The following is a 72,089-nucleotide window of genomic DNA, read 5'->3' on the forward strand; positions in this document are numbered from 1 at the left end:
GAGAAAAACCTGGAGACAAGTCATTTAGAAGAGTGTATAAATTCATGGAACTTGATCGCCACCTATTGATGAACTTTAGACATTGCTAGTGGCAAATCAGGAATGTCAAATTACTGTATTTCATATTATTCGAAAACCTAGTTTGTAGTTTATAGCATACAAATCTGACCTGCATTTGTAAAAATAGTATGTTTTCTTTGTTCAGGTAGTCTGCCTAGTTTGAACAGTAGGGATGCCTCCTACACATTTACAGTGAGAAAAAGAAAGAAAGGTGGGCTTGTCATGGACAAAGATTTTCTAGATTTTGCATCCACAGCAAGAAAAGGTCAAGGACTCACAGCCTTGAGTCTCTGTTAGCATCATATGCACAGTTCATATATCCTCCTGACCCAGCAAAAAATATATATATTGCAGGGTGGTGCGCTATAGTGATGGGATAGTGTCTGTTGGCAATTTATGACCTGGTCTCCACAATCACCAGACCTCAACCCAATTGAGATGGTTTGGTATGAGTTGGGTCGCAGAGTGAAGGAAAATCAGCCAACAAGTGCTCAGCACATGTGGGAATTCCTTCAAGACTGTTGGAAAAGCATTCCAGGTGAAGCTGGTTGAGAGAATGCCAAGAGTGTGAAAAGCTGTCATCAAGGCAAAGGGTGGCCACTTTGAAGAATCTCAAATATAAAATATATTTTGATTTGTTTAACACTTTTTTGGTTACTACATGATTCCATATGTGTTATTTCATAGTATGTCTTCACCATTATTCTACAATGTAGAAAATAGTAAAAATAAAGAAAACACATTGAATGAGTAGGTGTGTCCAAAGTTTTGACTGGTACTGTATATATGTTTTACATAAGTGTTTTTGTTTTTATTGGTGTATTTTTTTAACTGTATGTGTATGTAGAGGAATCGGTTATTAGTAAATGTGATATATATATTTTTTTAACTTTACCGTAAATGTGTACAGTAAGTAAGAAAACATAGTTTAGCATCCTGAAGTCCACTACAGACGACATTTATAATCAAGCTCTTACTTAGCTCTTATTAAATGTAAAAACAGAAAACTCACCAAACTATTCGAGGTTGAGATATTTACTAAAATCTCTGTGACCCAGCGCGCATGCGGGTAGAGCGCGCCTACTCGTGATGACAGCTGACTGAGCTAGTGCTCTGACGAAAAGGGGAGATCAGGAACGGTCTGGAATAGACATATCTAGCGATTTAACTGGTCAGACACTGACATTGTTTCACGGTTATAGGGATTCCATAAAGAACTGGTATACTATCAACAACTTGTTTGGTAAGTCATTGAATTCGTGTTATAGCTAACGCGTTAGCTAGTTCTGTTTTCATCGCTGGCCTTCTTCTGCTAACGTTAGCTAGCTACTTCTTGGATGTCCTTCGTGATTGAACGCTATTTTCTTCCACAACTGGCCAGCCTGGCCTACCCGGGCAACATTGACATATCCCTATAAAGGTATCCCACCGTAGCTCGATGTTTGGCTAGTAACAGTGCTGCAACATTTCAAGTTGGTTAGGTCACTAGCTAACGTTACTTAACCAACGAGCTAGTAAGCTAGTTAACGGTTACAGTTGTTGATAGCTAGCTAAGTACAGTAATGTTAGCTATGCTCTCTGTGATAACTAGTTAACTATTTTGATTGTAAACTAGTACCTAGGCACCTAGTTAACTACGCTATAGCGACCTGTTAGTGTTAACGTTAGCTAGTTAACGTTAGTTAGATAATTAGGTAGTTGGCTAGATAGCTAACCAATGCGCCTCTAATAGCAAGCTTTCTAACTAGCTAGATTACTAGCATTTCACTGTTAACGTATGCCAGTATGATGAAAGGAAGCCAGCTAACTGTTTATAACAGAGGCCGACCGTGACACATTAGCTAGTATTAGTAACTAACGTTAGTTAGCTAACTAGTTAGTTAAACAAAAAATTCCGCAAGATGTCGACTGTGTTGCAAAAGTGAACAAGACAAGGCTGGGGCCCTAAAAATTACTAGATGGGCAAGTTGTCTTGGTTGCTTGAATAATTAACTAGCTAGCGAACGGCGGTCGCCTCTCCTTACCCACCTGATCCCCTACATTAGGTGTAGAATTGAGCCCCACCCAGTGCAGGGGCCGTGACTATCCATGACTAGTGTAGTATGATGAACCATAAAGAACTTAAGACGTGTTTGTGTATCAAGCAGGGCTCAAAGGTTTTCAAAACAGAATGGTCACAATAATTTATGTTGATTTAAGGAATGCACTTGACCTTTTGATTAGGCTAATTGTTAGAGCCAAAACATGAATACATCTCAATCACACAAATGAAGAGTGTGCTCCTAGCTTTTTATTTATTTATTTATTCTTGAGTTATAGTGATCTACCAGACATTGGATATCATTCAGGTTCCTATGAATCTCAACTGACTTTGCGCCTGGAGTACTAGTAGTGTTGTTCCGAGGCAAGGTAGAAGTCTTTGTTTTGACAAGGTCAGGAGTAAGGATGTTGAACGCTCCAGAGCAGAGGATCAGGATGTCTCATTCAGTGTAGGAGTGCACTGTCAGGCTTTGTCTTCCTGACAGGCAGCATTTGGCCTACATTTAGCAAAATAAGATTTTGAGCATACATCTCAGTGAAGGTGTTGATTTTAGGCATACAGAATTTCTCCTTTCCTTATATTTGGAAGCTACCCATTTGCTCCCACCTCTGAACTTAAAGCCTTTGTAGATATTGCATGCTAGCACTGCTTTGACCTACAGAATGCCCTCGTTTTGGGTATGGTTGTGTAAGAGGAAGCGTTTACTCATTTGTAATCCCTGGGATCTGATAGCCTAACCCAAGGTTGTAGGCATTGATGATATCACTAGGGTTATTTTTCCGGTATTTTACAAATGTTTCAACCCTGAGAATAAATCCTTTTTCTCCCGAGGAACACAGTATTTCCCGCCAAAACCAGAAGTGTCATTCAAGAGCATTATAAAGCATATAAATATGCCTATGTCTGGATTTAAATAGAGCTTTGATTGAACATTCAAGCTTGATGCTACCTGAGCCTGATGAGCCATACATTAAACACATTTTATGAGCCCTTACATTAGACATTTAATGATCCCAAGCCCCCAAAAGTCAAAATGATTGTGCCGTTATCCAATACATATGTGATATAGGCTACTGTACATTACGCATGACAGAAAAACATACAAGTCCATAGATGTCGACAAACCATATCTGTATGGACCTCACTTTCTGCATGGGGGCATTGTCATACTGAAACAGGAAAGGGCCTTCCCCAAATTGTTGCCACAAAGTTGGAAGCACAGACTCGTCTAGAATGTTCTATTCTGTAGCGTTTAGATTTCCTTTCACTGGAAGTAAGGGGTCTAGCCCGAACCATGAAAAACAACCCCAGACCATTATTCCTCCTCCACCAAATTTTACAGTTGGCACTATGCATTGGGGCAGGTAGCGTTTTCCTGGCATCCGCCAAAACCAGATTCGTCCGTCGGACTGCCAGATGGTGAAACGTGATTCATCACTACAGAGAATTTGTTTCCATTGCTCCAGAGTCCAATAGCGACAAGCTTTACACCACTCCAGCCGATGCTTGGCATTGCACATTGTGATCTTAGGCTTGTGTGGCTGCTCGGCAAAGGAAACCCATTTCATGAAGCTCCCGACGAACAGTTATTTTGCTGACGTTGCTTCCAGATCCAGTTTGGAACTCTGTAGTGAGTGTTGCAACCAAGACAGACAATTTTTACGTGCTACGCGCTTCAGCACATGGCAGTCCCGTTCTGTGAGCTTGTGTGGCCTACCACTTTGCGGCTGAGCTGTTGTTGCTCCTAGACGTTTCCACTTCACAATAACAACACTTAGTTGACCGGGGCAGCTCTAACAGGGCAGAAATTCGATGAACTAACTTGTTGGAATGGTGGAATCCTATGACGGTGCCACGTTGAAAGTCACTGCGCTCTTCAGTAAGGCCATTCTTCTAGAGGTCGACCGATTTAGGATTTTTCAACACCGATACCGATTAATCTGCAAATTTGTATATATATATATATATTTGTAATAATGACAATTACAACAATACTGAATAAACACTTTTAACTTAATATAATACATAAAATCGTTTTAGTCTCAAATAAATAATGAAACATGTTCAATTTGGTTTAAATAATGCAAAAACAGTGTTGGAGAAGAAAGTAAAAGTGCAATTTATGCCATGTAAAAAAGCTAACGTTTAAATTCCTTGTTCAGAACATGAGAACATATGAAATCTGGTGGTTCCTTTTAACATGAGTCTTCAATATTCCCAGTTAAGAAGTTTTAGGTTGTAGTTATTATAGGAATTTATAAGACTATTTCTCTCTCTACCATTTGTATTTCATATACCTTTGACTTTTGGATGTTCTTATAGGCACAATAGTATTGCCAGCCTAATCTCAGGAGTTGATAGGCTTGAAGTAATAAACAGCGCTGTGCTTCAAGCATTGCCAAGTGCTGCTGGCAAATGCAGGAAAGTGCTGTTTGAATGAATGCTAACGAGCCTGCTGCTGCCTACCACCGCTCAGACAGACTGCTCTATCAAATCATAGACTTAATTATAATAAACACACAGAAATACGAGCCTTAGGTCATTAATATGGTCAAATCCGGAAACTATCATTTCGAAAACAAAACATTTATTCTTTCAGTGAACGGGTGGCAAACCTAAGTAAAAAAATAAAAAATAAATGCTGTTACATTGCACAACCTTCAATGTTATGTCATGATTATGTACAATTCTGGCAAATTAGTTTGCAACGAGCCAGGCGGCCCAAACTGCTACATATACCCTGACTCTGCGTGCAATGAACGCAAGAGAAGTGACACAATTTCCCCCTGGTTAATATTGCCTGCTAACATGAATTTATTTTAGCTAAATATGCAGGTTTAAAAATATATACTTCTGTGTATTGATTTTAAGAAAGGCATTGATGTTTATGGTCAGGTACATTCATGCAACGATTGTGCTTTTGCTAAATCATCACCCGTTTGGCGAAGTAGGCTGTGATTCGATGATAAATTAATAGGCACTGCATTGATTATATGCAATGCAGGACAAGCTAGTTAACCTAGTAATATCATCAACCATGTGTAGTTAACTAGTGATTATGTGAAGATTGATTGTTTTTTATAAGATAAGTTTAACGCTATCTAGCAACTTACCTTGGCTCCTTGCTGCACTCGCGTAACAGGTGGTCAGCCTGCCACGCAGTTTCCTCGGTGAATGCAATGTAATCGGCTATAATCGGCGTCCAAAAATGCAGATGATCGATTATGAAAACTTGGAATCGGCCCTAATTACACTCTACTGACAATGTTTGTCTCTGGAGATTGAATGGCTGTGTGCTCGATTGAATACACCTGTCAGCAACTTGTTTGGCTGAAATAGCCAAATCCACTTATTTGAATGAGTGTCCACATACTTTTGTATATGTGTTATACAGTGTAGTGTATGTGGGAGGTCTTTAAAAAAACACAAAATACCTTGTTCCTACACAGTAGTTGTAGGACAGGCTTAGGGTAGGCCTACTAGATGTGACAAATAATGTCTGTGGGGAACTCACGCATGAAAGAGACAAGGGTCTCTTATTCACATTTTTATTGTGCTGTCCAACACTCACTATTCCTGAGCTTCGGTGATGTAGCCTAGTGAATAATTTCTCAGATCCTCGTTCTGACTGAAGTACTTTAGGCTGTTTATTACCACCACCACTACCTCACTTTCAGCTACCCTGCTTACCCTGGTTTCAGTTTCATATTTGTATTTTCCTAATTATCTAAGACCAAATATCTGACAATCTTATGTTGTCAATTGGATGTGGTGGGGCTGGATTGCTGGAATAGGTTGGGTATAGTTTTGCCATGTCTCTTTGTGGTGTGTGAGCTCCTTCTGAGAGGTGATTGTTGGGAGGTGCAGCGTGCACCCCATACCATTGCACACAGGAGCTGGTAAAATGTCTGCAGTCCAACGGAAGAAGGCCTGATGAATTTCAAAGGGACACAGCCCTTGAAGCTGCTGTTGGGCTAGGCAACTGGAGTCGTTAACCTGCTCATGCAAACAGTCTTATTTGATCTCATGTTGAGGGGAAGTGAAAAGGGGACTTTGTGTTCGAGTTTCGAGTGCCTTTAGAAAGTGATTCCTTTCTGTGTGTCTATAAAAAGCACTTTGTTCTGTTGGCTTGTATTGCATGTTCAACTGAGGGAATGTTTGGGCTGTGTTCCAAACACCTCCATAAATGTGCTGTGTGGTGAGCTGCATCATTGGTTGAGGTGCTTTTCAGTTTTCTTTTCCAGATGGTTTGCTTCACAATGATTCCTTGTTCTGAGCCTAAGCATCATGTATGTAATGTTGGGAGGGATGGCTTTGGACTGAATTCTATTTCTAGCCTACCTACCGCTAACTACCGTCATTCTCTCGCACACCCCCGCCTGTGCCTTTTCACACCACCTACAGTGGTTTTTCTTCTGCTTTTGAGTTCCCTGTCCTTTTCCATTACTTACTCATTAGGTAGGTCTACTCAACAAATCTTCAACTCGGAAACTGCTTTACCCGTACCAGGCCACAGGTCCTACAGTACCACCTGTGTGTTGGCCCTAGGCCTACACCCTTTACTTCCACACAGGACTGTGACAAATGTAGTCTACTCTTTCAAGAGCCTACGGCACATGCGTATTCTCATGGACTGGTACACTGTTGGTCATTAATCTATTGATTAGCCTTAAGTAAGTGTTTGACAGATTTCTATTTATTTACCTGAGATCCCCCAGTGTTTTCATGGTTCCAGAAAACTTCACAGTGGCCAGTCCATCATTGGATTTAGCCTACTAAAGGAACACAGAGACTTTGTGTATAACCCATGATTAACCTTTCTTATCTGGCATGACATGGTTAAGAAAACGCTTCTAAGCCTCATCAAAATATTTATGCCTCAAACCACATACGTTTAATAGTATCAAGCCTTTGTAGTTGTGTGCACGCTCTGAGGCAGGGTTCTCTGGGCTGTTTTCACAGGCCTCCCAGCCTCACAATCTTGTCTGTTTTCCTTGGTAGCAGCCATCCACAAAGAACCTTGTGTCAAAGAATGCTCTAGGAAATCAATTAAATTTCATGCATTCTGTCTGGTTTGTGTGTGAAGGAAAGGGAGACTAATATGATTTGCATATACTCTCGTGCTGTGAATAATGCTACCAGATGCTTGTGTGAGCGAGAGTAGGGGCTTGCTATTGTTTAAAAGCCCCCCCCCCCCCCCCCCACACTGTCAATCTTAGCCAATAGAACTAGTGTTTCTGCCTTCTCTTGATTACTTGACAGTCTACTTCCTCTGTCAGTGTGTGAGCTAGGATTCTGCCAACATGGCCTTTCCTGCTCTTCCTCAGGATTGCACTCTGAGAAATAAAAATGGTCCATTGTCCTCACTTGTAAATCTACTCCAAACTGCCCTGCATGTACAGTTGAAGTCGGAAGTTTACATACATCTTAGCCCAATACATTTAAACTCAGTTTTTCACAGTTCCTGACATTTAATCCTAGTAAAAGTTCCCTGTTTTAGGTCAGTTAGGATTACCACTTTATTTTAAGAATGTGAAATGTCAGAATAATAGTAGAGTGATTTATTTCAGCTTTTATTTCTTTCATCACATTCCAAGTGGGTCAGAAGTTTACATGCACTCAATTAGTATTTGGTAGCATTGCCTTTAAATTGTTTAACTTGGGTCAAAAGTTTCAGTTAGCCTTCCACAAGCTTCCCACAATAAGTTGGGTGAATTTTGGCCCATTCCTCCTGACAGAGCTGGTATAACTGAGTCAGGTTTCTAGGCGTCCTTGCTCACACACACTTTTTCAGTTCTGCCCACAAATGTTCTAGGCTTTGTGATGGCCATTCCAATACCCTGACTTTGTTGTCCTTAAGCCTTTTTGCCATAACTTTGCTTGGGGTCATTGTCCATTTGCAAAACCCATTTGTGACCAATCTTTAACTTCCTGACTGATGTCTTAAGATGTTGTTTCAATATATCCACATAATTTTCCTACCCCATGAAGCCATCTATTTTGTGAAGTGCACCAGTCCCTCCTGCAGCAAAGCACCCCCACAACATGATGCTGCCACCCCCGCGAATCACGGTTGGATGGTGTGCTTCGGCTTGCAAGCCTCCCCATTTTCCCTCCAAACATAACGATGGTCATTATGGCCGAACAGTTCTGTTTTTGTTTCATCAGACCAGAGGACATTTCTCCAAAATTACGATCTTTGTCCCAATGTGCAGTTGCAAACTAGTCTGGCTTTTTTATGGCGGTTTTGGAGCAGTGGCTTCTTCCTTGCTGTGCGGCCTTTCAGGTTATGTCGATATAGGACTCATTTTACTGTGGATATAGGTAATTTTGTACCTGTTTCCTCCAGCATCTTCGCAAGGTCCTTTGCTGTTGTTCTTGGATTGATTTGCACTTTTTTGCACAAGTACGTTCATCTCTAGGAGACAGAGCGCCTCTCCTTCTTGAGCGGTATGAAGTCTGCGTGGTCCCATGGTCTTTATACTAGAGGTCGGCATGGCCGATTTTAAAATACATAAATAAAAAATAATAAAATTAGGGCCGATTTCAAGTTTCCATAACAATCGGTAATCTTGCATTTTTGGACGCTGATTACGGCTGGTTACATTGCACTCCACGAGGAGACTACGTGGCAGGCTGACTTCCTGTTACGCGAGTGCAGCAAGGAGCCAAGGTAAGTTGCTAGCTAGCATTAAACTTATCTTATACAGAACAGTCAATCTTAACATAATCACTAGTTAATAACCTCTACCGCTTATCTCTCCCGGATCCGGGATCCTCCTCATCAAAAAAGCTGACTAGCATAGCCTAGCCTAACGCGACAGGGATATAATATAATTTCATGAAATCACAAGTCCAATACAGCAAATGAAAGATAAACATCTTGTGAATCCAGCCATCATTTCCGATTTTTAAAATGTTTTACAGCGAAAACACAATATACACTGCTCAAAAAAATAAAGGGAACACTAAAATAACACATCCTAGATCTGAATGAATGAAATATTCTTAAAGACTTTTTTCTTTGCCTAGTTGAATGTGCTGACAACAAAATCACACACAAATTATCAATGGAAATCAAATTTATCAACCCATGGAGGTCTGGATTTGGAGTCACACTCAAAATTAAAGTGGAAAACCACACTACAGTCTGATCCAACTTTGATGTAATGTCCTTAAAACAAGTCAAAATGAGTCTCAGTAGTGTGTGTGGCCTCCACGTGCCTGTATGACCTCCCTACAACGCCTGGGCATGCTCCTGATGAGGTGGCGGATGGTCTCCTGAGGGATCTCCTCCCAGACCTGGACTAAAGCATCCGCCAACTCCTGGACAGTCTGTGGTGCAACGTGGCGTTGGTGGATGGAGCGAGACATGATGTCCCAGATGTGCTCAATTGGTTTCAGGTCTGGGGAACGGGCGGGCCAGTCCATAGCATCAATGCCTTCCTCTTGCAGGAACTGCTGACACACTCCAGCCACATGAGGTCTAGCATTGTCTTGCATTAGGAGGAACCCATGGCCAACCGCACCAGCATATGGTCTCACAAGGGGTCTGAGGATCTCATCTCGGTACCTAATGGCAGTCAGGCTACCTCTGGCGAGCACATGGAGGGCTGTGCGGCCCCCCAAAGAAATGCCACCCCACACCATGACTGACCCACCGCCAAACCGGTCATGCTGGAGGATGTTGCAGGCAGCAGAACGTTCTCCACGGCGTCTCCAGACTCTGTCACGTCTGTCACATGTGCTCAGTGTGAACCTGCTTTCATCTGTGAAGAGCACAGGGCGCCAGTGGCGAATTTGCCAATCTTGGTGTTCTCTGGCAAATGCCAAACGTCCTGCACGGTGTTGGGCTGTAAGCACAACCCCCACCTGTGGACGTCGGGCCCTCATACCACCCTCATGGAGTCTGTTTCTGACCGTTTGAGCAGACACATGCACATTTGTGGCCTGCTGGAGGTCATTTTGCAGGGCTCTGGCAGTGCTCCTCCTGATCCTCCTTGCACAAAGGCGGAGGTAGCGGTCCTGCTGCTGGGTTGTTGCCCTCCTACGGCCTCCTCCACGTCTCCTGATGTACTGGCCTGTCTCCTGGTAGCGCCTCCATGCTCTGGACACTACGCCGACAGACACAGCAAACCTTCTTGCCACAGCTCGCATTGATGTGCCATCCTGGATGAGCTGCACTACCTGAGCCACTTGTGTGGGTTGTAGACTCCGTCTCATGCTACCACTAGAGTGAAAGCACCGCCAGCATTCAAAAGTGACCAAAACATCAGCCAGGAAGCATAGGAACTGAGAAGTAGTCTGTGGTCACCACCTGCAGAACCACTCCTTTATTGGGGGTGTCTTGCTAATTGCCTATAATTTCCACCTTTTGTCTATTCCATTTGCACAACAGCATGTGAAATTTATTGTCAATTAGTGTTGCTTCCTAAGTGGACAGTTTGATTTCACAGAAGTGTGATTGACTTGGAGTTACATTGTGTTGTTTAAGTGTTCCCTTTATTTTTTTGAGCAGTGTATATTTATTTAGCTCACCACAATAGCCAAACACACAACGCCATGTTTTCACCATGTTTCCACCGCAAAGGTAGCTTTCACAAAACCCACAAATTGAGATAAAATGAATCACTAACCTTGAAAAACTTCATCAGATGACAGTCTTATAACATCATGTTATACAGTACATTTATGTTTTGTTCAAAAATGTGCATATTTAGAGGTACAAATCCTGGTTTTACATTGTGAATACGTAGCCATGATGCACCAAATTGTCCGGAGATATTTTGGACAGTCACGTAATCTAACCAAAGAACTCATCATAAACTTTACTAAAAAATACATGTTGTACAGCAAATGAAAGATACACTGGTTCTTAATGCAACCGCTGTGTTAGATTTAAAAAAATAACTTTAGTACAGCATGCAATATTGTGAGACAGCGCTCACCAATTCTCCGCCTTGTTGGAGCCAACACAAACCACAAAAATACGAAATAACATCATAAATATTCTCTTACTTTTGATGATCTTCCATCAGAATGTTGTGCAAGGAGTCCTAGTTCCAGAATAAATCGTTGTTTTGTTTTAGAATGTCCATTTCTTCTGTCGAATTAGCAACTTTGGCTAGCCATGTCAAATCTTTGCGCCTGGAACGAAAAATTCCAATACTCCCAATAAACGTCGAATAAACTGGTCAAACTCGGTTGAAAATCCTACTTTATGATGTTTTTCTCATATGTATCCAATAAAATCAGAGCCGGAGCATTTCGTTGTGTATACCTAACGCTTTTCAGAAGACAATGTGAGGTTCCCTGGTGCGCAGTTGAATACTGACAAAAGAGCGGACCTGTCACTCCAAAAGCTCTCATTCGTTCTCACATCAAGCTAGACACACCATTCAACATTCTACTGCCTGTTGACATCTAGTGGAAGGCGTATGAAGTGCATACAGATCCATAAATATAAGCCAGTTGAATAGGCAGGCCCTGACACAGAGCCCCATTTTCAGAATTTGGAAGTTTGCTGCCAAATGAGTTCTGTTTTACTAACAGATATAATTCAAACAGTTTTAGAAACTTCAGAGTGTTTTCTATCCAATAGTAATAGTAATATGCATATTGTATGATCTAGAATAGAGTACGAGGCCGTTTAATTTGGGCACGATTTTTTCCCAAAGTGAAAATAGCGCCCCCTATTAAGAAGATAACTACACATGGTTGATGATATTACTAGTTTAACTAGCTTGTCCTGCGTTACAAATAATCAATGCGGTAATTTATCATCGAATCACAGCCTACTTCGCCAAACGGGTGGTGATTTAACAAGTGCATTTGCGAAAAAGCACTGTCGTTGCACCAATGTACCTAACCATAAACATCAATGCCTTTCTTAAAATCAATACATAAGTATATATTTTTTTAAACCTGCATATTTAGTTAAAATAAATTAATGTTAGCAGGCAATATTAACAAATTGTGTCACTTCTCTTGCGTTCTGTGCAAGCAGAGTCAGGGTATATGCAGCAGTTTGGGCTGCCTGGCTCGTTGTGAACTGTGTGAAGACCATTTCTTCCTAATAAAGACCGTAATTAATTTGCCAGAATTTTAAATAATTATGACATTGAAGTTTGTGCAATGTAACAGCAATATTTAGACTTGTGGATGCCACCCGTTCGATAAAATACGTAACGGTTCCGTATTTCACTGAAAGAATAAATGTTTTGTTTTTCGAAATGATAGTTTCCGGATTTGACCATATTAATGACCTAAGGCTCGTATTTCTGTGTGTTTATTATAATTAAGTCTATGATTTGATAGAGCAGTCTGTCTGAGCGGTGGTAGGCAGCAGCAGGCTCGTTAGCATTCATTCAAACAGCACTTTCCTGCGTTTGCGAGCAGCTCTTATCAATGCTTGAAGCACAGCGCTGTTTATTACTTCAAGCCTATCAACTCCCGAGATTAGGCTGGCAATACTATTGTGCCGATAAGAACATCCAAAAGTCAAAGATATGAAATACAAATTGTATAGAGAGAAATAGTCTTATAAATTCCAATAACTACAACCTAAAACTTCTTAACTGGGAATATTGAAGACTCATGTTAAAAGGAACCACCAGCTATCATATGTTCTGAGCAAGGAACTTAAACGTTAGCTTTTTTACATGGCATACAGTGAGGGAAAAAAGTATTTGATCCCCTGCTGATTTTGTACGTTTGCCCACTGACAAAGAAATGATCAGTCTATAATTTTAATGGTAGGTTTATTTGAACAGTGAGAGACAGAATATCAACAAAAAAATCCAGAAAAACGCATGTCAAAAATGTTATGAATTGATTTGCATTTTAATGAGGGAAATAAGTATTTGACCCCTCTGCAAAACATGACTTAGTACTTGGTGGCAAAACCCTTGTTGGCAATCACAGAGGTCAGACGTTTCTTGTAGTTGGCCACCAGGTTTGCACACATCTCAGGAGGGATTTTGTCCCACTCCTCTTTGCAGATCTTCTTCAAGTCATTAAGGTTTCGAGGCTGACGTTTGGCAACTCGAACCTTCAGCTCCCTCCACAGATTTTCTATGGGATTAAGGTCTGGAGACTGGCTAGGCCACTCCAGGACCTTAATGTGCTTCTTCTTGAGCCACTCCTTTGTTGCCTTGGCCGTGTGTTTTGGGTCATTGTCATGCTGGAATACCCATCCACGACCCGTTTTCAATACCCTGGCTGAGGGAAGGAGGTTTTCACCCAAGATTTGACGGTACATGGGCCCGTCCATCGTCCCTTTGATGCGGTGAAGTTGTCCTGTCCCTTTAGCAGAAAAACACCCCCAAAGCATAATGTTTCCACCTCCATGTTTGACGGTGGGGATGGTTTCTTGGGGTCATAGGCAGCATTCCTCCTCCTCCAAACACGGCAAGTTGGGTTGATGCCAAAGAACTCCATTTTGGTCTCATCTGACCACAACACGTTCACCCAGTTGTCCTCTGAATCATTCAGATGTTCATTGGCAAACTTCAGACGGGCATGTATATGTGCTTTCTTGAGCAGGGGGACCTTGCGGGCGCTGCAGGATTTCAGTCCTTCACGGCATAGTGTGTTACCAATTGTTTTCTTGATGACTATGGTCCCAGCTGCCTTGAGATCATTGACAAGATCCTCCTGTGTAGTTCTGGGCTGATTCCTCACCGTTCTCATGATCATTGCAACTCCACGAGGTGAGATCTTGCATGGAGCCCCAGGCTGAGGGAGATTGACAGTTATTTTGTGTTTCTTCCATTTGCGAATAATCACAGAAACTGTTGTCACCTTCTCACCAAGCTGCTTGGCGATGGTCTTGTAGCCCATTCCAGCCTTGTGTAGGTCTACAATCTTGTCCCTGACATCCTTGGAGAGCTCTTTGGTCTTGGCCATGGTGGAGAGTTTGGAATCTGATTGATTGATTGCTTCTGTGGACAGGAATCTTTTATACAGGTAAGAAACTGAGATTAGGAGCACTCCCTTTAAGAGTGTGCTCCTAATCTCCGTTCGTTACCTGTATGAAAGACACCTGGGAGCCAGAAATCTTTTTGATTGAGAAGGGGTCAAATACTTATTTCCCTCATTAAAATGCAAATCAATTTATAACATTTTTGACATGCATTTTTCTGGATATTTTTGTTGTTATTCTGTCTCTCACTGTTCAAATAAACCTACCATTAAAATTATAGACTGATAATTTCTTTGTCAGTGGGCAAACGTACAAAATCAGCAGGGGATCAAATACTTTTTTCCCTCACTGTATGTTGCACTTTTACTTCTCCAACACTGTGTTTTTGCATTATTTAAATCAAATCGAACATGTTTCATTATTTATTTGAGACTAAATAGATTTTTATTTATGTATTATATTAAGTGTTCATTCAGTATTGCTGTAATTGTCATTATTATTTATATATATATATATATATTTTTTTAAATCGTCCGATTAATCGGTATCGGCATTTGTTGGTCCTCCAATCGGTATCGGCGTTAGTCATAATCCTCTAGTTTATACTTGCGTACTATTGTTTGTACAGTTGAATGTGGTACCTTCAGGCGTTTGGAAGTTGCTCCCAAGGATGAACCAGTGTGGAGGTCTAAAAAAAAAAATTATTCTGAAGTCTTGGCTGATTTCTTTTGATTTTCCCATAATGTCAAGCAGAGGCACCGAGTTTGAAAGTAGGCCTTGAAATGTATCCACAGGTACACCTCCAATTGACTCAAATTATGTCAATTAGCCTAAGCTGTTTAAAGGCACAGTCAACTTAGTGTATGTAAACTTCTGACCCACTGGAATTGTGATACAGTGAAATAATCTCTAAACAGTTGTTGGAAAAATTACTTGTCATGCACAAAGTAGATGTCCTAACTGACTTGCCAAAACTATAGTTTGTTAACAAGAAATTTGTGGAGTGGTTGAAAACTAGTTTTAATGACTCCAACCTACGTGTATATAAACTTCCGACTTCAACTGTAGCTCTGTCCTGACTGCCCAGTACTCATTCTCTCGACAACGATGTCATTACCATCCTCATTACCATTTATCCCCCAGTGTCACTGATCTCCCTCTTCTCTCCCTCTTCTGCAGTCTTTATCCTCTGAGTGAGCTGGTAAAGATGGTGAAGCCAGACATCCACACTCTGGCCCACCACCTGAAGCAGGAGCGGCTGTATGTGGCTTCAGAGAAGCAGCTGATCCAGCGGCTCAACGGGGACGTGCTGAAGACTGCTGAGAGACTGTACCGTGCTGCCTGGATCACCAAACAGCAGAGGATCAATCTCGACAGGCTCATTCTCACCAGGTCAGCATGGGGCCCCCAGAGCTGTTGTTACCAGGGCATTTCAACGAGATCGATCCAATTGGAGAATAGAAACAGTTCTAATAGGAACTCACCATTATAAAAATACATTTTGAGTTGTCCTCCTCTTGTTTGCATTCGGCAGTGTGACCTTTAGTGAACTAGTAACTTAATAGTCCTAAAGTAGGATCCCACCGTATTAAACTGTCTTATCTTCCTGATGTGATCATGTTGTTTGTTGTAAATCCTGCCAAACACGGTGCATGTCAGAGCCAGCCGAGCACTATTTAGATTAGCAGCCCAAAAGGGAAATTGCAAGGAATCAGAGGAGTCCTGTGATCAGCAAGCATGTCATACAATTACATGTCACTCCAATCAGTAATCAACAGCTCTCTGTGGCTCACTGTTGCTCATTTCCAGCCATTGGTTTGTGGAGCCTTCTGCTCTCGTAGTAATTAAAGCTCCCTGTCCTACAGTGCTGAGGCCTCCCCGGCCGAATGCTGCCAGCATGCCAAAGTGCTGGAGGACACACAGTTCCTGGACGGCTACAAGACTCTGGGCTTTCAGGAGAGCATCTATGGGGAGTTCCTGGGTCGGGTGCGCGAGAACCCTCGGCTGTTGGCCTCCTGCCTGGTGGCTGGGGAGAGGCTGAACCAGGAGCACACACAGGGGGTCATTTACACGGTCTTCACCTCACTCTACGGCAACTGTATCATGCAGGAGGATGAGCGCTACCTGCTGCAGGTGAGCAGCCCGGACATCTTCTGATCTAAGATCTATACACTTATACTATAAACACACAGCCAATAGCCACATGCACTCACCAAATGCACAGCAGCCACCTCTTATTTAACACTATTACCTGTCCTCATAGGTAGTGTGATGAGGCCATTTCTAACCTCTGTACTGCTAAATCTGGTAAGGGTGCTGCTGTTTCTATCAATTCCAGGTCCTCCGCTACTTGGTGGAGTTTGAGCTGAAGGAGAGCGACAACCCTCGGCGGCTGCTGCGGCGGGGCACGTGCGCCTTCAGCATCCTCTTCAAGCTCTTCTCCGAGGGGCTGTACTCGGCCAAGCTTTTCCTCACCGCCACCCTCCACGAGCCCATCATGCAGCTGCTGGTGGAGGACGAGGACCACCTGGAGACGGACCCCTCCAAGGTGACGGAGCGCTTCACGCCGGCCCAGCAGGAGCGCCTGTTTGGGGAGAAGGGCTCGGAGGGCTACAGACAGAAGGTGGCAGCCGCCGTGGAAGCCAACGAGGCCAAGCTGGTGACCCTGGTCAACAAGTTCATCGGCTACCTGAAGCAGAACACCTACTGCTTCCCCCACAACCTGCGCTGGATAGTGTCTCAGATGTACAAGACACTGTCGTGCGTGGAACGGCTGGAGGTGGGCGAGGTGCGGACCATGTGCACGGACCTGCTGCTCACCTGCTTCATCTGCCCAGCCATAGTCAACCCTGAGCAGTACGGCATCATCTCAGACGCCCCTATTAATGAGGTGGCTCGCTTCAACCTCATGCAGGTCAGTGGACGACCCAACAGACTCATACATCCACACTATTCTTATCCATGCCTGGACATTGACCGCTTACGAATCCTATTTGAAATGTTAGATAAAATATCAAATATTGTTACCTTTCCCCTTTATGCATTCTAATCATTATCTTTGTCCTGTAGGTAGGGCAGCTTCTTCAACAGTTGGCAATGGCTGACGATGATGGAGACCCCCGGAGGAAAAAGAGTTTGGCCAAGTTCGATAAGGTAAGATCCTCAATCACACATCTTAATATATAACCAGTTTGTCCATGGGGTAGCTTTTATTACATTCTGAATACATGTTTTGCTTCTTGCCGTATTATTGAGGTTGACTGTCTGGTTGTCACCTCAGAGCTGCGTAGCTGCCTTCTTGGATGTGGTAATCGGAGGGAGAGCTGTGGAGACACCGCCCATGTCCTCCATGAACCTACTAGAAGGACTCAGCAGGACTGTGGCGTACATGACACACAGTCAGCTCCTCTGCCTGGTACGCTGCTGATCTGACTGTTTCAGTCTGAATCTTGTGTGGCTTATATTGTAGTTAGCCTAGTCTGGAACAGTATGTACACATGTTTTAGACAGGCAACAGTAAACGTTCCTATGTTACAGGAAGTGAACTTGACATGCCCAGGCTTGTCAGACCAGAAATGGAGGAGACATTTCACACAGGTTGTTGAGAGTGCTGTTATGTCTCAAGGACTGGGAGTTACCATAGCGTACTCAAGAAATAAACTATTACCACATCCTCCTGGAACTGCGGTGCTATGGCTCCTCCCTTAGTTACCTTTCTTTATAACATTAGTGCGGTAATAAATAATTACCCTTGCTGTATTCTATTGGCATGTCTCAAGCCCCACTTTTAGTTTCATTGTGAAAAGAGCCCTGCACTTATCACCCGTGTCATAAGTTCTCCACCAGCTTAGCTATTGAAGCCTTAGTAAAAAGTTAATTGGATTCCTCATAGAAACTAGGATGTGAGAGTATTAAATGAAGTAATTAACTCCTATGGTGTTCAGGTGGACTTTGTACGGAGTGTGATGGCAGGGGACCACCTCCGGGAGGAGGAGCACATGCTCCTGGAGACCATGCTGGCCAACGTGCCCCAGTCCCGCACGGTGAAGAGCAACAGTCTGGAGCTCACCCCCTCCAACACCCCCCAGCTCTCCCCAGCCACCACCCCCGCCAACAAAAAAAACAGGAACATAGGTACCTACCGACTTCCTCGGCTGTTGTTACTCTAGACCTGCAGCCACTGGCTTTCTGACAGAGAAATACATACTGCATAATGAAATACGTGGTTAATCTCCAGTACTTGTTATTCCTGTTATAGCATTGCACCAGTTGGAGATTTCAGTTTGAAATTACAATGAAACCAGCCTTTTTATGTACTAACTATAGGTTGTTTCATTCATGGTAATAAATAACTAGAAGAAGTAGCTAAAGTTGTAATGGCTGCAGGAAGCCTCTGTTATGTAGGAAGCTAATGAGGTTCTGGGCCTGTTTTACAGGTAATTAGCAGCCTCTAGATTGGAGATCCATTACGCAAATGAAAGCCAATTAAATTACAAAATATAAATGAACCCTTTCTTAATTGGTATGGATGGAGAAATATATACCTTCCATCATTAGGAATAAATCAATTAAATGTGATGGTGACAAGATCCTCCTCCATTTAAAATAAGCCACTTTAAGCTGCCCTACTGAAATGTGAACCTTTTCGATTTGAAGCTGTTTTACAGTTGCTTGCTACTCGCTCTGTATTCTCTCTCTGTTGCCCTCAACCTTCTTCCTCCTTTCCTCCTTTGCTGCCTGTGATCGACCCAGGACAACAGTTAGCAACTTCCTGGGACTCCACAACCACCACCCTGTCTGCTCACATTCCATTAGTTACCCCTTTTGGTGGGTAGCCTGGCAGCCCTGTGAAGCTGACTAGAACTAAAGCGTGTTTGTGCCACCTAGTCATGTGCCACTATCAGTCCACATACACCCAGTACCAGCCATGCTCATAGCCATGGTTCCTGCTGCAGTCCCACTGCTTCACCACCAGATAGAGCTAGCTACTAGATGTGCTCTTGTCACCATGCCTTTCACCATGCCTGCTTTGCCCTGTGCTCTAGTCTTGTAGACCTGGTTTATACCTGGTTCTCTGCTGCTTGTTTTCACTCACGTGATAAATTATATTGTGTTTAATGATACGTGCTTTTGGCTAAAGAGAAGATTGAAGTCAGACACTTTTTTGGGTGTTTGTTTTCCTGATGTTGGGATCTTAGATCCTTCTGCATAAAGCAATGCATCATAATTACCATCCAGAGCACAATCAGGTCAGTCATTAGAATGGTATGCATGCCACGTGCTGATTGGGATGTGGAGTGTGGCTGCTTCACCGCGTCCGACATGCACTTGTGATTTGTGAACCTTATTGGATGCACTCATTGACCTGTATTACACTGGACGGGTTACACAGCACAGGTTGTCTAAGCAGTGCCGAGCAAAATATCCAGTCTCTATTAGGAAAGATTGATTGATTTAATGATTGAATCCAATTGAGTCAAATTTCTGTTCACTGCAATACCTCTTTCACAATGCAAAACTGAAAGGTTGGGAGCAACTAACAGGTAATCTAAGAAGCAATGCAGTCCGTGTGTAGTTGTGTATAGGTACGTGAGTTTTTGTGTTTATAGTTAGTATAGCCTACCTTTTTGCTTTTATTATTATTATAGTTGAAGCCGATCCCTGTCTTTTGCGCCCCCTGAATCTCAGTGAGTATTACATAGTAACACCTTGTCCCCTGCTCCCACTGAGTCTTTGTTAGTAACACCTCGTCCCCTGCTCCCATTGAGTCTCTGTTAGTTAGTAACACCTCGTCCCCTGCTACCACTGAGTCTGTTAGTTAGTAACATCTCGTCCCCTGCTCCCACTGAGTCTCTGTTAGTTAGTAACATCTCGTCCCCTGTTCCCACTGAGTCTCTGTTAGTTAGTAACACCTTGTCCCCTGCTCCCACTGAGTCTCTGTTAGTAACATCTCGTCCCCTGCTCCCACTGAGTCTCTGTTAGTTAGTAACATCTCGTCCCCTGTTCCCACTGAGTCTCTGTTAGTAACATCTCGTCCCCTGTTCCCACTGAGTCTCTGTTAGTTAGTAACACCTTGTCCCCTGCTCCCACTGAGTCTCTGTTAGTAACATCTCGTCCCCTGCTCCCACTGAGTCTCTGTTAGTTAGTAACACCTCGTCCCCTGCTCCCACTGAGTCTCTGTTAGTTAGTAACACCTAGTCCCCTGCTCCCACTGAGTCTCTGTTAGTTAGTAACATCTCGTCCCCTGCTCCCACTGAGTCTCTGTTAGTTAGTAACACCTAGTCCCCTGCTCCCACTGAGTCTCTGTTAGTTAGTAACACCTAGTCCCCTGCTCCCACTGAGTCTCTGTTAGTTTGTAACATATCGTCCCCTGCTCCCACTGAGTCTCTGTTAGTAACATCTCGGCCCCTGAGTCTCTGTTAGCTCGTAACATCTCCGCCCCTGCTCCCCCTGAGTCTCAGTTAGTAACACCTCGTCCCCTGCTCCCCCTGAGTCTCTGTTAGTTAGTAACACCTCGTCCCCTGCTACCACTGAGTCTGTTAGTTAGTAACACCTCGTCCCCTGTTCCCCCTGAGTCTCTGTTAGTTAGTAACACCTCGTCCCCTGCTCCCCCTGAGTCTCTGTTAGTTAGTAACACCTCGTCCCCTGCTACCACTGAGTCTGTTAGTTAGTAACACCTCGTCCCCTGCTCCCACTGAGTCTCTGTTAGTTAGTAACACCTCGTCCCCTGCTCCCCCTGAGTCTCTGTTAGTTAGTAACACCTCGTCCCCTGCTACCACTGAGTCTGTTAGTTAGTAACACCTCGTCCCCTGTTCCCCCTGAGTCTCTGTTAGTTAGTAACACCTCGTCCCCTGTTCCCCCTGAGTCTCTGTTAGTTAGTAACACCTCGTCCCCTGCTCCCCCTGAGTCTCTGTTAGTTAGTAACACCTCGTCCCCTGCTCCCCCTGAGTCTCTGTTAGTTAGTAACACCTCGTCCCCTGCTACCACTGAGTCTGTTAGTTAGTAACACCTCGTCCCCTGTTCCCCCTGAGTCTCTGTTAGTTAGTAACACCTCGTCCCCTGCTCCCCCTGAGTCTCTGTTAGTTAGTAACACCTCGTCCCCTGCTACCACTGAGTCTGTTAGTTAGTAACACCTCGTCCCCTGCTCCCACTGAGTCTCTGTTAGTTAGTAACACCTCGTCCCCTGCTCCCCCTGAGTCTCTGTTAGTTAGTAACACCTCGTCCCCTGCTACCACTGAGTCTGTTAGTTAGTAACACCTCGTCCCCTGCTCCCACTGAGTCTCTGTTAGTTAGTAACACCTCGTCCCCTGCTCCCCCTGAGTCTCTGTTAGTTAGTAACACCTCGTCCCCTGCTACCACTGAGTCTGTTAGTTAGTAACACCTCGTCCCCTGTTCCCCCTGAGTCTCTGTTAGTTAGTAACACCTCGTCCCCTGTTCCCCCTGAGTCTCTGTTAGTTAGTAACACCTCGTCCCCTGCTCCCCCTGAGTCTCTGTTAGTTAGTAACACCTCGTCCCCTGCTCCCCCTGAGTCTCTGTTAGTTAGTAGCACCTCGTCCCCTGTTCCCCCTGAGTCTCTGTTAGTTAGTAACACCTCGTCCCCTGCTCCCCCTGAGTCTCTGTTAGTTAGTAACACCTCGTCCCCTGCTACCACTGAGTCTGTTAGTTAGTAACACCTCGTCCCCTGCTCCCACTGAGTCTCTGTTAGTTAGTAACACCTCGTCCCCTGCTCCCCCTGAGTCTCTGTTAGTTAGTAACACCTCGTCCCCTGTTCCCACTGAGTCTCTGTTAGTTAGTAACACCTCGTCCCCTGCTACCACTGAGTCTGTTAGTTAGTAACACCTCGTCCCCTGTTCCCCCTGAGTCTCTGTTAGTTAGTAACATCTCGTCCCCTGTTCCCCCTGAGTCTCTGTTAGTTAGTAACATCTCGTCCCCTGCTCCCACTGAGTCTCTGTTAGTTAGTAACACCTCGTCCCCTGCTCCCCCTGAGTCTCTGTTAGTTAGTAACACCTCGTCCCCTGCTACCACTGAGTCTGTTAGTTAGTAACACCTCGTCCCCTGCTCCCCCTGAGTCTCTGTTAGTTAGTAACACCTCGTCCCCTGCTACCACTGAGTCTCTGTTAGTTAGTAACACCTCGTCCCCTGCTCCCCCTGAGTCTCTGTTAGTTAGTAACACCTCGTCCCCTGCTACCACTGAGTCTGTTAGTTAGTAACACCTCGTCCCCTGCTCCCCCTGAGTCTCTGTTAGTTAGTAACATCTCGTCCCCTGCTCCCCCTGAGTCTCTGTTAGTTAGTAACACCTCGTCCCCTGCTACCACTGAGTCTGTTAGTTAGTAACACCTCGTCCCCTGTTCCCCCTGAGTCTCTGTTAGTTAGTAACACCTCGTCCCCTGCTCCCCCTGAGTCTCTGTTAGTTAGTAACACCTCGTCCCCTGCTCCCACTGAATCTCTGTTGGTTAGTAACACCTCGTCCCCTGCTACCACTGAGTCTGTTAGTTAGTAACACCTCGTCCCCTGTTCCCCCTGAGTCTCTGTTAGTTAGTAACACCTCGTCCCCTGCTACCACTGAGTCTGTTAGTTAGTAACACCTCGTCCCCTGTTCCCCCTGAGTCTCTGTTAGTTAGTAACACCTCGTCCCCTGCTCCCACTGAGTCTCTGTTAGTTAGTAACACCTCGTCCCCTGCTCCCCCTGAGTCTCTGTTAGTTAGTAACACCTCGTCCCCTGCTACCACTGAGTCTGTTAGTTAGTAACACCTCGTCCCCTGCTCCCACTGAGTCTCTGTTAGTTAGTAACACCTCGTCCCCTGCTCCCCCTGAGTCTCTGTTAGTTAGTAACACCTCGTCCCCTGCTACCACTGAGTCTGTTAGTTAGTAACACCTCGTCCCCTGTTCCCCCTGAGTCTCTGTTAGTTAGTAACATCTCGTCCCCTGCTCCCCCTGAGTCTCTGTTAGTTAGTAACACCTCGTCCCCTGCTCCCCCTGAGTCTCTGTTAGTTAGTAACACCTCGTCCCCTGCTCCCACTGAATCTCTGTTGGTAACATCTCGGCCCCTGAGTCTCTGTTAGTAACATCTTGTCCCCTGCTCCCACTGAGTCTCAGTGAATGAGTAAAGCCTTATACCCTGTCTCTCTCCCTGCTCCCCCAGCAGCCTCCCGCAGTCGTAGCCGTTCCGAGCTGGCCCAGCAGGGGGAGGCAGAGGCTAGCTCTCTGGAGTCCCTGCAGGAGGTTATGCCAGAGGAGGTGCTGGTGATCTCACTAGGAAGCAGCCCGCAGACCATCCCTGGGATGATGTCAGAGAATGAGGTAACTAACGAGCCTGGAACATGCACATTGTTATGGAGAGTATATGGTGTAATATACACTTGCACACAACATTGGAAATGAAGGATCAATGCATTTTTTATATTTGTCATTATCGGAAGCCCACATTAAGAGCCAGGATGGCAATAACCAGTGATGTTCCCTCTCAGGTGTTGACCATGCAGCTGACTGATGGGTCACAAGGGGACATTCCTGCAGATGACACCAAGCACCATGGCAAGCCAGACAAAACCCTGCGCTTCTCCCTCTGCAGTGACAACCTGGAGGGCATCTCAGAGGGTCAGCGTTCTAACAGCCCACATGCCCTGCTGACTTACTAGTTACTACAGCAACACAACATAATGTTTTTAATGTATCACCATGGAATGAGGTGTTAATGGCTGTTAAACTACTGTAATAAGTGTATCTGTTCTAATGTAAACAGTAACTGTTCATGTACCACAAAAAGAGGACCTTGTGTAATCTGATGCGTTGGAGATGTCTAAATGTAATTGTTTTCTTTGCACAGGTCCATCTAACCGGTCTAACTCTGTGTCGTCTCTGGACCTGGAGGGAGAGTCTGTGTCTGAGCTGGGAGCTGGGCCATCAGGGAGCAATGGGGTGGAGGCTCTACAACTGCTGGAGCATGAACATGGTGTGTTGTGGGAAATCAATGTCAGGGATCATTACATTGAGCCATGATAACATTGTCATTATCCCTGTCCCACCCCCAGCCACCACTCAGGACAACCTGGATGACAAACTGCGTAAGTTTGAGATCCGCGACATGATGGGCCTGACAGATGACCGGGACATCTCTGAGACAGTGAGTGAGACCTGGAGCACAGACGTGCTGGGCAGTGACTTTGACCCCAACATGGATGAGGATCGACTGCAGGAAATAGCTGGTAAGTCATAGGGAGAATCTCAATGGCGTACTCTTAGTGTCCTCTCCTCGCCTCCTTCTCAAAATCCATTGGATTTAAAAGCCAGAGGTCCCTCCCCTCTGACCTTCTCTAACAATTGGTTTTGAGAAGGGGGCAAGGAGAGAGGATGCGAGGAGTATGCAATTGAGATTCTCCCAAAGACATAGAGGTCCTTACTACGTCAGAAAATGTAGCACAATACTGCCACCTTGTGGTTTATGGTTAAAACGGCATGTTAAGCCTTCATCAAATCAAATTGTATTTTAATTGTCACATGTTTCGTAAACAGATGTAGACTAACAGTGAAAAGCTTACTTACGGGTCGTTTCCAACAATGCAGAGTTAAATATAAAAAATACACAAATAAATAGAAATAGTGACAAAAGGAATAAAATACACGGTGAATAACAATAACGAGTAAAAATAACATGGCTATATACAGGAAGTAGAAAATAACATGGCTATATACAGGACGTAGAAAATAACATGGCTATGCACAGGGAGTAGAAAATAACAACGTGGCTATGCACAGGGAGTAGAAAATAACAACGTGGCTATGCACAGGGAGTAGAAAATAACAACGTGGCTATGCACAGGGAGTAGAAAATAACAACGTGGCTATGCACAGGGAGTAGAAAATAACAACGTGGCTATGCACAGGGAGTAGAAAATAACAACGTGGCTATGCACAGGGAGTAGAAAATAACAACGTGGCTATGCACAGGGAGTAGTAGAAAATAACAACGTGGCTATGCACAGGGAGTAGTAGAAAATAACAACGTGGCTATGCACAGGGAGTAGTAGAAAATAACAACGTGGCTATGCACAGGGAGTAGTAGAAAATAACAACGTGGCTATGCACAGGGAGTAGTAGAAAATAACGTGACTATGCACAGGGAGTAGTAGAAAATAACAACGTGGCTATGCACAGGGAGTAGTAGAAAATAACAACGTGGCTATGCACAGGGAGTAGTAGAAAATAACAACGTGGCTATGCACAGGGAGTAGTAGAAAATAACAACGTGGCTATGCACAGGGAGTAGTAGAAAATAACAACGTGGCTATGCACAGGGAGTAGTAGGAAAATAACAACGTGGCTATGCACAGGGAGTAGTAGGAAATAACAACGTGGCTATGCACAGGGAGTAGTAGGAAATAACAACGTGGCTATGCACAGGGAGTAGAAAATAACAACGTGGCTATGCACAGGGAGGAGTAGAAAATAACAACGTGGCTATGCACAGGGAGGAGTAGAAAATAACAACGTGGCTATGCACAGGGAGGAGTAGAAAATAACAACGTGGCTATGCACAGGGAGGAGTAGAAAATAACAACGTGGCTATGCACAGGGAGGAGTAGAAAATAACAACGTGGCTATGCACAGGGAGGAGTAGAAAATAACAACGTGGCTATGCACAGGGAGGAGTAGAAAATAACAACGTGGCTATGCACAGGGAGGAGTAGAAAATAACAACGTGGCTATGCACAGGGAGGAGTAGAAAATAACAACGTGGCTATGCACAGGGAGGAGTAGAAAATAACAACGTGGCTATGCACAGGGAGGAGTAGAAAATAACAACGTGGCTATGCACAGGGAGGAGTAGAAAATAACAACGTGGCTATGCACAGGGAGGAGTAGAAAATAACAACGTGGCTATGCACAGGGAGGAGTAGAAAATAACAACGTGGCTATGCACAGGGAGGAGTAGAAAATAACAACGTGGCTATGCACAGGGAGGAGTAGAAAATAACAACGTGGCTATGCACAGGGAGGAGTAGAAAATAACAACGTGGCTATGCACAGGGAGGAGTAGAAAATAACAACGTGGCTATGCACAGGGAGGAGTAGAAAATAACAACGTGGCTATGCACAGGGAGGAGTAGAAAATAACAACGTGGCTATGCACAGGGAGGAGTAGAAAATAACAACGTGGCTATGCACAGGGAGGAGTAGAAAATAACAACGTGGCTATGCACAGGGAGGAGTAGATAATAACAACGTGGCTATGCACAGGGAGGAGTAGATAATAACAACGTGGCTATGCACAGGGAGGAGTAGATAATAACAACGTGGCTATGCACAGGGAGTAGTAGATAATAACAACGTGGCTATGCACAGGGAGGAGTAGAAAATAACAACGTGGCTATGCACAGGGAGGAGTAGAAAATAACAACGTGGCTATGCACAGGGAGGAGTAGAAAATAACAACGTGGCTATGCACAGGGAGGAGTAGAAAATAACAACGTGGCTATGCACAGGGAGGAGTAGAAAATAACAACGTGGCTATGCACAGGGAGGAGTAGAAAATAACAACGTGGCTATGCACAGGGAGTACCGAGTCCATGTGCAAGGGTATGAGGTAGAGGTAGCTATGTACTTATAGGTAGGGGTAAAGTGACTATACAACAGGATAAATGATAGACAGTAGCAGCAGCGTATGTGGTGAGTGTGTTTGGCGTCAGTATGCATGTTATTTGTGTGTGTGTGGGTGTATCTAGTGTGTGGGTTGGGGTGTCAGTCTAGGTTGTGTGTGTGTATAGAGTCTGTGCAAAAAAAGTGTCAATGCAGGTCGTCCAGGTAGCTATTTGATTAGCTATTTAGCAGTCTTATGGCTTGGGATTAGAAACTGTTCAGGGTCCTGTTAGGTCCAGATTTGGTGCACTGGTACCGCTTGCCATGCGGTAGCAGAGAGAACAGTATGGCTTGGGTGGCTGGTGTCTTTGAAAAATGTTTGGGCCTTCCTCTGACACTGCCTGGTATAGAGGTCCTGGGTGGCAGGGAGTTCTGCCCCAGTGACGTACTGGGCCGTACTCACCCCCCTCTGTAGCGCCTTGCGGTCGGGTGCCTTACAGTTGCCGTACCAAGCGGTGATGCAGCCAGTCAAGATGCTCTCAGTGGTGGAGCTTTTTGAGGATCTGAGGGTCATAGCCAAATATTTTCAGCCTCCTGAGTGGGAAGAGGCACTGACTTGCCCTCTTTACAACTGTGTGTGTGGACCATGTTAATTCCTTTGTGATGTGGACACTGAGGAACTTGAAGCTCCACTACAGCCCTATCAATGTGGATGGGGGTGTGCTCGCACCTCCGTTTCCTGTAGTCCACAATCAGCTCATTGTCTTTCTGAAGTTGAGGGAGAGCTTGTTGTCCTAGCACCACACTGCCAGGTCTCTGACCTCCTCCCTATAGGCTGCCTCGTCGTCTGTGATGAGTCCTACCACTGTTGTGTCGTTAGCAAACTTGATGATGGTGTTGGAGACGTGGCGGTCGAGGCAGTCGTGGGTGTACAGGAGGGAACTTGAGCGGCCACCGTGTTGAGGGTTGGCGTGGCAGGAAGTCCAGGATCCAGTTGCAGGAGGGGTTCAGTCTCAGGATCCTTAGCTTATGTGATGAGCTTGGAGGTCACTATGGTGTTGATCGTTGAGCTGTAGTCACTGAACAGCATTGTCATGTAGTTCCTTTTGTCCAGGTGGGAAAGGGCAGTGTGGAGTGCAAGAGATTGTGTCGTTCTGTGGATCTGTTGGGGCGGTATGCGAATTGGAGTGGGTCCATGGTGTCTGGGATGATGGTGTTGATGTGAGCCATGACCAGCCTTTCAAAGCATTTCACGGCTACAGATGTGAGCGCTACGGGGCGATATTCTGGAGCATTCCATCTATTTTTTTCAATTGTTAAATAAGGACAACCTTCAATGTTCTCTAAGACATAATTATCAGAATGTTCATTTTATTCCACGCAAACCTTTCTTCCTCCTCTCTCCTTTCTTCCTCCTCTCTCCTTTCTTCCCTCACTGGTTTCTCTCTCGCTCTGACATTCACTCAGTCCCTGCAGTCTTATTGACCTTGGTTCCTTCTCATTTGCATCCACCATTTTTCATTGCTTGGAATATGGCGTTGGGGGACTTTTCCATCATTAAGTGAATTTACAGCGATTTCCTTATGTGTTTTCTCCAAGGGATTGGGTTATGAGATGCACATTAAATATCCATTAATACCTCATTATCCCACTGATAAGATTACCATGATAATGAGGCAGAAATTCTAATTGTTTCACTTCTTGTTGTGCCACTCATTTAATCATCCACCTGAAAGACAAGTGCTCTGCGCCCCTACCTTGAAGACTGTAAACATGGACAGCAGGGTAGAACTCTCCTGCCGCTAGAAAGGGCCCTGCCCCCGCCCAGCCCCGCAGACTGTTGCCTGGGCGCTGGCACGCACGTGCGCCCATGGTGTGTGTGCTGTGAAGTGGAAACATGGCGTACCTGTGGGTGCGGGTACCACGGGTCGACTCCTGATCCGCTCCCCGGCCACCATACTCCCACTCACACCTGCTAGATCTTTTCCCTCCTCCGCATTCTTCCGCCTTGTTAACCTGCCGCATCCCAAATGGAAATGGAGGGACGTCGTGTGGAGGACTTTGTGGGTGTGGGGTAATTTAGTTGTGAGTAATGCCCAGCTTAATCAACATCTCAAAGTCATGGCTCAGGAGGCAGGGTTGGGGTGAGATATTACCATTAACCTTTGCACTTTGGCACAGTAGTGTGTGCCTGTGGGCCCAGTGTGAAATGCCTGTGACCTCAGGCTCTCTCTTTCTGTCTGTCTGTGCTAAGGGGCGACTGTAGAGAACATGCTGGGCAGCCTGCTGTGCCTACCAGGCTCCAGCTCAGTGCTGCTAGACCCTTATGGATCCACCATCTCAGAGACCACCAGCGAGGCCTGGAGTGTGGAGGTCCTGCCCAGCGACTCAGGTGGGTTCAATGTTGAGAAGGGGTTCTAGGAGCTGAATGGAGTCTCCTCTTGTCTGTTTCGTAACTCTACAAACATTTTTCATGACTTTCTACGTAGAAGTATTTTTCTTGTCTTCCTCCGTGCACTGCATCGGCAGGTGTGTGTGGGTGGACACGCCAGGTGCGGCCCCCCCCCCCCCCCCCCAGTTCCATATCAAGGAAGTGGGTGCAATCTGTCATGTTTGTGTACACTACCCTGTCTATCAGGGTAGATCTGCCTTTGCCAGTAAAATACAGCTCTGGGTTTCCCCAAAGGAACCTCCAGGTGTGTTTGCACCTGTAGTGGAGGAACAGCCATGAGGAAATGTTCAAGGACAGCAGCTGTTTGCAGTCTATTGACATGGTGTCAACCTTTTTGCTGGCAACATCCTCTCACAAATCTGTAGGCATTGCAACACAATCCTCTGACAGTGGGGGGGTTATGTATGGACATGTTGTGCTGAGCAGTTCCAGCACAGTGTGAATATGGTCCCATTGCAGCAATTACAAACCAAACGTTATTATGAACAGTAGGAGTCAAATCAATCTTAAAATATGTCTATTCTTTGGTTAATAAAATGTCCTAAAACCATATGTTAGATTACGTGGATAAACCCCTTTGCAAGTCAGCGTTTCATGAATATCAATAGATTACTTTAGTAACATCAGTACAAGTGTTTCTTGGGAAAGCCCGGACTCTCTCTGTTAATTGAAGTGCACCATTGCAATATGTGCAGTGTTAAATTGACATGCATGAGTGTCTTGATTGCTTTTTGTTTCCGTTTGCTGCCCCTGTTCTGCTCTGTAATAGGGCTATCTGATGCGCTCCTGGAGTTCAGAGTTTATTTCATGGCTAGGCAGCAGAAAACTACACTCTGAAGAGCACTTCACTAGCACATTATTACTAACGAGCATGCAAATGAGTACTGCGGTTACTTTGGGGCCTCTGGGTTAAGCTGAACAGCTCCATTGGGCAGCCACAAAACGGCCTGGACTCGAGTTTACGCTTTTCCCTTTGTCAATTGTAGATGGTTTGTTTGCTTTCGTGCATATTAGTTTTCTTAGCTATTACTTTATCCTGCCAGAAAGGGGAGACTAAACATACAGTAAGGTATATGCCTACACTTGCATTCTTACATACACTATGTGCCTATGAACAACTTACATTGTTGACTATAACTGGATGTGACTGTGCTCTCTCTGTGTGTGTTGCTCCTCCCCCTCCAGAAGCCCCAGACCTGAAGCAGGAAGAGCGTCTACAGGAGTTGGAGAGCTGCTCAGGGCTGGGCAGCACCTCCGATGACACAGAGGTCAGAGAGGTCAGCTCCCGGCCCAGCACCCCAGGGCTCAGCGTCATCTCAGGTACCCTGCACCTCTTTCACTCATAGAAGCTTTACAGTATACCCAACACATCAGTTTCTATACAAACGTACAGATTGAAATATAACAAGTCTAACCAGTCAAAGAATTATAATGAATGTATTTCAGAGCCATATTGGGTTTTGTCTGTGTTGGCTGGAGAACAGTCAGATAGTGCTAGATAAGCCAGTACAACCAGGTCGGTGTGAGAGTTTGGCTAGGACATGGAGGTTAACACTGGCACTCTGTACTGGTAGCTCAGGTGAACAGGGTGCGTTGACATGCTTGACATAGCATCTCAGATTAAGATGACTAGGCCTGTGCCCACGGCTGAGCTCCTGTAGGAACCTGTCCCACAAGGGCCGTGCCGATGATAAATCAGACAGAGCCTATCCAATCTTACTACTGCATCTCCCTTCCCACCCTGGGAGCTCCCGCTACCATATTTAGAGGTCCCAGTGGGTCCCTGGCTGAGAGGGACCGTTCAGCATATCCTCTCAATACGCTTTGTATGCTCTGACTGCTAACTGTCACACATTCCCCGTCACTCAGAATAGGAGCTAGTCAGCCAAATCCAAACCAAGTCTTCCACAAAATGTTACCAACTCCTGGATGGCACAGATTTTAACAGATCTTTTTTTTCTGTTTTTTCCTGCAGCGACATCAGAAGATAGAGGCAAGACGGAGGACCTGCGGTCGGAGTGCAGCTCGGACTTTGGGGGGAAGGACTCTGTGACCAGTCCAGATGGGGAGGAGTCGTCCCACGGTAGGAGAGAGGGGAGAGTGTCACCTCCCGTGTGGCCTGGCCGTGGCATCACTACACTGTCAGCAGCTAGACCTATCAATCTCTGTCAGATGAGCTGCCATAACCTTTCCACTACACTAGAATGCTGCTGACCCTGTTGGAAACGTTCTGCTTTGTTTTCAAATGAATGTTTAGACCAGATGGCTCATACAAAGCATAGGTACATGATGGCCAATACAAAGAATAGCCCATGTGTTTTTTTTAATGGCATGAACAATTCCATCAGAAAGTGGCTCTCTGTTTAACGTATGAATAACATTCTTGTTTCAGGAGCACACCACAGTTTGGCTTCTCCGGCCTCGCAGGCAGACTCCTTACTGGCCATGTTCGATCCCCTATCCTCCGGGGAAGGTAATTTCTGCTCCCCCAATCAGACCAGGAAATTAGCATCATTAAGTTGTTTCTAGTGGCATCGGCTCAGAACAGCTTGATCTCTGAGAAAATGAACCAAAAGAGTCTTGCCCCAATTACTGGACAAAACATTAGTGCAATAAAAATGTCTACTGAGTGGGAATATCATTTCAATTAACTAATTTGAGTGAGGTGAGCTGTGTGGCAAGGTGAGGGGATGACAGACCTCACCCCAGGCACTTTGGCACAGTCCCTTGTGCCACTGTGCTCATGGCACCAGGCTGCCATTGGAAGCTTTTCAGGAGAGAGAATCTACCCTTGGAACAGGTGGCCTACCCACACCTAGGGCTTGTCTCCCACCAACCAGCCTCACTTTCCTCCACTTCCTCATTGTTTTGCTGTGGTTCCTTTGTTTCTGGACACACTCGATAATTGTGAAAGTGTTTCTGAGGAATGAGGAGGTAGTTGTTGTTCAGATACACCCCTATGTGCTAAGCTGTATAACCAAACTAAGCCTTTTTTCCCCCCACAGGTTTCTCTACTGGTACCATCGTGAGGCCCAAAGTCCACTACGCCAGGCCCCTTCATCCTCCCCCTGACCCTCCCATCCCAGAGGCCTGTGCCCTGGGCCAGGAGCCCCGCTACTCCCTGTTCACGCCCCACTGCCTGGCCCAAGCTGAGCTGGAGCACACCAAGCAACGCCACTCCTACCCAGACAGGCTGGTACGCAGCCGCAGCTCTGACATTGTTTGCCAAGGCCGCCGGCCTACCAGCGACCCGGGCCTCAACCGCAGAGCGGCAGCCGAGGAGCGGGACCCTGCCGGGCACTTCTCCATGGGGCCGTCCTCGTCCCCCAGCAAGGATTCCCTAAAAGGAGAGGTGAGAGCTGCTGTTCATCACTGTCACATCAGTCCTGCATGCTGCTCTGCTCTCCAAGCCCAGTTTTATACCAACTGCATTCTGTAACAACAGTCTTAGTCATTTCACTAAAGATTACATTTATAAAAGGTGAAGTGAGATAAGGAAGTAGAATGTCACTTTGTCAGTACATTAAGCCTTTCTTTCCTGTGCTACTGTACAGCGTCAGTATGCATTCAAAAACATACTTGAATATTTATTTTCCAAAGGTTGAGGAGAGAAAGGACAGTGATGAGGAAAAGTCTGATCGCAACAGACCATGGTGGAAGAAACGTTTTCAGTCAGCCATTCCCAAAGGTAAGAAATAACTTCTAAACCTGCTCTTTCCCCATCCATCTCTGTGTCAGTTTGGCACGCCCTCTTTTCTATGTTGCAACAAATGCTTTTAGTGGGTTAAGCATTTTGACAATTTCTTTGAAAATTGCATGAAATTGTTACTATGTTTCGTTCATTATTTTCACTCTTTCACGATGTTCTCTTAATCACATCTATTGCAGAAAATGTAAAAAAATAAAATAATTTAAGACCTGTACTTTAACAATTTGTAATGTGAGAAGAATGATGCACGATCGCTCCACTCCACCGTCGATGTTCTGCTTTGAAAAATACCGTTTCTTGTTGTTGAATGTTACACCAGACAAATGGACAAGTGTTTTCTTACATCTCACTTGCACTAGATTTTCTTTTTTAGTTTCTAAAAACAAATCAGTCATTTGAGGGGCTTGAGCGGGTGTAGAGTGTGCGGTGGTACCCCTCCCAGCGGTCCTGTCATCCCCAGCCTAATGGTCATTACATAGACCTCTCTGTCATCACCGCTGAGTGATTACACATCTCTTGTTGCGGTTAAACTCCAAAACCATCTCTCATAGAAGTGTCAGGGAAATAATGAGCTGTGCCTACAAGAGATGACTGCTTATTACTCTTTTAGATAATGATGTTCCTTTAGTAAACATTAAACATTGTATTAATAAAGCCTGCTCTGCACAGTGAAGTGTAAACCCGGTAAGTTTGAGTTTGACAGAAAGAACAGCAGAGCACCGTTTAGTGTACATGGAATAGCCTATTCATATTTTAGTCTTTGAGGAAAAAAATGTCCTTGTCCATCCATTCAATATCAACCCCTCTGTCAAACTGTAGAAAACCAGAGTCCACAAAAAGGCCTTTCTGTTGGCCTGGTCCTGCTGCTACTGCTGCTGTGCTGTGAAATATCATGGTGATGTGTAGCCTAGCCCCTCAGTGTCAGCCAGGTAGACTTGAGTGTGTGAAAGGCCAACCCTGTCTGTTGTGTTCCTCACACAGTGCTGTATTGGACGGCTGAGAGTGAAGTCCCAGGTAACACTTCCAACACTAGCTGTCATCATCGAGCTAGCTGCACTGACGGCAGTGCTAGTGGCTGAGTGCTGTAAGCCATGACGCTTGTAGACGTGGCCCTTTGTGATAGAGAGAGCTGTGATGTGACATGGTGCTGCCTGAGAATGTCCCGGCTCCTCATTCATGCATTTCTTTTGGATGCCCCCATTTTTCTGTACTGTAATGTTTGCAATGCATCATTAGGGCGCACAGAATGGCAACGCATTTATACATTGCTATACCTCTCCACGTTCTCTGGCTGTAAATACCGACCTGTAAGATTATTCTGTCATCTGGATCTAGACCCCCTGTTTGTCCTGTTGACACTCGTGTGTTAATAGCCTCACCTGCTTATTTGCATATATATCTCTATCTCTATATATATATATATTATGTATATATATATTATGTATACATATATATATATATATATATATATATACATACACTCACTGTATATATTTATCTTTTAATATGTGTACACAAAACATTAGGAACACTTTCCTAATATTGAGTTGCACCCTGCTTTGCACTCTGTCTTGAACAGCCTCAATTCGTCAGGGTATGGACTACAAAAGCGTTCCACAGGGATGCTAGCCCATGTCGAATCCAATGCTTCCCACAGTTGTCAAGTTGCCTGGATGTCCTTTGGGTGGTGGATCATTCTTGGTACGCACAGAACTGTTGAGCGTGAAAAACCCAGCAGCGTTGCAATTCTTGACACAATTCCTGGCACATGCTACCATACCCCGTTCAAAGGCACTTCAATATTTTGTCTTGCCCATTCACCCTCTGAATGGTACACATACATGATCCATGTCTGAATTGTCTCAACTTAAAAATCCTTATTTAACCTGTCTCCTCCCCTTCATCTACACTGATTTGAAGTGGCTTTAACAAGTGAGATCAATAAGGGATCATAGCTTTCACCTGGATTCACCTGGTCAGCCTGTCATTGGAAATGTTCCTGATGTTTTCTACAGTCGGGGTGTATCTGACATGTTTTGTCCATTATGGTCTGGCAGTCGTATTATTTCAGCCATTTTGCTTTTATTTACCTCTCCAGCATTCCTGTGCTATTGTCGTGCATTCAGAATAGGGATACATCTTAATTTTGTTCAGTTTATATGCTGCTATGCTACTGTGTGCATCTCTCATCTACAATGTTAGTCAATGGTTAAAAACCACCGTAAATGTGTGCAACAACACTTCTTGTTCTGCTGTCATGATGAGACTGTGGTCCAGAGAGAGCGAGAGCAGAGCATCACTTCTCCTAGCCCACTCATTATGTTCTCTCCACAGCTCCGATAGCCTTCCGGAAAAGGGACAGGCAGGAGAAAGACGATGTGGGCCATGAACGCGTCCCACAAGGTCTGTCCTGATTTGTCATTGCACTCAGATATTGCTGAATCGGGGGGGGAGGGGGAGTGGGTATGTTTCCCATGGTAGGTTTAACCCAAATGTGTCCTGTGTGTTTGTCAGACGACACTCTGTCCAGGAACTCCCAGTCCCAGGCAGCAGAAGACATCCTGGACAAATACAGGAACATCAAGAGGACCAGCCCTAGTGAAGGAGCCACCGCTGCAGCCTATGACACCACAGGAGGTCAGTGTCTTTCTCTCTCTCACACACACACACACACACACACACATTCAGTGAATTAATTTGAGTGTGTGAATGTGTTGTGTACAGAGCTGTGTGGAGAGGAGGGTTTACACGACGAAGCTCTGCAGAACATGTCCACAGACGACCTGCCAGACTCAGCCAGCCAGACAGCCCAGCAACACGACTCCAGCAAGTTCTCATTCAGGTCAGTAAACCCTTACCAGCTCACAGAAGTCACACAGCTATGATGACAGTAATAATACAAAATGTGTTAATACCTCAGCTTTCATGCAATGCTTTATTAACAAAAAGTGCTTCAGAGGCATGAAAATTGACAAAAGACAAAAGTGATAAGAACCAAACCAAATCTCCATTTTCCTTTTTTCTGCTCATATGTTGCAGTGATGCAAAGAAGAAGTTGAGACTGGCCTTGTGTTCAGCAGACTCTGTGGCTTTCCCCCTCATGGCTCCTGCCACCACACGCAATGGGCTGCCTGACCACACGGACTCTGAAGGTACCATTCTATTATTGCTGGCGATGTTATATCTGGCCACATTCATTCCTGTAAGTAAGCCTACCCGCTGCACGTTTACCAGCAGGACACGACTACACAATAGAAAGTGACATCCTTTGAAATGGTTACATTTGAAATCCATAAGACACTCTCTCGGTAGTCATCAGTCACATCCACATGTCAGGGGGGAGCATTGCAGGCTGATCTGATTACAGCAGTAGTCCTCTTCCCAGCGAGGGGCCAGTGTGTCTGAGCATCTCACCCACCGCTGTCTGTCTCCCGTCTCCTTCCCAGACAATGAGATCGTGTGCTTCCTGAAGGTCCAGCTGGCGGAGGCCATCAACCTGCAGGATAAGAACCAGATGGCCCAGATCCAGGAGACCACTCGCTGCGTCAGCCGCTTCGACGCACGTACCTGCAGGAAGCTGCTGGCAGCCATCGCCGAGGATTACAGGTAACTGTGGAGGAAGAGAGACGCTGCAAAAGGAGCAGCACTGCACATTCACTGCTGTTACTGCAAGGACATAGTTCAGTGGTACAGTTGATTTGTTTTGTTTGAAATATGTACAGTTGAAGTCGAAAGTTTATATACACTTAGGTTGGAGTCTTAAAACTTGTTTTTCAACCACTTCCCAAATTTCTTGTTAACAAACTATAGTTTTGGCAAGTCAGTTAGGACATCTACTTTGTGCATGACACAAGTAATTTTTCCAACAATTGTTTACAGACAGATTATTTCACTTATAATTCACTGTATCACAATTCCAGCGGGTCAGAAGTTTACATAGACTAAGTTGACTGTGCCTTTAAACAGTTTGGAAAAATTATGTTTAGAAGCTTCTGATAGGCTAATAGACATCTTTTGAGTCAATTGGAGGTGTACCTGTGGATGTATTTCAAGGCCTACCTTCAAACTCAGTGCCTCTTTGCTTGACGTCATGGGAAAATCAAAGGAAATCAGCCAAGACCTCAGAAAAAAATTGTAGACCTCCACAAGTCTGGTTCATCCTTTGGAGCAATTTCCAAACGCCTGAAGGTACCACGTTCTTCTGTACAAACAATAGTACCAAGTATAAACACCATGGGACCACGCAGCCGTCATACGGCTCAGGAAGGAGACGTGTTCTGTCTCTTAGAGATTAACTTACTTTGGTGCAAAAAGTGCAAATCAATCCCAGAACAACAGCAAAGGACCTTGTGAAGATGCTGGAGGAAACATGCACAAAGTGTCTATAACCACAGTAAAACGAGTCCTATATCGACATAACCTGAAAGGCCGCTCAGCAAGGAAGAAGCCACAGCTCCAAAAACGCCATAAAACAGCTAAACTACGGTTTGCAACTGCACATGGGGACAAAGATTGTACTTTTTGGAGATGTCCTCTGGTCTGATGAAACAAAAATATAACTATTTGGCCATAATGACCATCGTTATGTTTGGAGGAAAAATGGGGAGACTTGCAAGCCGAAGAACACCATCCCAACTGTGAAGCACGGGGGTGGCAGCATCATGTTGTGGGGATGCTTTGCTGCAGGAGGGACTGGTGCACTTCACAAAATAGATGGCATCATGAAGAAAGAAAGTTGTGGATATATTGAAGCAACATTTCAAGACAGTCAGGAAGTTAAAGCTTGGTCGCAAATGGGTCTTCCAAATGGACAATGACCCCAAGCATACTTACAAAATGGCTTAAGGACAACAAATTCAAGGCATTGGAGTGGCCATAACAAAGACCTGACCTCAATCCCATAGAAAATGTTTGGGCAGAACTGAAAAAGCATGTGCGAGCAAGGAGGCCTACAAACCTGCTCTGTCAGGAGGAATGGGACAAAATTCACCCAACTTATTGTGGGAAGCTTGTGGAAGGCTACCAAAAAACGTTTACCCAAGTTAAACAATTTAAAGGCAATGCTACCAAATACTAATTGAGTGTATGTAAACTTCTGACCCACTTGGAGTGTGATGCTGAAATAAATTATTCTCTCTACTATTATTCTGACATTTCACATTCTTAAAATAAAGTGGTGATCCTAACTGACCTAAGACAGGGTATTTTTACTAGGATTAAATGTCAGGAATTGTGTAAAACTGGGTTTATGTACACCTTAGCCAAATATATTTAAACTTCCGACTTCAACTGTAGCTCTATTTGGAAGGCTAAAATAAACATTTAGATAGCCTATCAATGAATATTGTGAGTGATGTCTGATTTCAGTAGTACTATTTCAGTAGGGCATAATCCGTAATGCCCGCATGTCCCCCCCGTTAGGAAGCGGGCGCCCTACATAGCGTATCTGACGCGGTGTCGGCAAGGCCTGCAGACGTCCCAGGCCCACCTGGAGCGGCTGCTGCAGCGGGTGCTGAGGGACAAAGAGGTGGCTAACCGCTACTTCACCACAGTCTGTGTTCGCCTCCTACTGGAACACATGGAGGCGAAGTCCCTGGACTTCATCAAAGGTCTCTGCTCCTTATTACTGATGTACTCACTGGGACTTTGGAACCATGAATCGACTGATGGTGTCTCTGCTAGTTGATTGACCTCTGAAGGGCCATAGTATGGAATTCAAAATACAGACACTGAAATTCAACCTAACTACCTGCATCACATTGCAGTGTGTCATTTACAATCTGGAACCTCTAAAATACTCTAATTGCTCAGTGTGTCTGTACCTCAGGTTCTTCCCCCAACCTTCCAGGGGTGAACAGTACTCACTGTGTGTCTCAGTGTTCAGTCTCTGTTCCAGTGCTCAGTGTGTCTATCTCTGATTCCCCCCAGCCTTCCAGGGGTGCACAGCGTCAGATGACAAGACGGCGGCAGTGGAGGACTTCCTGCGCTACCTGTACGGGGCCATGGCCCATGATGCCATCTGGCAGTACGCCAGCGAGGACCAGCTGCAGGATGCCCAGATGGCCATAGAGCGCAGCGTCATGAACCGCATCTTCAAGCTGGCCTTCTACCCCAACCAGGACGGGGACATCCTGAGAGACCAGTGAGGAACTGTGGCTGCAGCCACCTCACCTCGGTCACATGGCCTCAGCATTCGTGTGGCTGCTGCCACTCACGCTTAGAAATTACCCAGCTTCCTGTCCTCCTCGGATGCTAGTTTACCGTCATTATCCTTTACAGATTTGAATGAAGATTACACTGTATATCTATAGTAATAGGTTTCAAGCTTAGATTAAGTGAACAATCAATACACTATGTTCCCCCCTCTAGGCTTCTTCAGGAACACATAGCGCGTCTCTCAAAAGTGGTGACGGCAAATCACAAAGCTCTTCAAATCCCAGAGGTAACTCCCCACAGATTTGTATCCCCTCAATTGTCCATCAGTCTGTTTTTCATTTTGTGTTGCTGTTTGGAGCTCTACAGAGTTGACATGCTGAATGCTTTTTTCTGTCTGGCTCCAGGTGTATGCGAGGGAGGCTCCCTGGCCGTCTGCCCAGTCGGAGATCCGGACCATCAGTGCCTACAAGACTCCTCGGGACAAAGTGCAGTGTATACTGCGCATGTGTTCCACCATCATGAACCTCCTGAGTCTGGCCAACGAGGACTCTGTCCCTGGAGCTGACGACTTCGTCCCTGTGCTTGTCTTTGTCCTGATAAAGGTGAGCATCCATCGCACATTGATATCAAGTTCATCTGAGATGGTTACGTCAACATCAAATTCACTTTAGATAACACTAATTATACCTCATAAAATGTTCAAACTGCTGTTACTGTGAGCATAAGGCCTTGCTAGAAGTATGAACCCAGTCTCCTTAATGCACAGAGGGAGAAACTGAATCCTCAGCACACATTCTGACAATCCTTTCTCACATTGACAGCTGTATAGTAAATGTGTAGTAGCATGAAGATCTTGCTGTATGATAACCTGTATAGACATATTTACAAATGGCATGTATTATACATGGCCTGGCGTATGGCTCTCTGTGGTTAATGTGAGCCCCCCTACCCCCCAGGCAAACCCGCCCTGCCTGCTGTCCACTATTCAGTACATCAATAATTTCTACGCCAGCCGGCTGAGTGGGGAGGAGTGCTATTGGTGGATGCAGTTCACCGCGGCAGTGGAATTCATTAAGACCATCGATGATCGCAAGTGAAGCAGAACCGCCACCTGTATGGGGAAGGAGACTGGGAGACTTCCCAACCAACTGCTCCCTCTCCCTCTGCTCCCCCTGGACCCAGACCCACACCCTGTCTGTCTGCTCTCTGTTTGTATAGCTGTACATAGTCAGAGACTTTGAGAGATTTAAAAAGTATATATGATTATTATGTGGACAAAATCCAGGTTTTATCATGGAGAAAAAGGCCTTGGAAAAAATGGCAAATGTTAACTTTGAACTTAAACTAATTAGCATTTTTCATTTAATCTCTTGTCTCTAGTCATGTTGAGGTGTGGGGGTCTATGTCTTGAATGTTTTATCTAAAGTTATGATTCTGACGTTAAATTGACTGATGAAAGCGTCTAGTCAGATGAAAAGGGACCATGTTTCCTAGAGATGATCTCAGATATATGTTGTGGAAGGGGGACTACCTGAAGGTGAGCAAGAGAGAAAGGTTGTTAAATTGTGCAATCTTTCCCCTGAAATACTCTTCATCCTAATGCTCTTCAAGATGCATCATATCCTGGGGAATCGCATAACTCAATAGATACTGACTGAGTATTGGTGACTCAAGTAAATTTATAAGATCAACCCAAAATAACCATGCTAATATATATATATATATTTTTTACATTAGCACATCAATAATAGGACAGCTTTTTTCATAAAATGTAAACCAGATGTATTCATTATTCGGTTCATCCTTCCCTAAATACTTTCCGTGGCAATTTGGACAGAAGGGCCCACATATTTATATATAAAATGTATTTATTTCTTTCATTCTATTTAATGGAATTGTATTTTATTTCTATAAATGAAATCATACATCATGCCTATTTAGGAGATTTAAGGCAGCTGTAAGGGTTGAGATATTTTAATAGTGTTAGGAGGGCAAGCACAGCATTGTCCTCAGACTGAGAAGCCCCCAGGATAAGATGTTGGCTGTTTGCTACAGCTTATAGACAGGGTCACCACTGATCAGCTCCTGCACAATATCAGTAGTGCTGGTATTTTTAGAAATACTGAAATGTGCCTTGAGGAGGGCCACTTTGTGTAAGTCTGTTTAAAAAAAAAAATTAAAAAAAATATGTTTTCTTGAGAATGAGGGTTCTGCTTTTGGTTTTCCATAAAGGATAGGATAGGCATTACTTCCCCATACCATTATTACAGGTGTAGGCAACATACGGCCCGGCCTGCGAGCCCTATCCAGGCCGCGGGAGGTTTGAGTAAAAAAACTAACAAAAAAAAGGTTATTTTGGGTAAATTATTATTGGGTTAAAAAATAATCCAGGCCACTCTTGAACGTCTAAAACAAGATTAAGTATGTAAAAATTCTAATGTTATAATGACCTATACGTTTTCAAATAACTGCCAGCGAATTACTTTTGACGAACAAATCGGTCCGGGAAAAAAAATCTTTGCGCCTCTCCACTGAATTTTGAAAAGCCTTCAAGCCTAAATTATTGCCCACCCCTTCATTATCACCATTGAACCCCACAGCCGGTCTCACTGAGAAACCTCTTTCCAACCTTAGTGCTGGGAGTGGAACACCACTGGTTGTTTCGGTTCATTCCCTTTGCACTCATCTCCTTTCCCATTGCCGTTTTCCCCTTCAATATTTAATATCCTACCTCAAAGTTAGAACCAATGAGCCTGACGTTTCTGTTTGTGCACAATACTCTTTAATATTGGTTGGATATGAAGAGTAATGGAACAGGTATTCACTGTTTAGCATCAGCTTCCTCTATTGACACTGATGAATGCTCTCTTGCAATTACATGGTATAACAAGGAAGTAAAGCATTTCCAAATGAACAAGTTGACTATTTCTGTAGTTGAAGCTGTTATAATGCATGTATGTTTCAGCATAGAGCAGAAAGACTAGTGATTGGATTAGCTCTCTACCTCCTCACACGATCAAGAAAAGGACTCTTAAATGTGTATGCACTCTTGTATTATTTGATTTCTTCTTTCATTTTAGAGTGCAGGGATATTCCAGTTTCATGTTCTTTCATTTACAGGCATGTTTCTAATCACTTACAGCCAAAGGCACCAAAACACATAAAATCATCTGTTTATGTTGCAGCTACAAAAAGCAGGAGCACTGCCCCCTCTCTTTGTGCAACTTAGCATTGTGCCAAGTGTATGTCTTATTTTCTCTTTTAAATCACTGCTTTCAAACAGTATCCCATTAATAGACAGCACAACAAAAAGAGCAAATAATCAGAACACTATCTGATATGTTACTGACCATTGAAAAGGCATTGTGGGATAATGTGGGCTGTGTTGCGTGAGAGGTTTGTACAGTGAATGTGTGATATGTTGGTTTGTTAAGAGTGTGTTTTTGAGAGGTCCACCCTCTTCCTCCTCTTTCACAATGTCAGGACGATCTCCTTACTGTAGCTACAGTACTACTCGATGAGCAGTAAATCCTTGTTGGTGAAAAACCTAAAATATTTCTAGAGTTAATTTCGAACTCAGACCAGTTCTGAAAGGGTTGTGAAGAATGAGGCTGGGTTTTCTTTTGTCTGTGTCACTGATGTAATTTCTTTTTCAATGTTCAGAGCTTAATTACTCTGGATTTTTTGTACAAGGTTAGCGAAGCTTGCTCCGTACATTTGACATGCAGAACTTCACATGTTTTCTACTCTGCTCTTTAGTAATGAGTCACACTCGTTTTAACTAAAGCCTCTGACATTACAAATGATACTGTAACGGAGATTTCTATGGGTAGTTTAGCTAGGTCTGACTGTTACACTTTATCCAATAACATCAGTCATAAGGACACACATTTATAAGCAATCTCTAAAGTTGTGATATTAGTGTTGTCTCCATATTTCCTGACTTATGTTCCTGTTTTTTGAGTAATGTGTGTACAGCATCTAATGGTTTTTAAATACACCTGTGCAAAATAGATGATACTGCTGTTTAACCTGTTTGAAAACACACCCATGTACTGATCGGACACAAAATGTAGATAGACTGTATCCAGAAGTGTTTATGTGATGTCACTTTAAAAGTATGTACAGTACAGACCAATGTGATCACAATCTGGACCTGGCTTGTGTATTAATGTTGCCTTCTACATATCAGTGAACAAAGATACTTTTCAATAGCTAGAAAACTACAACCAGCCTTCTTGTCTGACCTGATTCATACTGTTCATACAGTGACAGAATACCTCGCATTGTGAAGTTAAAGTACAAATACACATCCTAACTTTGAGAATAATTCTTTACTATAGCCTGAGTTTAGCATTGATTGTATGCAAACAAGTGGACAGTTGCCAGAATGGTGGACTAAAAGACTTGACTATGGAAATCTGGTCTTCAAAGCTCTGTACAGAGTAGGCAGAACAAGCAGAAAATAATCCATTTTACATTTGTAAGCTTGCACAATTATGACATATGCGAAGGGGAAGGCGTTCTGTCTTTAAGGTGATTCATGTATCATATAATTCTTTAAAACAATAAAATGCATTTTTCTGTACCTGTATCCTGTTATTTCTGTGCATGCAGGTATTAGTATGTGAGGTCTCTCTTGTGGACGGAGGGAAGGTGTATGCTGTAGTCTTGTTCCATTTCGCTCCCGAGTGGCGGTGGTCTAAGGCACTGCATCTGTGCTAGAGACACCCTGGTTCGAATCCAGGCTGTATCACAACCGGCCGTGATTGGGAGTCCCATAGGGCGGCGCACAATTGGCCCAGCGTCGTCCGGGTTTGGCCGGTGTAGGCCATCACTGTAAATAAGAATCTGTTCTTAGCTGACTTGCCTAGTTACTTAAAGGTTAAATAAAATACATAAATATCATGCTATGGGAGAGAGCTCTGGAATTCAAATCAAAGTTTTTGTCACGTGCACCGAATACAACAGGTGTAGACTTTACAGTGAAATGCTTACTTACAGGCTCTAACCAATAGTGCAAAAAAAGGTATTAGGTGAACAATGGGTAGGTAAAGAAATAAAAGCAACAGTAAAAAGACAGGCTAAATACAGTAGGGAGGCTATAAAAGTAGCGAGGCTACATACAGACACCGGTTAGTTAGGCTGATTGAGGTAATATGTACATGTAGATATGGTTAAAGTGACTGCATATATGATGAACAGAGAGTAGCAGTAGCGTAAAAGGGGGGTTGGCGGGTGGTGGGTGGGACACAATGCAGATAGCCTGGTTAGCCAATGTGCGGGAGCAGTGGTTGGTCGGCACAATTGAGGTAGTATGTACATGAGTGTATAGTTATAGTGACTATGCATGTATGATAAACAGAGAGTAGCAGCAGTGTAAAAAAGAGGGGTTGTGGGGGTCACAATGCAAATAGTCCAGTTAGCCATTTGATTACCTGTTCAGGAGTCTTATGGCTTGGGGGTAAAATCTGTTGAGAAGCCTTTTTGTCCCAGACTTGGCACTCCGGTACCACTTGCTATGCAGTAGTAGAGAGAACAGTCTATGACTGGGGTGGCTGGGGTTTTTGACAATTTTTAGGGCCTTCCTCTGACACCGCCTGGTCTAGAGGTCCTGGATGGCAGGCAGCTTAGCCCCAGTGATGTACTGGGCCGTACGCACTATCCTTTGTAGTGCCTTGCGGTCAGAGGCCGAGCAGTTGCCGTACCAGGCAGTGATGCAACCAGTCAGGATGCTCTCGATGTTGCAGCTGCAGAACCTTTTGAGGATCTCAGGACCCATGCCAAATCTTTTTAGTTTCCTGAGGGGGAATAGGCTGTGTCGTGCCCTCTTCACGACTGTCTTGGTGTGTTTGGACCATTCTAGTTTGTTGTTGATGTGGACACCAAGGAACTTGAAGCTCTGAACCTGCTCCACTACAGCCCTGTCGATGAGAATGGGGGCGTGCTCGGTCCTCCTTTTTCTAATTCAGATTTAGGTTCTGAGAAATTCTGAGATTTAGGCTGCACAATAGGTGGTTCATGTTGACCACATTTTTTACATGGAACATACTGTAACTGTTGGAGAGGGCATTCGAGCAAGATCATATCTCGGCAGCGCCACAAATAGCAACCTCTCACCAAACATTGAATTACTGCTAACAAGTGTACAGCTGATTTGTAATTGAAGATTTCCCCCATCTAAAAGCTCCCCTCATTTCATCAATAGCCTTCTGTAATAGTTATCTATCAAAAAAACTACTCGTGGGCTGCCTTGCATCTCCTGATATCTCCCGATTGTTCATTTAAATACAAAATGTTGTGAAGTTTATTAGATGGATTAATAAGCCAATGGCTAAACTGGCCTCGTTTGCAGATTGGCTCTTTTGTTTATTTGTTACTCTGTTGATTTCAGATACATGGAGGACGAGGTCTTTGTTTCCCCCTTCTCTGCTTGTACATGATCCCAATGTGGTCATATTAGACCGCTCTAATTTCCTCTGCTGTATGGGCAACAGCATACATTTTGTTCTATGCTGATGTTTAAATTAGATACAAAAGATGCTTGCTGTTTTTATTTGTTGGGGGATGAAGTGTAGAAAATGTGGACTGGGCTTCTCTGATGCAACTCTTGTTTCATATTTTGTCAGATTGTTGCATGAGGATATAAACAGCCTTGGGCCTGGCCCAGATGGCTCTGGAATAACAGATGATCAGTCCAGCGGGGCTTGTGCATGACTTCACACACACTGGTCTGCACCAAACACTTCCATTGACTCTGGGGGAACCATGGAGAGTCATATCTCTCCTTGCTCCTCCACTAGTAGCCTACATTGAGAGGTTCAATTATATCTGTGTTACAGGTCTGTAGACAAAATAGAGTACTGTGGTCATCTATATTCTTCAATTATATTTTTTTTTACAGGGGACATACTGTAGTCCAGCCTCAGTGCTTTGAGTTCCTTGAATTAGGAGGGAATTTAATAGTGTTTGCAAATGTAATGTAAGTCTGACCTCAGTAAACTTAGAACAAACTCAATTATTGAGAGTTTGTTAAATCTTTGCTAATTTATTTCACGATTTGGTAGATATTAATACTGCCCATTACAAAAATGTACCATGATAGTACAATGAAAAAATACCATGGTACTATAATGTTATTTTGGTCACAAATACCATGGTATTTTCGTGCCATGGTAGTGATGAACACCACATGTTAAGTGTTGGTTCCATGTTTCGTGAGCTAAAATAAAAGATCCCAGAAATGTTCCATACACACAAAAAGCTTATTTCTCTCAAATTTTGTGCACAAATTTGTTTACATCCCTATTAGTGAGCATTTCTCCTTTGCCAAGATAATCCATCCAGCTGACAGGTGTGGCATATCAAGAAGCTGATTAAATAGCATGATCATTACACAGGTACATCTTGTGCAGGGGACAATAAAAGGCCACTTTAAAATGTGTAGTTTTGTAACACAACAAAATGCCACAGATGTCTCAAGTTTTGAGGGAGTGTGCAATTGGCATGCTGACTGCAGGATTGTCAACCAGAGCTGTTGCCAGATAATTGAATATTATTTTCTCTACCATAAACTGCCTCCAACGTAATTTTAGAGAATTTGGCAGAACGTCCAACCGGTCTCAAAACCGCAGACCACGTGTATGGCGTCGTCTGGGCGAGCGGTTTGCTGATGTGAACATTGTGAACAGAGTGCCCCATGGTGACGGTGGGGTTATGGTAGGGGCAGACATAAGCTACGGACAACGAACACAATTGCATTTTATCAATGGCTATTTGAATGCATAGAGATACCGTGACGAGATCCTGAGGCCCATTGTCGTGCCATTCATCCGCCGTCATCACCTCATGTTTCAGCATGATTATGCACAGCCCCATGTCACAAGGATCTGTACACAATTCCTGGAAGCTGAAAATGTCCCAGTTCTTTCATGGCCTGCATAATCACCAGACATGTCATCCATTGAGCATGTTTGGGATGCTCTGGATCGACGTGTACGACAGCGTGTTCCAGTTCCCAACAATATCCAGCAACTTCGCACAGCCATTGAAGAAGAGTGGGACAACATTCCACAGGCCACAATCAACAGCCTGATCAACTCTATGCGAAGGAGATGTGTCACGCTGCATGAGGCAAATGGTGGTCACACCAGATACTGAATGGTTTTCTGATCCACACCCCTACTTTTTTCTTTAAGGTATCGGTGACCAATGGATGCATGTCTGTATTCTCAGTCATGTGAAATCCACAGATTAGGGCCTAATTTATTTATTTCAATTGACTGATTTCCTTACATGAACTGTAACTCAGTCAAATCTTTGACATTGTTGCATGTTGCATTTATATTTTTGTTCAGTATACTAGCTACCATGGTACAAAAATGAACCATGGTAGTACAATTAAAATGAATACCATGGTTTTGTACTAACAGCATGTAGTGAAACATGAAAGCATGGCAGTTGTTTACAATGTATTATGATGGTGTGTGTCCCACCAGTTTTGGGGTGAAGTGTCCCACCATTTTTGGGGTAAAGTGACCAAAAACATAGTAATTTATGGTAGGTACTCACATAATGCAACATTGACTACCCGCTCTGCAATGGCAAAGTCTCGGTGTAGTACCCTCTTAAACCCCTTAAGGTCATAGTGAATAACCACAACACACATGGTCCAGTAGAGTAGTGCATCCTCTTAAACCTGGGGACCTGGCTCCCGAGTGGCGCAGCAGTCCAAGGCACTGCATCTCAGTGCTAGAGGCGTCACTACAGACCCTGGTTTGATTCCAGGCTGTATTACAACCGGCTGTGATTGGGAGTACCATAGGGCGGCACACAATTGGCCCAGCGTTATCCGGGTTAGGGTTTGGCCAGGGTAGGCCGTCATTGTAAATAAGCATGTGTTCTTAACTGACTTGCCTAGTTAAATAAAGCTTAAGTAAAAGTACAATAAAAACCTGGATAGGGTATGGTGAGAAGAATTGAGTCTGACACCTTGAAGATATAAAAAAGTTAGTTAATCTGGTGCTTCTCTCTTCATTACAGTTTTCAGTTGTCTCTCTCTCATTCAACTGACTTGGCTAGTCTTATACAATTCTAAATAGAATTTAGAATTTTTACAAAACTATTTGTAAAAATTTATAAATTATCATCATATCTTATAGATACATTTCCATCATGTAATTCTCAACATATCCCTAAAAACAGCAAGCTACAATGTTTCCCTTTGTTTACACTGTGTGAACTTTCGGTGGTCCTGCTGCCATGAATAGACAGGTTAGCTTGACTGGAGCTAACTAGTTTTTTTTTTAGAAATTCATTAAGCTATCAAACATCGTCAAAAAATAACAACAATCATATCATTACACTCCGTCTAACTTGGTTTCATATCATATGCTTTATACTCATCGTGATGATAACGTTTAAAATATTTCGTTTATCTGGTGCTTCACTCTTCAGTTTTCAGTTGGCTCTCATTCAACTGACTCACTGACTAGGCAGGCTAGCGCAACAAGCGGCTCCCTCTGCGGGTCAAAACAAGAGTAACACCCCTTGACTATAAATACTGAAAATTATGCCCAAAATTACGTTACAAAATCTCACATGATCGACATTTCAGGTTGACAACACAGGGAACCCAAACATGAGCAAAAAACTATACTATTAATACAGAAGGTATTACTCCTTTTTCACAGCAACTATTTCCCTTTTTCTTTGATGTTTTAGACAAACTAGAATCACTAGTAGTCGGCCTCTGACTTTACCAGAAACTAGCCTATAATGGTATATAGATTAATCAATATAATGCCAACCAACCTCTTTTGAACCTCTTTTGAAACCTCTTTTGAAATATACTGCAATTGTACTATGGTAACTAACATATTAATAAAGATGGGACCATATGATCATTTTTGGTACCATTTATCATAATGGTGCGTTACTGTGGTAGAATGTAGGCTATAACACATTTTAAAACCATGATATTTCCATGATCCACATCTATGCCAGTACCATAGTAGTACTATGATATGAATTAAAGTACCATAGCAGTACCATGGTACATTTTTGTAAGTCTCACCAATCAATACTTGAAAGGTTAGCTTCAGAGAGGAATTTAGGCTACAAGTGTACAGTGGGCCTCCACTGTGTTCATTGACGTTTTCTAATGGAAAATAGGCCTATCCAAACCATGGGAACTGAGGGAAATGAAGGTTCCCTCTAACTGGACATGTTTAGTGCACTTTCCTTTTTAACGATATGTGGTAAATCAATAGTCTGAAAAGAAGAGGTGCAGCCGTGAGGACGTCTGAATGTGTGGACTGTGGCCAATGGAACGGTCATTTAATGTGGCGTGCGGTCGCTCTCCTGCAGATGGCAGACGCACCATTCCCGACGACGGTCTCCTGAGCTGAGTTTAGACAAAGAACAACAGGGACCTATGGAACATTACCAACCTAAAAGTCTATGGAGGTACGCATGTAATTGTAAACAATATCCATGATAGAGCGAACGAGGATTATAAAAAAAAATGAGATCTAAATGCATGGACAAATAAAGCGTTAGAAAGTAAGTTATACACACATTTTATAAAGCCTATTCGCTTTATTATTATTGTCTCTATATCTTTAATTTATTACATCAATAAGACTTTACTTTTGTAGAGAAGCCTATGTTCTTTATTTGTTGTCTATATACATCTTAGTCATTAAGCAGACGCTCTTATCCAGAGCAACAGGGTTTAAGTGCATTGCCCAAGTAGGCCTAAACATCGACAGCTTTTTCACACGGTCGGCTCGGGTATTCGAACCAGAAATCTTTCGGTTACTGGCTCAACGCTTTTAACCGCTAGGCTATGTGGCGCCCTACTTAATAAAGATTCTATCAAAATCCCTAAGGATAGAAGTAAACTTATCATTACAATTAATGAATGACTGACAAAGACAAAAAGCTACTTAGCAAGTCCCATAACATTAAGACCTGTATTTGGTCTTAAACCAAATTGATGGGAACCGCGGTAATGCGGTAAATTTGGCCACAAGTGAATCCATCAATTGGCGCCACCTAATCTAATCGTAATAATGAAAGGTGTGCGTACCCATTAATTTGGGCAGTTCACCATTAGCGTTGCACAGTTGCGCTCTCAAACAAATCGCCACAGCTGAAGCTATTTTCGAAGTAATGCATATTACCATCACAAAGCTCTACATTCAAATTACTGGGTAGACAGACAGAATCGATACATATTTACATATACATACCTGTCTGTGGTCACCACTGTTTTATAATTCCCCTATTCCTAACTACTTTTCATACATGCATGCATTCAAGTGGGCAAACAGTTGATGATGGCATTGCAAAACTCCCCATCTAAATCCATATATGTTTACATTTATATATTTATGGCTCAAAGTAGTACACCAACTGTCTAAATACATTGGAAGTTGGACTGTGTGTGTATGTCTATGTGTTATGTATGTCTTAATGGTCACTATTAATATTTTAGTTCAAATTTTCAAAAGTCCTATTTCTGTTTATTTCTCCCCTCCTCTGTAATACCAATCAACCTACTCCATCTGGGGATGCAGTGAAGAGAAGAAGTTGAATAAGCAATAGGCCAACTATGAGAAGTAGGCATGCAATTGTAAGGAATCCTTTCACCGAGGAGAAAACCAACAGCACAAGGCAGCAGCACGTCAATTAAATTAAAGGAGAGGCTAAATGAACAAAATGTCAAATACACATATTAAAACCTAAATGAAATAGCCTGGAGGATGCTGGGAGACGAGCAGATTAAAACTCAGGAGGATACAGAGTATCTGTGCCTGAGGTGATAACAGGCGTAAATAATGAAACTCAGCTTTCTTCTCTATGATGATTCCCAAACTACACAGACTGGGAATGAATGGGCAACTTGATGGAGATCTCCCGCTGATATGATGCAGCTGAAAACTCAGCACTGTCTCACGTCAATAGACCCATTCTACAAACTGAAATGCAGTACAAAATAATTGACAACAAAAAAATTGAGGAGCCTGTGGTATTGGTGCATAATATAAAAAAGCTGATTTCATCAACATGATCAGGAAAATTATTCAAGAGAACATTTCCAAATGTACAGAGTGGTTTTTTGTTCCTCGGAGACTGTATCAACCTAGATTCACAGACAGAGATGCAGATATAATATAACATTGAACTAGGCTGTATGGTCAAAGACAGCCCTGCCAAATTCATCCTTGCCAGTGAATAGAAGTGGTTTAGTTCTGAAATAAGAGATAGGAAATTAAATGTGTCTGTCATGTTCCTTTATTGTGTACCAAAAAGTGTTAATTAGGCATTGGTGTCAATTACATCTGTGCTTGTGGTGGTTAGAACACAGCGCACCTTCATAAAATTGCACTTACCTACGCCATTAGAGACAAACAGTTTTCTATGCATGTCTAATCACCTACGGGTGAAAGTGTAGGTGGTGACATCAAATTGAACCATGGAAATGGAAATATAACAAGAATTAGATGCACTTAGCCATCGTATGTAAATGGAAACAATCAACATGCAATTACCTGGTGGACTTGACAAGTGAAGGTGCACAAATCCCTCATTTCACTTTCATACAGTATTATAGCATTCCCATACATGGCAACAATGAGATGCTGCTATTACTGTACACGCACTTTCCTTTGTTCTTGCAATTAAGCAGCGTAGTTAGGGAAGACTTCTATTCTAAAAAAAAATCCCCTGGAGAAAGATGTGATTCCTGAACCATGCGTTTTTCTATGATGCTTCTAAATGAATTGAGCTGATGTTTCTGAGAAAAGCTATTTTGTATTGTTTACAGCAATATACAGTTTTGTGAATTGTGTGTGTGCGTTCGTGCATGAGCGTGTGATGTATTCAGTCAAAAAGTGATACTTCTTTTTTATTAAACTGTACCATTCATCAGTTACATAAACTAGTCATAGTCCCACAATACTGTCACAATCAGCCTAAGTGCCACAGACTATTCTCAACTGAATCATTTCCTCAAAAACGTCAGCTACTACTGCACACATGCTGTCCAGCAGGACGTACTGTCAATGCCTGGCCTTCAGAGTGAGTATGATCTGGACAGGGCATGTGATGCTGTTGCTGATTATGTTGATCTCTGTCAGGATGGATATCACGGATCAGTTGTGAGCTTGAGAAGGGATTTGACTGGGAGCATCGGATTGGTTAGATGATCATCCCACCCACATGCACTGAAGATGTCTTGGGTACCGCCCCTGTCCTTGTGTGACCTACTTTGGTTATGCTGTCCTTAAAAGGGCAATCTGCGATTTGCTACATCCATTTTTTGACTTTTAAATTCATGATATATACCCATTGATTCTTGAAGAGTATAACTTATACATGCCTCATGAGCTTAGCTCATCTGTTTTAGGGCTCTATTCAATCTGTATTGTGGAAGTTCAGAGTTACAGCGTGATTTAAATTTCAAGGCAATGTTCCCGCGTAAGCAGGGACTGGATTCACGGTAAACGCTGCATATGTTGGCTCAATCGGAAATGACCTTTACATTTCTATCGGGCAATCTGTAACACGACAGCGATACAGATTAAATATAGCTCTTAACCAATCAGAACCCAAAATATAAGCTTGTTTTACATCTTTGTTTGTTAACAACGCAATTGTTAACAAACACTGTATAGCCTCAAAACTATAACAGGGTTTCAACTGCAGATTTCCCTTTTCAGCAATAGTTGATGGGCTTTCCTAGGCATTGTCTGTGTCATCAGCCTCTGCTCCCACATGAAACAATACTACAGTTTACTATAGAATACTACACTACTTACTATAGGATTTTACAGTAAACTGTAGTATACTGTAGAATACTATACACACTGTAGTATACATCAATCATGTGCAGTACTTAGTATAGAATATTGTATTATAATGTAGAATACTATAGTAAATACTACAGTGTAGTACAGACCACAAAAACACTACAGTAAATACCATAGTAATGTTCGCAAAAACACTACTGTCTGCAAAAATTACTTCAGTTAATACTACAGTAATGTCCACAAAAACACCACAGTCTGCAAAAACACTACTGTAATTACTAGTATATACTACAGTATTTATTTAGCATATATCCTGCCCATTCACATCCCCCATATCCCAATTTGTGCCATCCGTAAGTAAGAAATCTACATGCCAAGTATAGAGCATATGTTGTGGTCCCTACTGGTTATTAAAAAATAGCAAAAGTGCTGAACTTTCTCTTCAGACCTCAAGCCTATCTACCTACCAACAGGTTATGGAACATTTTCTCTTTTAGTATTGTGTCCAGTAGGTTTCCTGAAGGATAAAGCCCCCACTGCTATGTCAAAGATAATAAAACAAAAACACTATAGTAAATACTACAGTAATGTCTGCAAAACCATACAGTAAATACTACAGTATATTAAAGTCCACAAAAACAGTACAGTAATTACTATAGTATACACTACAGTTTTTTTCTTATTACAGTATTTATACTATAGTAAACTGTAAATACTACAGTATACTACAGTCATGCCCGTAAAACTACAGTAAATACTGCAGTATTCACTGTAGTGTTTTTGCGGAGTAAAGTCTGCATAAACACTACAGTGAATACTACCGTATTTCAACATAGTATACTATAGTATTTTTTCATATGGGCTCTGAGACGACAACTGGATCTCAGGACCCGAGGAGGGCTGGCTGGCAATGTGCCCGATCTAGAAGTGAGCTGTCCTATCATTGACATCAAGTGAGCGGAAGATGTCATGTCATGTCTTCATCTTGGAAGAGTTCAATCCACATTTCAGGAGGAATCGAGTTTTCTGTCATTGGAGAGAACCCATGAAGATACGTGTATCCTCAGATCCCTATCCTTTTCAGACATACAGTTGCCCTATCATACAGTATTTAAAAATATGGCATTTAATCAAGGTGTAAAGTTTACATTTAAATGATCTCTTGCTTCATTTTATAAGATGGTAGGAACAGAACTGCTTTTCACTTTCCCTGTTTGACATTTCTGTATACTCATACATTGTCACAGTCTATATCTAAAATATATGAATAAGCATGCTACAAAAACAGTAGCATTGACACAATTTACAATAGGAGCCATTTAAAAGTCAGTAACTCTTGTGCTTGTGTCCCATCCATCTCTTTTAGGCATTGCACAAAGGCATTAACATTTTACTACAGCTCTGTGTCAGTGCAGGGTTCAGTGAGAAGCCATGCACTGTGAAGGATCTGCATGAACCCAGGCTAGCTGTCCGGTATTCAGGTTACAGGCATCCAGGGGGGAATAGGAGGCTGTAGTGAGGGAAGCAGGCTTCTCTCTGCTGTGGAGAGAGAGAGAGAGAGAGACTTAACTACAGTACTGTGCTGCTCCTGCATACAGTAAAGTTTATGATCCTCCTGGAAGGGTAGATTATTCCATTATTCCATGGTGGGCAACAGGATTTCTGTGGGAGAAAATACAGTAAGTCACTTATCTAAGTAATTCAAAATGGTAACCTTATATGCTGTTTTCTAAGAAGTTGAAGTACATGTCATGGATATGTTATGGGTATCGTTTAAATAGTTACAGTAAAACCAATAAATTCCTAAGTGTTTGCAAAGAAAAATAAGGAATATAAAAATATAAATTGTGGTGAACCTCAGTCAAATGTTGTTACATTACAGCCTTATTCTAAAATCGATTAAATAAATAAAAATCCTCAGCAATCTACACACAATACCAAATAATGACATAAAAAATATAAAAAACAGAAATACCTTATTTACATAAGTATTCAGACACTTTGATCATCCTTGAGATGTTTATACAACTTGATTGGAGTCCACCTGTGGTAAATTCAATTGATTGGACATGATTTGGAAAGGCACACAACTGTCTATAAAAGGTCCCACAGCAAAAAACAAACAAGCCATGAGTTTGAAGGAATTGTCCGTAGAGCTCCGAGACAGGATTGTGTCGAGGCACAGCTCTGAGGAAGGGTAACAAAAAATGTCTGCAGCATTGAAGGCCCCAAGAACACAGTGGCCTCCATCATTCTTAAATGGAATAAGTTTGGAACCACCAAGACTCTTTCTAGAGCTGGTCGCCCAGCCAAACTGACCAATCGGGGGAGAAGGGCCTTGGTCAGGGAGGTGACCAAGAACCCAACAGTAACTCTGACAGAGCTCTAGAGGTCCTCTGTGGAGATGGGAGAACCTTCCAGAAGGACAACCATCTCTGCAACACTCCACCAATCGGGCCTTTATGGTAGAGTGGGCAGACGGAAGCCACTCCTCAGTAAAAGGCAAATGACAGCCCGCTTGGAGTTTGCCGAAAGGCACCTAAAGACTCCCAGACCATGAGAAACAAGATTCTCTGGTCTGATGAAACCAAGATTGAACTCTTTGGCTTAAATGCCAAGCATCAGGTCTGGAGGAAACCTGGCACCATCCCTACGGTGAAGCAGGGTGGTGGCAGCATCATGCTTTGGGGTTGTTTTTCAGCGGCAGGGACTGGGAGACTATTCAGGATCTAGGAAAAGATGAATGGAGCAAAGTACAGGGAGATCCTTTATGAAAACGTTCTCCAGATCGCTCAGAACCTCAGACTGGAACGACGGTTCACCTTTCAACAGGACAACAACCCTAAGCACACAGCCAAGACAACGCAGGAGTGGCTTCAGGACAAGTCTCTGAATGTCCTTGAGTGGCCCAGCCAGAACCCGGACTTGAACCCGGTCGAATATCTCTGGAGAGACCTGAAAATAGATATGCAGCATCGCTCCCCATCCAACCTGACAGAGTTTGAGAGGTTCTGCAGAGAAGAATGGGAAAAACTCCTCAAATACAGGTGTGCCAATCTTGTAGCGTCATACCCAAGAAGACTCAAGGCTGTCGCCGCTGCCAAAGGTGCTTCAACAAAGTACTGAGTAAAGGGTCTCAATACTTATGTAAATGTGATATTTCAGTTTAAAAAAATAAATAAATCAGCCATTTCTAAAAACCTGTTTTTGCTTTGTCATTATGAAGTAGTGAGGTATTGTGTGTAGATAAACGATTTAATTAATTTTAGAATAAGGCTTTAACGCAACAAAATTTGGAATAAGTCAAGGGGACTGAATACTTTCCGAAGGCACTGTAAATATATTTCTAGAGTCAATGCATAACTAAAACACTTATTTCTTGCTGCCTGCATAATCCAGTCATAGCTCCCTACTAATTTACCTTTTCAGATGCCCTAGATCGCTCCCCCTCTCTTCCCCCCCGTACGCCCTGAAGGTACTTGACTTGCACATAATTTCTCTGCTGTGCAAGTTTGTTTGTCAAACCCTAGCTTAAAAGGGTTCAGAGCCTGATTCCCTGCCCAGTGTGTCAGCCCAGGCTCCAGTCTGTTGTTAGCTGTAGGTGGACTGCGCACAGACACCAATCTCAGACTGGTCACCTTGGTCTGCTTTTATTATCCTGTCTGCCTTTTGTGACCTAAACACCCATTGCACTTCCAGGTTGACTTGCTCTGGAAGCCAATTGGATCAACCACTAAAAACACAATGAAGCTTTATCAATAGCTGCTGCTCTCAGCCTTATTAATACATACTGACTGTACAAATCAAATCAAATTGTATTTGTCACATGAGCCGAATACAACAGGTGTGGACCTTACCGTGAAATGCTTACTTACAGGCCCTTAATCAACAATGCAGAGTTTTTATGTAAAGTAAGTAAAAAAATATATGCTAAAAAAATATAAATAAATAAACTAAAGTTTAAAAAAAGTAACAGAATAAAATAATAATAACGAGGCTATAAACAGCGGGTACCGGTACCGAGTCAATGTGCTGGGGTACAGGTTAGTCGAGGTAATTGATGTAATATGTACAGTACATGTAGGTAGGAGTAAACTGACTCCGCATAGATAAAAAACAGTGTGTAGCAGCAGTGTAAAAAAGGGGGTCAATGCAAATAGTACGGGTAGCCATTTGATTAACTGTTTAGCAGTCTTATGGCTTGGGGGTAGAAGATGTTAAAGAGCCTTTTGGATCTAGACTTGGCGCTCTGGTACCGCTTGCCGTGCGGTAGCAGAGAGAACAGTCTATGACCTGGGTGGCTGGAGTCTTTGATAATTTTTAGGGCCTCCTTCTGACACCGCCTGGTATAGAGGTCCTGGATGGCAGGAAGCTTGGCTCCAGTGATGTACTGGGCAGACTACATTATCAGTAGTATCAGCATGATGACTATGCTATTGTTGTATATTGGTGATTTTATATTGAGGTATACTTTAACTTTAATAATTATCAATGCATTTCTCTTTTCATAATTTTGCACACATCCTACTTTTCTCCATCCCTAGCAAACACAGCTGAATAATCAAATTGCATTCTAAACTGAAGATCATGATTAGGTGATTATTGGAGTCAGGTGTGTTAGCTGGGGTAAAACTGTGAGACCAATCAGGCCCTCGAGGACTGAAATTTCCCACCCCTGTACTAGGCCCTACTTGCAGTGTCTGCTCACTACTACTAGCCGTATGTGCAGGACATGAGGTGGAGTAAGCTCTCCCAAGAAAGGAGGAAATTAATCCATTTTGAGAGAGAAACGCAATGCCCCTTGCCACTAACTGTGATTTGGCTTTGTAACAGTCCACTAAACACTGGGCTGGGGATCACTTACTGGGAGGTAATCTGAGTGACACCTCTGGAGAAGGGAGTTTATTTGGCCACTGGCCGCTGCTCCCTGTCTACAAGCAGGAGACCTGCCCCTGGGCATCCCATCCTAGGGGTTACCGCAGGGAAATGCTATTGAGGAAAACACACATCTTATCAAATTTTAATGCATCAGGATCATTTACATACTTTTTTGTCTTGTAAAGGAATTTGATATTGTAAAGTAATTTCAACTGAAGGTAATACAGTGAATGTAACCATCTACTAAATCAATACATCTATTTAGTGTCGAGTGGGACCAGCAAGCACTTCATATGTATTGGCTTTGAAAAAACATCAATAGATGCGTTTGGATCAATAGATGCCTAATGGAAAACGTGCCAATTAAACATTGATTACTCCAAAATGTGATCAGTGTTGTTAGAGATCATGTATAGAGATCAGTGTTGTTAGAGGTCATGTATAGAGGTCAGTGTTGTTAGAGATCATGTATAGAGGTCAGTGTTGTTAGAGGTCATGTATAGAGGTCAGTGTTGTTAGAGATCATGTATAGAGGTCAGTGTTGTTAGAGGTCATGTATAGAGGTCAGTGTTGTTAGAGATCATGTATAGAGGTCAGTGTTGTTAGAGGTCATGTATAGAGGTCAGTGTTGTTAGAGGTCATGTATAGAGGTCAGTGTTGTTAGAGATCATGTATAGAGGTCAGTGTTGTTAGAGGTCATGTATCGAAGTCAGTGTTGTTAGAGATCATGTATAGAGGTCAGTGTTGTTAGAGATCATGTATAGAGGTCAGTGTTGTTAGAGGTCATGTATAGAGGTCAGTGTTGTTAGAGGTCATGTATAGAGGTCAGTGTTGTTAGAGGTCATGTATCGAAGTCAGTGTTGTTAGAGAGAACATGTATAATAGCAGATACTGTTTTTGTAGACATAGTTGGCATCAGTTCTCTCGCTCTGTGTGTGTGTCTGTGTGTGCATGCGTGCATGAGTGTGCGCTGCGGGTGTGTATGTGTGTGTGTCAATACTGTATGACCTCGGTCTCACGACAGGCAATGATGCAGTCACCATGCGAGATGCTCTCTCACTTTCTCTCTTCCTGCAGCACACCTCTTTCACTCCATCACTCTGTCACCAACACTCCACATCTACCCCACAGATGAGTCCACAATGCTATATATTAATGAAGGGTTTCAGAAATAATAATAATAACAATAAAGAAATCCCGCCCTCTCTTCTTCCAGCCTCCCTAGACGACATTAAGAAGCATACAAGAGAAGGCAGAGGAGAGATACTGTTTCTCCTCTCTGGAATGTAATATCCTGATGTTACATGGTGCAGCCTAAACTGATAAATTGCAGATTAAATGACGGCCACACTTCACTTCATCCTCCACCCTACACCACACCTCCCTTAGTTGCACACGTTTCTGCTATTCGCTGCCTTCTTGGCCTGTCAATTCTGCCTAATCGTGAGAGGCACTAAAACACTAGGCCCTGACAGAGACAGATCAAGAATGATGAACATCTTTCAGTGGTAAAAAAACGCCAGCTCCTAACTCTAGTGGAAGGCTTGCATCACTTATGCAGAAGTCAGTGGTGTGCCAGCACACAGGAATTATGTCTGCTGACAGGAGGTACATGAGGTACATATTGTGAGGCTGGAGCAGTCTTGACAAGGTATAGTTATAGCAGGCAATGGTGACCCTGAACACAGCGGATACAGCAGCTTATTAATGGTCTAGCATACATGTCAATATCACATGCTTTTGGATTGTGTCCATATACCCATGCATCTGACATTCATATCCTGTGGTATGTCTGTGGTATTTATCGTATGTGCACTACCTACAGTATGTGCCACAGTTTTTCCTCCTGAAAGCTTTTTAATTATATAGGTCCTCCTACAGTATTTAAGACAAATCAAAATATATATTCATACCTCTACAGTAATTATTTATCTGATTTCCTAAAAAGCTTTTTTAGGGAGGGTAACAATCCAATCCACACCCATTGAAAACAAACTGCATGTCGTTGATGTCTTCTATGGAAATATTTGTAATGTATATTCTAATTCTCAGAATAAATTAGAGGAATAAGCATTTCCATGTAAATTTATTCAAGGCTAAGGAAGAGAGTGTGGGGGGGTGCAGTAAAATCTGCCAGATTATGCATAATTTTTGTATTGCAGCCCTCATTTCTACATCAAGCTCCTGCCGTACTGCCTGGTCATTAAATGCAAAAATAATGGCAACCTCACAGCTTCTAAATCCTAATTGGCCCTTCCATACAATTCCATTCTCAAGACAATAATGATGCAGTGTGCCTGTAGCATGTGTCTGCCTATTAATAAAATGGTGTTTCTAACTGAGGAGGACAATTCCTTTGGAGTTCAATTCCCTGTGTATACTAGGCGGAGTGACTCGTCTCACTCTTCCTCTTTTTGTCTTTGTTCACATGTTTATTGTTTGATGCCTTTGTGGAGGCAGCAGAACAACTGAGCTCATTGAAACTCTTCACATATCTAGAGGAACCTGGGATTTCTGCATGTCACTACTAATCTAAATATGGGCTGAAAATCAAAGAGATAAAATTCTAATTAATAAAAAGTTGTGTCTCCAATCCGCTCAGTGGTCGGGGAGGAAGAGCACGCTATTCGAATGAAATACAACTCCAGGCTTAATTGCGTGGCTTTACAAGGAGTGCAGTGTGCATTTCAAAGGGAAAGCTACAGTAAACATGGGTCTATTTCAAATCAGATGAGGAATTTATTTCCTAAATCCAATCCTAGTAGAAATCACTCTCTATTATGCTTCTCGTTCAGCAAACTTTCTCCTCATTACCTTTCTGTTGTAGCCAGATCACTATCCTCTAACACCACTCACAATACAAACAAACACCCAGATAACACATGTCAAACTTTTGTCACAAAGCAGTGAAAGCTTGTTATGTATCCCTTAGTATCTATGCCATGTTTTACAGGCCACTCACATGGCTCACAGTTTTTACACTGAATGTAATGTCATATACGCTAGGGAGGTCAGGCAGACTGGTACCATTGAAGTGTGTCTGAGAGGGTTGTAATATCTTGAATTGGCCCCAGTAGATATGTCTTCCCTCTCGGCCCTGCCTGGCTCTACGGAGTCATCACCAAGGGCTTTCCTTTCCAGACCTGGTCTGACTAAGGAGAAACCCTCCAGAGGCCTCGCTAGTCTAACCTACCTTAAACATGCTCTAAACTCTCCAAGGTTCCAGCGTTTAGCCATGATTCATCTCCACATCCTTAAAAGCAGAAATGAATGACAAGCACAAAGGCGCTCATTTATAATTGCTTCATTATACAGTTGTATTCTCCTTACAATAATGGTGTTTGTGGTGTTTTTCTAATTATGTGGCTTTTTTTGTTGCTCATTATCAAGGACTTCAGGTAATTGTGGAGAAAATAATGACTGCCTGCCTGGTTGCTGTGTCTCTCATGGATTGCGCATCACAAACAGTCTAAGTGAAACCAGGAGCCTTATCAGGGAGGCCACTCTGTCCTCTTTTAAAGCATCCTCAATTTGCAATGCTAGTCATCAGAGTGGTCCAATGGCTCTGATGTCTTTAATGAGGTGCTTACTTCAAAGTGTTTAACTTCAGCTTTATGACAGATTACCATTGGCTTCTATTCTAATGTCTGCTATGTTGTTTTTTATGAATGAAGAGGTGTATGTGGTTTTTGCGTTATTTAGCTCCAGTGTCTATTTCTTCCTCTACTGCTAGATCCTGGTCTTTGGTATTTCCTTTTTCTTTGCCTACTAATACATGGTCTAATATAGATACTCAAGGGAACATGTTGGATTCATTTTCTAACTTGCCTGTCTAAAGTAGCTTGTATATATATATATATATATATATATATATACATATATATATCTGGCTTGACAATTTCAAAAGAAAATACTAAAATGCATCATAATAAAAATCTGCATCATAGTATTATCATGTAAGGAGATAACAGAGAAAACTATAGGAAAATGGCTTTGTGTGATACATCTGCCAAAAGTCTCCAATATTGTGTTGCACTGATGATGATAGCATCACTAATAATGCCTTCTTTATGGTGTGATCTCATTTAACAGTGAGGAGATTAAAAACCTGCACTTAATACCCGGTGGGCCTGGGTTTCTTTTTCATGCAACATTGCCGCATATGGATAATGACATTATAATAATTAAAGAATAGTATGAACAGAGGGAGCTGTGCTATTTGCAACTGCACATAATGGTGACCACCACTGTTATTTCTATTTGAATCCATTCAAGTGTGAAACAATAATAAGCCCCCAGTGACATTTTTTATTCTTCTACACAAAACGAGAATAAAATACTCAACCTCACTCACTCTCTGATTCTCTCTCTCCCCACTTTCCTCTCCCTGTCTTTTTCTTTTTTAATTTTGCTGTTACAGCATCCACCACCATTGCTGCTTGGAACCTCAGCGGCGGACTTAATTAGTTGCTAAGAGAAATATGCAAGTAGCGGGGAGCTGGGAGAGCTGGGAGAGCTGGGAGAGCCCTGCAGATTTTAGTTTGCTCTGAACTTTAGTAATTATCAGCTAGTCTGTAATTTTCTCCTCTCCCATGTGGCCCCCTGACAAAGAGCTGCACTAACGTAGAGGAGAGAAACCAGAATGAATTAACAGAAAGTATTCTACTTTACTTCTCTCTTCACATTATATTGCTTACATTTGGGATGGCTGCTGTTTCTGCGGGGAATGGTTACAATGTAACACTATGACAAGGTTCTACCTGAGAGGGTGTGAGAAGGGAGCTTGCATGCCGGTCATGGATCAAAAAGAAAGGAAACAGAACATATCATTCAGTATTTCCAAATGAGGAGTAAAATATGGAGAATGTGAGCTCAGGATATATCATTTATATCCAGCTATGTGTGTGCAGTGACAGGGATTGTGTTTAGCTGGTTCCTATCGTACATGCATCACATTAGGAATCTGAAGTGCCTCCGACGAAAGAGGAGGTTGAATTGCCATTGACCTGACTGAGCTAAAATGACATAGATTCAGACAAATAGAGCACTGTGCTGAGGGGAAACAAGATGGATGTCTGCTGGCAACACTACAACACACCACAGGCCTTTTCTCACTGTGGAGAGTAAGTAAGCCTAAACTTTCACATTTTCTCCAGCTACATAAAAGCAAAGCTGCTAGTATTTCATTTTCATGTTTTGAAAAGTGATTGACATGAAAATAACTAACAAAACGTTCTATGGATTATTATGTTGACATCACATGATTCAAGACGTTTCTGGTATATTTTCAATATTCTCTTGAGAAAGAGAGACTGCTTTTATATTGTACTCTGTTTATGTAAACCTTGCTGTATAAACACTGGGTTTCAGAACCTTTAAAACATTGAAAGGACAGATTTCTTTCTGTCATGAAAGAAATAGTTATTAAGTTTAGGGGCTGCTTTACAGGCTCCCCCCTTCTTGTCTTGGCAGGTTCTGCTGTATGTATATTGCCATGGGTAAAGCTTCTAATATGTATGCCCCAGCGCATTGTGAAAAAAGAGTACTTCTTCCTCACTTGGTTTAATTGTCCCTTAGAGACCTGTGGAATTGGAATCTAAGTAGAATACCAGTCTCTCTTTCTCTCTCTCTTCCTCTCTCCCGCTCTCTTTCTCTCTTCTCTTTCTCTCTGGAGTTGGGGCTGGTGTTCTAATACTCTTTATTTCATTGCAGGCGTCTTCTCACCCGGCTCTTCTGTGGAGCGTTTCAGTGCCAGAGTGTTAGGCTTTATTAACCCCCCTAAACATGAAGCACCCAAGGGAGGTCAGACATTGGTCGTTAAAAATCTATTGTGACTCGTCTGAAAAATGAATAAATGAGCACATTATTTCCTCCCGTTCCGGAGCCCTGGTGCACTGTTTGTCTAATCAAGTACGAGAGCTGGCGAAGTCAACCAGGGTTGACATGCACATTTTATTTAAGTTTTTGTCTGTCAGAGGAGTTTAAATGTGTAATGAACAAAGGAGTGGTGATTTGAAATATAATCCCATTACACTGATGAAATTACAAAGACGGCGAGAGTTCACAAATCATGCTCATTGTTTTCTATCATGAGCGATGCCCCTGTTGAGGTTCTGGTGCTGGAAGGAGGAGCGCCCTCTCAATGAATAGTGACAGCACTGTAACCGAATCGAAGGCGCAGCAGCCCAGCCTCTAGCACACCTCTCTGGGCTTAGAAATGCCTAAGGCTTTGTTCTCGCCTTTGCAACTGCTCACATTGGACACATCCACTGGAGCCTAGCTATCCCACATCACAGGCACCAACCTCCCCCTGGTCTGCCTCTGAAACACTTATACCTGACCTGGATGACAGTCTCCTTCAACAATAAAGGAAATTGTATCAGTTTGTACAGAGGGATTGTTTATACAGTTAATGCACTTAGTGTATTCATTTTTCTATTCAGCATTAGCTCAATAACTGGATTTGGGTATACTAACTAATGTATTTAAGGATCCTAGAGAGGAAAACATTATGAATGGAATTTGGTATTCAAGAAACAAAATGATCATGGGTGATACAAAAGACAACACATATTGCTTTGGGGAGTAGGCCTATATCATTGTAACAGATGTTTAGTCCACGATGTTGTCCGATGTACAAATACATTCCTAGTTTCAATACTTGAAAAGAAAAACATCTCCCAGGAAGGATTATGTGGTTTATTTTCTTATTATATACATAATCTTGAGATCCAATCTCAAGGCTGTTGGTGGTAAAATTGTATAGAGGAACCCCTTTGATGTCTCTCCTTGATAAGGATGGGGCTAACAGTTATGGCTTGGGGAGAAAATGTTGCATCCAACACTGCAGAAAAAAAGAGAAAAACGTTTCTGTTTCAGTTTTTCTCTGCTTTAATTGGGAGCCAAAATATGTGAGGTTTGTCTAACTTTTCTTTTTGCTTTGGGAAGGGTTGTGTGTTTTTTAAATTAATGTCAACATGTCATTGGATTTAGGTGAAAAGTTGGGTGAAAAAAATACTAAATGCTGATTGCTTTTTGCGAATCCAATTAGATTTCCACATTGATTCAACGTCATCACATAGATTGTTATGGTTGAAATGATGTGGAAACAACGTTGATTAAATCAGTTTTTGCCCAGTGGGCTGTTTGCATGCACCTCCCCTGTTAAGGTGTTTTGGTGCTTCCCTTACACCATGCCCAAACCGGACGCGCACGTGCATCCGCCATCGTGCGCAAATTGATTTTGTCCCCCCATACCAAACGCGATCACGACACGAAGGTTTAAATATCAAAACAAACTCTGAACCAATTATATTAATTTGGGGACAGGTTGGAAAGCGTTAAACATTTATGGCAATTTAGCTAGCTAGCTTTCAGTTTCTAGCTAATTTGTCCAATTTAGCTAGTGCTGTTGCTAGCTAATTTGTCCTGGGATATAAACGTTGAGTTGTTATTTTACCTGAAATGCACAAGGTCCTCTACTCCGACAATTAATCTACACATAAAACGGTCAACCTAATCGTTTCTAGTCATCTCTCCTCCTTCCAGGCGTTTTCTTCTTTGGTCTTTATATGGCGATTGGCATCTAACTTTCATAATAAGGTGTATTACCACAACCGACTTACCAACCACCTAGAACACTTCAATATAGCATGTATTACCTTTTATGTGATGAATGGACATAACCAGCCACAATGTTTTAATCTGATTAGGCTACTTCAAAAGTCTACTGTAGGCTACCTGCGCCTGTTCGTCCACTCCACTGTGATATAATTCCAGCATCCAAACTATGCACCGGCCATGCATTTGATGAATGGAAAGAGACATCTGTTCCAAAACACCAAAAGTGTAATGACATCCAGCAATTGTCAAGCCAAGCCTTCAATACTGGGTACAAGGTAGGGAGGGATGTATTTTCTGTTTGTCGAGATAGTCTATTTGATTGTGTTGTTGAAACTCAAAACATGATTTTGAAGCGCCCGAAGTCGGTAATAGGTATGCAGTTATGCTTTGTTTATTGGTTGTGTGGCGTGTGTGGTGCGTTGGCACATAAACACCCTCCACCACCCGGTAATTTTCAAACTGTCCCTGATGAAACATAACAAGTACATCTGCCTCTAAAATGCTTACCATTTTTAACCCTAATGAACTGAGTCGTGCAGTGGAAATTGCCAACTGTGGGTAGATGTAGAGAATATTATGCTGAATTCCCCTGTTACACGGGAGCCCATAAAACACATCTGAAGAAAGAAAGTTGTATCTGGTTATTCGTGTTTAATTGAAAGATCTGAGTGACGCAAACTAGGCGTTAATGCCCTCCCCTACTGACTGGCTACAAGTAGCATCAGCTCTGATGCCCCCTCACCCACCAATCCACCCCTATGGAAATGACCACATGTGCCCTTACTGACAGATACATTGGATGCTGCTTCTGGTGATCAGCCATCTCAATATAGCATGTTGATAATAGACATAATCAATTCTAACTATTCAACATGATTTCATATTCATGCATGGTAAAAGTATGGGCAGCACTAGAGGATTCATATAAATGTAACTAAGTACTCTGTTGATTTGGCGTTTATACATTCAACACCACACATGTTTGTTTAACATTGAGCTTAGTCAAGAAATGGATCATATTGAGCATGTCCAACATGTCTAACGTCTACCAGCATGCATTTAGTTCAAGCCTTTGATATTCTCCATGTTCATATAATGGCTCATGCTGTAAACATGATAGCAGATTGAATAAATAATACTTTGGTTTCCCTTGGCCCTGGAAAACAGTTCTGTCATGTGCTGTCCACGCTCATCTCCGTGCTCGGCTTGCCTTGGCGCCTTTATGCGATGTGACAGAGGAGGGCTGGGGACTCTTTCTCCCAGCACCCCGGTACCAGGCACACTGACACTCTCCTCTGAAGTGCCACATTAATTCTAATAAAGCGCTGCTTTACCAGGGCCCATGAAGACCAGGGCTGTTGGGGGGGCAGGCGCTGGTATAAATATCTAGCTTAATGAAGGGAGGCGGTGGGCGCAGGTGGTGTGGCAGTGCAGGTGGCACCTCTCGCCCTCAGGCTCCTGGGTGAGTCCGCTGCCACCGCCACTCCAGGGGGCATGGCAGCAGAGATTGCATTTTAATTACCAGGTACGCCATGTCCTCCTGATGGGTCATAGCCTATGTCTGTGTCTGTGTCTGTGTCTATATGTGTTGCTGTGTGTTCAGTCCCATTGTATATCCCCACCGCTGTCCAAAAAAAGTTACTTCACAAGTGACTACCTTACATGGAGATCTCATTGTATATGGATGGCCAACAACTATTCCATATTCCCCAACTTGCATATGTGTGAGAGGCATACATCTCCATTGTACGTTTTCGGCCACTGAATGATGTGAACATTCCAGATATATCCAATGGGGGAGCATCAATCCAGCTCAACTCCTGTGCTAACCCTCCCTTTGAAGAGCTCTAACAAAAAGGAGGTCCACTTCCTGGTTCTCCCCTTCTCTGGAAAAGTCCTCTCTCCTCTCTCTCTCTGAGCACTAACTCAAAACTACTTGACACTTTAAATGTTCCTTTTCTGGGATTTCCATTTTTGGCAGGTGTGGTGACCTTGGTGAGAAGTAGTTTATGGATTTAACCCACCCATCCCCACCAATGTATCAAGTCCCTGTTCAGAGGGGTGATGAGAAGGGTTAGGGGAGGGGGTGTCTGTGAGCCCAGGACAAGTAAAGATAAACCCCCCCCCCCCCCCATCATCCCACTCTGGGGACGCCCCTGCGTCGGCACACAGCAGTACAGATGTTGTTGTATTGTCTGGCGCAGCGGCCCAACGGGGGGCTCCCACTCATTAGCTATTGTCTCTCTCTGTCTGACCATCCCTTTGATAAATGCAGCAGTTGCCTTAAGACCATTCTGTTAAGAGAAGCATCCCCCACCACAGGAAACCCATGGATTAAACACAAAGAAGCCCGCTAATCCATATACACCGTGCTGAACTCACAGACCGTTTTCAATGCTATGCGGATTGAGGGTGCCTGATATACATGTATGTTATTTTTATTTTGAATGTGGTCATAAGACATTGGAAATCAAAATAAAGAATTTGTTGCAGGTAAAACAATGTAGCAATTGTATGCAAATAATGATACAGTATTTGTTTACCATCTCCATAAGACATTCATATCATTAGCATATTCAGGTTTCCTTCTTTGATCATATGAAATGTCTGTTTCAGCAGTTCTCCACAGCCAACACTATCATTTGTAAAAGCTTTGTGTTTGCTGCAAAGAGCGCGAGCTCTCGGCTCCTGAAAATGAAAGACACCATGTCTGCCACATTGAAACTCTATTCTTACCCTCTCTTACTTACCCAGAGAAAGGCCACAGTATTATTTATCTAATTCTCCCTCCATCCTTCCATCCCTCTTTACATCCTTCCATCCCTCTGTGAACACATTGCACCCACCCACCCAGCCTCCACCCCCCTCTCTCCCAGCCGGGCTGTGAACACATTGCACCCACCCACCCAGCCTCCACCCCCTCTCTCTCCCAGCCGGGCTGTGAACACATTGCGGAGCCTGAGGGCAGTGCTGTGGACAACCTGCGTTCTGTTCACATGGCTGAGCAGGTTGCGAGTGAGGGAGACTGGCACGCTGAACCAAACAGGTGTATGATTGGGAGGCGTGAGCTGTGAAGGGTGAATTTCTTACACAAGGCAATGTTGCTTTTGGAGCAAACAGCGGCTTGGAGCTCTCCCAGGAAACGTTTTCAGCGTAAGGCAAGCTACGCTCCTATTGTTATCAAGGAACATAACGCATGCTTATCAAAGGGACAAGGTGACTTGTATTTTCTCGTCTTAATTCATTGAGAGATCACATCCATTTACTTGAATGTCATGATTTATTATTAAAACATAAATGTTCTGACGAAGACCTTAATTCTTTGATTCTTTTGAATGATTTGGATTTCTTCTAGTTCTATAGTGTTGGACACCCATTGCTTTCAGGTCATTTAGGCATTTTTGTTGTTGTCACAATGTCCAACAAATCACAGCAAGTTTGTAGGACACTTCTAGTTGCTTGCACTGACATCTCTATTAACCAATCTTGCCATATCCTCATCCCACCTCCCAGAAACATCTGAAGCAAAGTGAACATATTGAAAATGTACCCATCAACTTAAGAGGTGGCATCTTTAATAATGTGATGTAACAAGCAGCCAGCAGACCTCTCCACACTTTGGAATAAAGAAATGACACAAACTCCCAGAGGAGTCAGTAAGGCATTGGACATAAATCTCTGGCCAGCCAGTTCTTGAAGGCTGGACCTTGGGGTTAAGATAAGAGACCATGGTAGTGGTTATTAAGTGAACGTTGCAAATCGATAGCCAGAGAGACGTAATGAGGGTGGGTTTAATTGCACTGGGGAAGACATCTATTCAGGTTATTGCAGCAGTTGTCCAGAGAGGGTTCATTTACGTCCCTTTCAGCTAATCTGGTCACAATGTGGACACATTGGATGGATAAGAGACACATTTTAATACAATGTGTAGACAAAACAAACCATTATCATATAGTGATTGGTTCATATAGATCAGATCACAAAACCCACATGATAGCACAAGGTGTAAACAAAGCTTATGACATTATCCTCTGTTTCATTTTCCTCAGAATAATGTTACACATTTATGACTGAAGAGTCTTAACAAAACCTCATATTAGCAGGTTGTAATTAATCACTCTGCGATGACTGTTCAACAGAAAGTGACAAAATAACATAATTTAACTTGAAACCACTTGATATTCTTCAGCTAATCACCTTTCAAACTAATCATGAAACAGTGTATGTCTAGAGACACACTTTTAAATTAGTAAAATGCTTCTGTGGTGAACCGACTTCTTTGTTAAGCGCTATGAAAACAATAAAACTTATAAGTCCCTGTTTATGACTTGGAATTCTCTTCAGAATTAACCTTCGGAAATTGGATTTACAGTTGGATTTGTGGACCGCAACTGAGGTAAATCTGCCCATACACACCACAGAGACCTCAAGCCCTACAATGATCTCAGAAAATATTTCATAATTTGGCTGAAATTATAAATCAAACATCAATGCACAGTCATGTAACATTATACCTAATCCCTCAATGCTGTTGCTCAAATCACTCCCATTTCTCTGAAATATAAAATATCTGCCCACACACTGTCAAGCTAATAGTACCATGAGTCCCTTCTCACCGTGGGAAATACATTGATAAGCTAGAAAATGAGTGATTTCAAGGGCTAAAACCCAAAGCATTTGAAGTATCATTCAACATATTGTGAAATGAATCAAGGCCACTGGAGTGACTCAATGGTTAAGCAATATGGTTCAATAGTAGTGGAGGTGCATTGGTTCCCCTGAGTGATACAATCTGTGAATTGACAGTTTGAGTAGCTATGACTGAGTTTATACAGGCAGCCCAATTCTGATATTTTTTCCACTAATTGGTCTTTTGACCAATCACATCAGATCTGTTTCAGAACTGATCTGATTGGTCAACATACCAATTAGTATTAAAAATATCAGTATTGGCCTGCCTGTGTAAACAGCCATAGTGGCACAGTGATTTGTCCACTTTTTTACCACCTCATTTTGTATACTGTTGCTCTCTTGTTCTGCCTGTTAATAATAATAACACTATAATGCCACTATAATAATGGTAATACTATTCCAAATGTGTCTCGTAAGTCCAAAATGTCCAAAAGGCAGAGCCCCAATGAGAGTTTTGGAAACAAGGAGATTTGGATGTCTCTTGCTCCCAGCGCCACAGGCTGTTAATTTCCAGCTCCATGTGCTGCTTGATCACCAAAATCCATGGGCGACTTATTGCAGTGAATTTAGTGCCATGAAATGATGATGTGAATGGATGGCTGATGCCACGTCAAATCCAGTAGATGTCACTAAATTGGAACATATGTTACTTAAACTATAACATCATGATAATTCTCCTCTAAGACGGCTCATAAAGCTGGAATTTATTAGCTTAAATCTGAGGTGATGATAACATCGAACCTTTTTAATGGAAGGTTAATGTGAGAATCCATAGATAAAAATGAACCCTTTGGCCTTGTATCAGCTGGGTTCTATACTGAAGGGCTAAAATCTTTAAAAAATTTATGCACCGTAGGGTGTTCCTCTGTCATTACATTTTATAGCTTAAGGCATAAAAATATATGGAACATTTTCATGGCTAATAAAATCCTCGATCTTCACATGATAGAGAGAGTGGAGTCTCAGTCCAAAGGAAATCTAGCTTATGCAAAGCTTCAGACATAATATTCCCTCTTGCTCTTCTCTCCTCCTCTGCTTTCTGTCCCAGCAGACAGAGGCCTGTGTTAAGCTGCTATGGAGCCATCTCTCCTCTCCTCCCAGTAGAGAGCTGCAGGACCGGTTTAGAGTCAGACAGAGGTTTAGAGTCAGACAGAGGCCTGTGTTAAGCTGCTATGGAGCCATCTCTCCTCTCCTCCCAGTAGAGAGCTGCAGGACCGGTTTAGAGTCAGACAGAGGTTTAGAGTCAGACAGAGGCCTGTGTTAAGCTGCTATGGAGCCATCTCTCCTCTCCTCCCAGTAGAGAGCTGCAGGACCGGTTTAGAGTCAGACAGAGGTTTAGAGTCAGACAGAGGCCTGTGTTTAGCTGCTATGGCGCCATCTCTCCTCTCCTCCCAGTAGAGAGCTGCAGGACCGGTTTAGAGTCAGACAGAGGTTTAGAGTCAGACAGAGGCCTGTGTTTAGCTGCTATGGCGCCATCTCTCCTCTCCTCCCAGTAGAGAGCTGCAGGACCGGTTTAGAGTCAGACAGAGGTTTAGAGTCAGACAGAGGTTTAGAGTCAGAAAGAGGTTTAGAGCCAGACAGAAGTTTAGAGTCAAACAGAGGTTTAGAGTCAGATAGAAGTTTAGAGTCAGATAGAGGTTTAGAGTCAGACAGAGGCATGCCACGCCTCTCTATTTTAATTTTATTTATTCATTTTACCTTTATTTAACTAGGCAAGTCAGTTTTTTGTGTGTCTATTGCCATAGACACACATTTAAATAGGCCACTTCAGAGAAAACATGACTTTTCACTTTTCTAATAAATGGGGACTTGCCTCTTTATTATTAATGATATCCCATCACATTTGTCTTATTTGGTTTGTGTAACGCCATGTGAGTCATTTATATTCGTGCTCATGTGTGAGCCAGTGTGTATGCTTACAGTCTTTTTACTATCAGATATGTGCATAGTTGTATGAAATGTTCATGTTTACCAGGTCATTCCTGACCTTCTTAATCCCTCTGGTTATTAATACGCAAAGCTAGCACAGAGGAACGATTAATCACAAAGGCCTCCTTTCTGTGCTTTCTTCACCTTTAATACATATTCATTATACAGAGAACTACATTAACACATACCAATGGAGAGAAGCAACTGAAATAAGCAGACGTGGGGGGTAGTCT

At 43.1% G+C, this 72,089-nt stretch overlaps 1 protein-coding gene across 7 annotated transcripts; it reads left to right on the forward strand.

Moving 5' to 3' along the window:
• The first annotated feature begins 1,145 nt into the window (after positions 1 to 1,145).
• On the forward strand, positions 1,146 to 43,505 carry LOC139545473 (GTPase-activating protein and VPS9 domain-containing protein 1-like). 7 transcript variants are annotated; one of them, XM_071353264.1, is made up of 29 exons: positions 1,146 to 1,303; positions 15,204 to 15,416; positions 15,890 to 16,157; positions 16,363 to 16,938; positions 17,094 to 17,177; positions 17,305 to 17,439; positions 17,969 to 18,158; positions 18,777 to 18,851; positions 23,167 to 23,324; positions 23,492 to 23,621; positions 23,851 to 23,976; positions 24,056 to 24,229; positions 28,855 to 28,992; positions 30,238 to 30,372; positions 31,028 to 31,135; positions 31,445 to 31,525; positions 32,058 to 32,404; positions 32,653 to 32,740; positions 33,743 to 33,775; positions 35,096 to 35,164; positions 35,276 to 35,398; positions 35,486 to 35,603; positions 35,801 to 35,913; positions 36,208 to 36,367; positions 38,183 to 38,370; positions 38,690 to 38,903; positions 39,131 to 39,203; positions 39,322 to 39,519; positions 39,874 to 43,505. In XM_071353264.1, the coding sequence occupies exons 2-29, from the start codon at positions 15,232 to 15,234 to the stop codon at positions 40,012 to 40,014; spliced, it is 4,428 nt and encodes a 1,475-aa protein (XP_071209365.1). In that variant the 5' UTR covers positions 1,146 to 1,303; positions 15,204 to 15,231; the 3' UTR covers positions 40,015 to 43,505. The 7 variants fall into 7 exon arrangements, with proteins under 7 accessions (XP_071209365.1, XP_071209366.1, XP_071209368.1 ...); XM_071353265.1 differs by having other exon boundaries at positions 23,170 to 23,324; XM_071353267.1 differs by lacking the exon at positions 33,743 to 33,775.
• The last annotated feature ends 28,584 nt before the right edge of the window (positions 43,506 to 72,089 follow it).

Source organism: Salvelinus alpinus, chromosome 19, assembly GCF_045679555.1.
Source record: "Salvelinus alpinus chromosome 19, SLU_Salpinus.1, whole genome shotgun sequence".
In the NCBI taxonomy this organism is placed as follows: domain Eukaryota; kingdom Metazoa; phylum Chordata; class Actinopteri; order Salmoniformes; family Salmonidae; genus Salvelinus; species Salvelinus alpinus.

What these genes read in the sequence shown, in the direction of transcription:
- LOC139545473 (XM_071353264.1), top strand. Translation starts at nt 15,232, where the DNA reads ATGGTGAAGCCAGACATCCACACTCTGGCCCACCACCTGAAGCAGGAG. An exon ending in GACAGGCTCATTCTCACCAG is followed by an intron (nt 15,417 to 15,889) that starts GTCAGCATGGGG and finishes CCTGTCCTACAG; the next exon opens with TGCTGAGGCCTCCCCGGCCG. An exon ending in TCCATTAGTTACCCCTTTTG is followed by an intron (nt 18,852 to 23,166) that starts GTGGGTAGCCTG and finishes CTGCTCCCCCAG; the next exon opens with CAGCCTCCCGCAGTCGTAGC.